This window comes from Elaeis guineensis, chromosome 1, assembly GCF_000442705.2.
Source record: "Elaeis guineensis isolate ETL-2024a chromosome 1, EG11, whole genome shotgun sequence".
Classification (NCBI taxonomy): Eukaryota; Viridiplantae; Streptophyta; class Magnoliopsida; order Arecales; family Arecaceae; genus Elaeis; species Elaeis guineensis.
In genome coordinates, this window is record NC_025993.2 from 153,987,823 (window position 1) to 154,059,911 (window position 72,089).

Sequence of the window (72,089 nt, forward strand, 5' to 3'; positions counted from 1 at the left end):
GCGCCACCTCACTTCTTCTGTGCATATTTAAATTCACGAGAAGCAACTTCTCATGAATTTTCTCCACGCAGAAGCCATCCCACGCCCACCCTTGTGCGCCAAATATCTGGATAAAAATAAGTTGGTTGGCCATTCAAATTCAAAAGAAAGTTTGAATTTGAATGAGCAACCAACTAATCCATGCGCCATGGTCTTATCTTGTGCGCCCCATATTTTACACGAAAAAATATTTCTCGTGTAAACTATCCATGCACAAATCAACTCACGCCCCTTCTCTTCTCATGCACAAGTGGATAGGGATGAGTTGGTTTTGCATTTGAATTCAAATTTGATTTGAATTCAAATGTACAACCACTTATCTTTATCCTCTCACGCGGATAAGACACGTTCGACGTTGTTTTAAAAAGAGGAGAAAGGTGGGACATACGTAGAAATTTTAGAAGAAAAACTTTGGGGTGTGAGGAAAGTTTGTGCACAAGGTGAAGGTCTAAAACCTTCCGAGAGAAAAAGAAAGAAAAGAAAGAAAATTGAGCGTAGGGTTTCTAGTGTGTACCTTAGGGTTTCTACCTAGGGTTTGGGAAGTGAGATTGGTGTGCCACGAGTATCGTGAGTCCACCAAATTTTAGAGAGAGATCCATCAGCCTCTCAAGCAATCGTGCAAATAATCCGGAGCATCCGAGGAGTCGGCACACATTGATCGAAGGAGTTCGATCAACATCTGCCATCAAAAGGGTGAAATTACGAACTAGCATTCGTGAGGAGCTGATCTGACGGGAGCTTCGTGTGGATGATCCGCAGAGGCCAGACATTTATGTGACTACGACGTGATGATCAGAGCCCCTCGACGGTGATCAGATTGCGGTGATCGACTACCCGCAAAAGGTGATGTGTTCTGAACACAGTACTGTAAAAGGTTTACTGATTCAAATTTGAATTTCAAATTTGAATGCATGCTGTTGTATCATATTTAGATCCTAGTGTAGGGTTAATTAGTATTAATTAATGAGATTAATTAATAATTCCGTTGTAAAATAGTAATTTTGAAAAGGTTTTAAAATTACCATTTTGCCCCTGCACTAAATTTTCACTACAAATAGTATCAGAGCATGGTTCTAGAATATAATATACATATGCATATGTAGATTAAGATGTAATCTATAAGTTTAAATTCGAAATTTAAAATTTAAAATTCAAAATTCAAAATTCAAAAAAAATTGAAATTTGAAATTTGTTAGAAGTTTCAAATTTGAAATTCAAAATTTGAAATTTAAAATTTAGTTGAAATCTCAAATTTGAAATTTAAAATTTAAAATTCAAAATTTAAAATTTGAAATTCAAAATTCAAATTTTAAAATTCAAAGATTGAAAATTCAAAATTTAAAATTTGGTTGAAATCTCAAATTTGAAATTTAAAATTTGAAATTTAAAATTTAAAATTTGAAATTCAAAATTTAAATTTTGAAATTGGTATATTTAGATATACTTGATCCAAGTAGCAAGTAATCTAATTGGGTTGGTTGCCATGGCCGTCCGGTCATAGGAGAAAAGTAGGGTTTAAAGGCCCTCTCTTTCCATTCGATGGGGTCTCCTAGGGCGGTAGGGGTGCCGATGTAATTATATCCCATGCCGATGAAGCAGCGAAAGGACTTAATTATAAAAATTTATCATGAATGTGTTAGATTAGATCTAAAAAAAAATTTATGATTTATTTTGAGTTATTTTCTGTTATGAAGTGAGCAATGAGATTGCTGTTTATGAAATGTGTTGATCCGTTTGTGAAATGAGTCAACACATTTGGTGAACAAAAAATAAAATCTTTCAAAATTTAAAAATTATTTTTGAAATGCCAAACCCTGACCCATCAGCCCAAGTACTTAATTAAAAGAATTAAGTGTTGTCTAGTAGGTCTAGAATTGTGAATTAAGACCTAAGACAATTGCATAAACTTGTGGGTCAATGGGTTAGATGAATTAGGTCCATAATTGGATTAGACCTAAGGTTAGCTTAAAAAATGGACTAAATGGAGTAATTGGTCAAATCTAATCAAAAGTTGAATTAGATTAGGTCAAGGATACTCTAGACTCAACTTCAATAGTTGTAATTGAATGGGTCCATGTCTTTAACTAGACCAAGATAGACTTAATTCATGGCTATGCGGTGGAGCCCTATTTACTAAGTTGATCAAAATTAAAACTAATGAACCGGTTGGTGTCTAAGGTAAGTTCGGCAGTTTTGACCAGTGATTCTTAAGCGGGAGCTACTCGCATTGATTCGATCATTGACGAGTTAATGACAAATCCCCACTACTGATCTCACTTACCTGGCCAATCTGGTAAGTTAGATTTTGATTAGATCACTTGGTGATTAGAGCTCACCCATGTCATTAGGTAAATCAGTGTGACTGATTTAGGTGTTCCTAATGCCAGCTTTAATTAAATCTTTTTTAATCTGACTTGGTGAAGTCAGTGGAAGGATTGAAATTGGCTGGATGATTTCTTCTCTACTATTCTTTAATAAAATCCTCAAAATTATTAGGTCTCTAAAATGATTAAGTTATAACGATAACTAAGTCATAGCCTCCCATTAAGTGAATGATAATGAGTCCATTAGTTCAATGATCATTGGAGGCCCAAAGGCCTGGTGCTCATTGGCTAATGGAATTATTATTCATAATATGATAATTTGATTGAGTCTTTCTGATGGTGGTTAGGTTGGCCGGCCAAAGTCGGACCTGATCATTTATTGATCCGATTCACTAAATTAAGTCATGTTAATGGTTGGACCTAACCAGATCTTTTCAATGGAGGCCAAAGCCTACTAATTAGGTTCTGGGGCAAAATCAATTACTAGAAGTTGTTTAGAGAAACAACTAGTTAAGAACCTACCCATAGATGCACATGGGTTGACCAACCAAAGTTGGGCTCGTGTGTAGTCTGTGTGGATTCTAGTACCCATTAAGGAATTAAAGTAATTCCTCGAATTGGAGGATGAGGCTACCAGTTCGTAAAAATATTGGAAAAAACTTTAGACTAAAGTCCAAGTCTTTAGTATTAATTTATGTACTAATAGAGGTCTCATTTTCCTTTACGCAGCTATGGCTACTACCCTGTCGCTCCGGTCATTATTAGATAATGACAAGCTCATGGGACCCAATTTCGATAGCTGGTATCGAAAATTGAAAATCGTCCTTGAGCATGAGCGGATCCTTTATGTAGTAACGGATCCAGCACCTGAGGAGCCAGCTTCGAACGCTAGTAAGGCGATCCGAGACACTTACTTGAAGTGGCTCAATGACCGCACCACCGTTCGATGTATTATGCTGGCAGCAATGAATGACGAGTTCAGCCGAAGGTTTGAGAACGCCCAGCCACAGGAGATGCTTCAAATGTTGAACGACTCCTTTGGCACGCCTGATGATGTTGAAAGACACAAAACTAGTTGTGCCATTTTCAATGCTCGGATGAGGGATGGGGCCTCAGTCACTGATCATGTACTATACATGATCGAGATGATTGAGCGCCTAAACAAATTGGGCTTTCCTCTGCACGAGCAGCTCGGTAAGGATGCGATCCTTAATTCCTTGCCCAAATCTTTCCTCCCATTCCTTACTTATTTTCGAATGACAAAGCCTGCAGTAAACTACCATGGATTGTTGGGGTTGCTGCAGAACTTTGAGAAGGATCACCAACTCCATAAGGAGTCGGTGAATGTAGTGGGAGGGTCTTCTTCTCGTCGTCAACCCTTTGGGAAGGGGAAGAAGAACAAGAAGAAGAAAAATAAGAAGGTGCAATCTCATGCTGGGACAGTAGCACAGGGTCAGACCAAGAAGCGCAAGCACGACCAGAGCCAGGCGGAGTGCTTCTTTTGCAAGAAGCAGGGGCATTGGAAGAGGAACTGTCCTCAATACATTGCCTCCCTAGATCCGAACAGGCCAAAGAAGAAGCAAGGTCATTATATGATAACTCCTTGCAACTTTTCAATTTGTGATACTACTGCCTGGGTATTGGATACCGAAAGCCCTTATCATATTTGTAATTCGATGCAGGGTCTGCAGGTCAGTAGGAGATTTGATGAAGGCGAGAGGTTCCTGAACGTTGGAGATGGAAGCAAAGTTCCAGTTCTAGCTTTAGGAATCATGAGTCTTGTAATTAATTCTCGTAATGTAATTCTGAGTGAATGTCACTATTGTCCAAGTTTTTTATTAAATATTATTTCTGTATGCCTTTTGGCCATGTACGGTTATGATTTTTTAATAAAAAAAAATATTTGCAATATCATTTTGAATGGTGTTACAATATTTGTTGGACAATTAAATAATAAAATTTACTTACTATCACAGCCTGTTAATGTGGTTCAAAACTTCGATAAACGCTCTAGAATAGATAATGTGTCAGAAGTCTACCTTTGGCACTGTAGGCTAGGTCATATCAATAAGAACGGGATAAACAGGTTGGCTCAAGAAGGAATTCTTGAAGTTAGTGATTGTGAATCACTTTCAACCTGTGAGTCCTGTCTTCTTGGAAAGATGACCAAGTCACCTTTTACTGAAAAAGGTGAGCGAGCCAGTGAACTCTTAGGTCTAGTACATTCTGATGTATGTGGACCCATGAGCTCAAGTGCAAGAGGTGGATTTTTCTACTTCATAACCTTCACAGACGACCTATCTAGGTATGGGTATGTCTATTTAATGAAGCATAAGTCGGAATCATTTGAAATGTTCAAACTATTCCGAAATGAGGTAGAAAAATAAACTGGGAAGTGTATTAAAACTCTTCGATCTGATCAAGGAGGTGAATACCTTTTCAATGAGTTTCTGACGTATCTAGGGGAGAATGAGATTCTCTCTCAGTGGACTCCTCTTGGAACACCACAGCATAATGGTGTGTCTGAAAGGAGGAATCGGACCCTGTTAGACATGGTTCGATCCATGATGGGGTTTGCTGGTCTGCCGATCTCCCTCTGGAGATATGCGCTCGAATCGGCTTGTTACCTTCTAAATAGAGTTTCGAGTAAGTCTGTAGCCAAAACACCATATGAGATATGGATAGGACGTAAGCCAGTACTCTCGCACCTTAGGGTTTGGGGGTGTCCGGCTTATGTTAAACGTTTAATTACAGACAAGCTTGGACCTAGGTCTGACAAGTGTAATTTTATTGGGTACCCAAAAGAGACCAAAGGATATTATTTCTACCTTGCTGATGAGCAAAAGGTGTTTGTCAGCCTTAAGGCAATTTTTTTAGAAAAGGAGTTCCTTAGTGAAAAAACTGTTGCCTCTAAGGTCGAACTTGACGAAGTTCGACAGGTGAAAAAATCGACACATGTTACTGAATCTGAACCGGATTTGATTAGATCAGATCCGGAGCCCATTGATTATGCACCCTTAAGGCGGTCTGGTAGAGTACCACATCAACCGGACAGATACTATGGTTTCTTGGTCCGGGATGGTGATCCTGTCGAACTTGATGAAAACGATGAGGATCCGATCACCTACATGGATGCAATGCAGAGATCTGACTCTAAGAAATGGCTAGAGGCCATGAAATTCGAAATGGAGTCCATGAAGGTCAACGATGTGTGGACATTGGTTGACCCACCCGAAGGAGTAAAACCCATAGGGTGTAAGTGGGTCTTCAAAAGGAAGAGGGGCGCAGATGGAAAGGTGGAGACCTATAAAGCCCGTCTGGTTGCCAAGGGATATCGTCAACGTTATGGTATAGACTATGACGAGATGTTTTCTCCTGTGGCAATGCTCAAATCCATTCGAATTATGCTTGCGATAGCTGTCCATCTGGACTATGAAATCTGACAGATGGATGTGAAGACAGCTTTCCTAAACGGAGAGCTGGACGAAGAGCTGTATATGATACAACCTGAAGGGTTCACATCCACAGATGAGTCTAAGGTGTGCAAGCTACAGAGGTCCATTTATGGACTTAAGCAGGCATCTCGGAGTTGGAACATATGTTTTGATAGGACGATCAAAATGTATGGCTTCGTTAAGAACGGATAAGAGCCCTGCATTTATAAGTGGGCTAATGGTCCAGTAGTAGTAATTCTTGTATTGTATGTGGATGACATTCTCTTAATCGGGAATGATGTCCCTGCATTACAGAGAATAAAGATTTGGCTATCGTCACAGTTCTCCATGAAGGATCTGGGAGAAGCTTCCTACATCCTAGGGATGAGGATCTATAGGGATAGATCCAAAAAGTTGCTTGGCTTATCCCAGTCCACGTACATTGATACTGTTGGTGCAAAAATTCGCTTGCGCCGGAGAAGCTGGAGTCGGAAAAGTCGCGGTCGTCGCCGGGACCTGCAAAAGAAGTCTAAACCGGAGGTGGGGTTGCTCCAGCAAGACCCTCCGATGCTCAAGTCAGTTCTCTGCCTCAACAAGAATGGAGTGCTCGAATGGAGAATTTAGCAGAGTATTTGGATGAAAGATTAGAGCTTATAGAATAACGTATCTGGAGCCTCCCCTTTTATAGGCGGAGGGGGCAGTGGCCTGATAGCGACGTCTGTAACTGTCTGGCAGTGGGCTGCCCTGGGTCAGGCGGAGTTTGCTGCGAAGAGTAGTGGAGTGGACCCGTGGCTATCACCGGGGTGTACCACGTGGAGTCAGTTACGGGGAGTGAAGTGACATTCGCTGTCGTGACTCGTCATGGAGTGGTGGGATCGCACAGGATCCGCCGTGGGGAGTGGAGCAGAATTATGGCCGTTAATACGGCCTGTCAGGGAGTAATGGAGTTGCGTAGGGTCCGTCGCAGGGAGTGGAGCAGTGTTGTCCGTTACTGTGGCCTGCCAGGGAGTAATGGAGCCGCGTAGGGCCCGCCGCAGGGAGTGGGGCAGAATCGTGGCCTGCAGTTGAAGTCGTGGGCGGAGTCCGGCTCCCGTAGGAGTCCAGACGAAGTCTGTCTGCAGCCGTTGGGGTCGAGGACAAAGCCCGGCTCCCGTAGGAGTCCGGACGGAGTCTTTCTGCAATTAAAGTTAAAGGCGAAGTCCAGTTCCTGTAGGAGTCCGGACAAGGCTTACCGGCAGCTGATGTTGAGGATGGAGCCCGGCTCCCGTAGGAGTCCGGGCGGAGTCTACTCGCGGTTGAAGTGGTTGGCGGAGTCCGACTCCTGTAGGAGTCCGGACGAAGTCTGTTTGCAGCCGTTGGAGTCGAGGACGAAGCCCGGCTCCCGTAGGAGTCCGGGTGGAGTCTTCCTGCAATTAAAGTTAAAGACGAAGTTCGGCTCCCGTAGGAGTCCGGACAAGGCTTACCAGCAGTCGATGTTGAGGACGGAGCCCGGCTCCCGTAGGAGTTCGGGCGGAGTCTACTCGCGGTTGAAGTTGTTGGCGGAGTCCGGCTCCCGTAGGAGTCCGGACGAAGTCTGTTTGCAGTCGTTGGAGTCGAGGACGAAATCTGGCTCCCGTAGGAGTCCGGGTGGAGTCTTCCTGCAATTAAAGTTAAAGACGAAGTTCGGCTCCCGTAGGAGTCCGGACAAGGCTTACCAGCAGTCGATGTTGAGGACGGAGCCCGGCTCCCGTAGGAGTTCGGGCGGAGTCTACTCGCGGTTGAAGTTGTTGGCGGAGTCCGGCTCCCGTAGGAGTCCGGACGAAGTCTGTTTGCAGCCGTTGGAGTCGAGGACGAAGCCCGGCTCCCGTAGGAGTCCGGGTGGAGTCTTCCTGCAATTAAAGTTAAAGACAAAGTTCGGCTCCCGTAGGAGTCCGGACAAGGCTTACCAGCAGTCGATGTTGAGGATGGAGCCCGGCTCCCGTAGGAGTTCGGGCGGAGTCTACTCGCGGTTGAAGTTGTTGGCAGAGTCCGGCTCCCGTAGGAGTCCGGACGAAGTCTGTCTGCAGCCGTTGGAGTCGAGGACGAAACCCGGCTTCCGTAGGAGTCCGGGTGGAGTCTTCCTGCAATTAAAGTTAAAGGCGAAGTCCGACTCCCGTAGGAGTCCGGACAAATCTTACCGGCGGTTGATGTTGGCGACGAAACCCGGCTCCCGTAGGAGTCCGGGTGAAGTCTTCCTGGAGTTGATTCTGCTGAGGACTTCGACTGTGAATTTTTATACCCAACAGATACTATGCTGAAAAGGTTCAGCATGAAAAATTCCAAGAAAGGCTATCTACCGATAGGCCATGGAAATTCTCTCTCGAAGAGGGATTGTCTGACAACACCTCAAGAGAGAGAGCGTATAGGTAGGATTCCATATGCTTCGGCAGTGGGATCTATCATGTACGCCATGACATGTACACGACTAGATGTGGTATACTCACTAAGGGTAGTGAGTAGATACCAATCTGATCCAGGAGAGAATCACTGGAAGGTTGTTAAAACCATCCTGAAGTATTTAAGAAATACTAAGGACCAGTGGCTTATATATGGTGAATCGGACTTGAGACTTATAGGGTTTACAGACTCTAATTTCCAGTCTGATCGCGATGATAGCAAGAGTGTGTCGGGATTTATTTTTACCCTTAATGGTGGGGCTGTCTGCTGGAAGAGTTCCAAGCAGCACACTGTGGCTGATTCAGTATGCGAGGCGGAGTATATTGCTGCATCAGATGCTGCCAAAGAAGCGGTGTGGCTGACGAAATTCATCACCGAGCTCGGAGTAGCACCCTCCCTTGTTGGTCCAGTTCTGCTCTACTGCGACAGCTCTGGAGCCATTGCTCAGGCGAAGGAACCAAAGGCACACCAGCGGACGAAGCATATTCTACGCCGCTACCATCTCATCCGGGAGATCGTGGATCGAGGTGATGTTGACCTTCAGAAGATCGACGGGAAGGAGAATCTGGCCGACCCATTCACTAAAGCCATTGCGGTGAAGGAGTTCAACGACTACAAGTCGAAGATGGGTATTAGATACTGCACCGATAGGCTTTAGGCCAAGTGGGAGATTGTTGGAAATAGTGTCCCAAAGCCAATCGTCAGCCTGTTGACGGTTGTGCTCCTTTTGTATTAGTACATGAATTATAAATAAATAAAAGTTATTTTGATATTTTTTCATCACAAATGTTTCATCTTCTAATGAACTCCTGTGTTGTGGTGAAGTCCTTAGGACTATTTAGACTCGACAAAGGAAGATTTGTCGCTTAGTCCTTAAACATGTTCGCGACCAAATGATACATTGTTACCAAGGATGACAACGTTTATCGAGCATAGGTCGTTGTGTGCCATATGGGTTGGTTGTCCTCATAACCAAAGAGTGTGGAGACACTGGTATGGCATACAGGTGAGATGTAATGGTACATCTGCACTGAACGTGACCAACTCCGGAGCTATTTCTGCTGTCAAGATTTGCTCCGATGGGATATGGGTATAAATGTCCCTCCGACCTGAGACCGCCACGGTGACTTGCAAGCAACTCACTGCACTTAGGCACTGGACTACCTGAATTTCTAATTCAATGACGGAAGACTGCTGGGTGTAGTCAAGTACTTGACTTGTCGGTGCGTGTGTCAAGATGGGATTGACCACTCCAGTTTAGGAGCTGTGTACAGTCGTGTTTTAATTTAGCAAAATCTTGGCCAGGGTAGTCCTAGTGAGGAGTCACAGAACTAATTGAGTTGAGCATGATTCGGATGATATCATCAGGGTTGACAGTTTAACCCTGAGTCGTCCTAAACACAGGGGTCAAAAGGGATGAATTATACGGTAACCATATTCACGTAGATTCTGAATGTTGTGATTGCGATTATTCGATCTATCTGGTTATCGGGTACCATTGCTAGATGGTCACTTCAATTAGTACAGGAATTAGTTCTTGTGCTACCGGCTTAGGTTCGAACCTGCGGGGTCACACACATTAGTGGTTCCTTTCTGATCAGATGGCTGATTATGAGTCTTATGTGTCTGGGACTCTATGATTGAGAATTAGGATTCTCTGATCATGAGTTCCACACATTTTGGGTACCGGGGTCAAAATTTTGAATTTTAAATTTGAAATTTGAACTCTTTGATCAGGGTTTTATATCGATGGTCTCTGATGCCTGATTGCCCATCGGATTTTGAATCAATATTTATGAGAGATTTAATTAGTGATTTGATCGCTAATTAACTCAATTTGATTGAGTAATTATTTTTGGATCAAGTCCAATTGAATTGGATTCAGTTTGGATTGACCCGATTAGGTTAAATGTTGACCTAATCGCTAAGGTGGTTTAGTCCCTGATTTGATCAGGGATTAGGTTTAGTTAATTCTTGATTTTATTAGGATTTTATTGAGCCTAATTAAGCCTAATTAAGTTAGATTTAATTTATTCTAATTGTGCTTAACCTATTTAGATTAGGTTGGCTCAATTAGGTTCAAACCACCTTGACTTTTCTCCCTGCGCCACCTCACTTCTTCTGTGCATATTTAAATTCACGAGAAGCAACTTCTCGTAAATTTTCTCCACGCAGAAGCCATCCCATGCCCACCCTTGTGCGCCAAATATCTGGATAAAAATAAGTTGGTTGGCCATTCAAATTCAAAATAAAGTTTGAATTTGAATGAGCAACCAACTAATCCATGCGCCATGGTCTTATCTTGTGCGCCCCATATTTTACACGAGAAAATGTTTCTCGTGTAAACTCTCCACGCACAAATCAACTCACACCCCTTCTCTTCTCACGCACAAGTGGATAGGGATGAGTTGGTTTTGCATTTGAATTCAAATTTGATTTGAATTCAAATGTACAACCACTTATCTTTATCCTCTCATGCGGATAAGACACGTTCGACGTTATTTTAAAAAGAGGAGAAAGGTGGGACGTGCATAAAAATTTTATGAGAGAAACTTTGGGGCATGAGGAAAGTTTGTGCGCAAGGTGAAGGTCCAAAACCTTTCGAGAGAAAAAGAAAGAAAAGAAAGAAAATTGAGCGCAGGGTTTTTAGTGTGTACCCTAGGATTTCTACCTAGGGTTTGGGAAGTGAGATTGGTGTGCCACGAGTGTCGTGAGTCCACCAAATTTCAGAGAGAGATCCATCAGCCTCTCAAGCAACCGTGCAAATGATCTGGAGTGTCCGAGGAGTCGGCACACATTGATCGAAGGAGTTCGATCAACATCTGCCATCAAAAAGGTGAAATCACGAACTAGCATTCGTGAGGAGCTGATCAGACGGGAGCTTCATGTGGATGATCCACAGAGGTCAGATATTTGTGTGGCTGTGACGTGACGATCAGAGCCCCCGATGGTGATCAGATTGCGGTGATCGACTACCCGCAAAAGGTGATGTGTTCTGAACACAGTACTGTAAAAGGTCTACTGATTCAAATTTAAATTTCAAATTTAAATGCATGCTGTTGTATCATATTTAGATCCTAGTGTAGGGTTAATTAGTATTAATTAATGAGATTAATTAATAATTCCACTGTAAAATAGTAATTTTGAAAAAAATTTAAAATTATCATTTTGCCCCTGCACTAAATTTTCACTACATATTATTCACGCCAAACCTCTTTTAGTGTGAAAATATCTCGTGGAAACTAGGGTGTGTAAGGGAGAGAGAATCCTAGGGAGATGGGACTCTAAGGTTTCCTATTTTGGTTTAAACCAAATCAGATTTGGTTTGACCCAAATAGATGATGGAACCTAATCAAATTAGAAACCCAATCTACTCAATCAAATCCTAATTTAATTAAGAATTAACTGAATCCAAGACTTGATCAAATCAAGAATTAATTTTTCTCGCAATTAGGCTTGATCCAATCAAACCCAATCCAAGTCAAAATGAATCCAATTCAATTAGACTTGATCCAAACTTCATTGCTCAATCAAAATGAGCCAATTAGCAATTCAATTACTAATTAATCTTTCTATAATTTACTAACAGTTAGTGAATTACATAATTGCAACATTTGTATAAGGTTAATCATCAATTATATTGACAATTATACACTTTAACGATTCATAATCGTTAATCAACCATCTGAACGGACAAGAATCTCTTTTGTGTGTGATCTCATAGGATCCATTCTATCTGGTAGTGAGATATATTGTGATCTCTATCATAATATCATTAAAACTTCTTTTGATAAATTAGAATAATTCTAACTCTACCCTCCGAAGATCATCGATCATCAAGATGACGTCCGATGAGTCCTACAATCCACTAGTGACACCTAGCAGTATATAGTGATAACTCAATAGAATGAAAGAATAAATTTTTAGGTACAGTTATCGTATGATTCAGTCCTTCTATCATAAGTCTCGACTTGATGAAGGTCATGGAGAACTCGTCAAACTTCATCGTCAGTCATATGTAAGATTGATTCGACTCGAGTTCACTTGTGAATCTCTTGAAAATTCTTTTTCAGTATTCACTCTTGCTTTGACCAAAAATTTTTTAAACTCAGTCTCATAAATCGCATAGGACTTCTCCTTTTCTATCAAGATCAATGGATTTCATCTAGGTACATCTTACTTTTAACAGTGAATCTGAATCTACTGAAACCAACATACACAATAAAGATCCGAATGGCTAGAAACCAAGAGAATATGCAGTCAAACTCAGTAGCCTCACTATGAATAGTCGATGCTATCTCAGGTCAAAAGATCACTCATACTACTACAGCATCGAGACAACTACTGATGAGTGAGTAGACATCTAAGTGGTTTCTCATATTGGTCATGCTCAGTGTAAGTTATTCTCTAACAATCAGGTATATTCTCACCCTAATGTCCCTACACTGCAGGCCCGAGTCTCATCTGTCTAGAAGAGAGGTGATCAGTATATCGATCTTAAATAGATTGATCATTGTCTTCTATGATAATTTTTTGATTGAGAGCATTTAAAAACTAACCATAAATAATGTATGTCTCAAATTCTCAATATCTTGAAAATATATAAAAATTATTTTTATTAATTTTTAGAATAAATCATGAACGCATAAATATGATTGAAATAAAAATATAGTTTATTAATAACAAAAATATTACAAATACAATGTTAAGTTCTAAAATTATAAAATATATCAGCCAACAATTAGCTTCTAGGACACTCATCTAACAAACTCCTACTTGACCTAAAACCAATAGGCCATATATCTACGACTCATCTTTTCAAAATGAGCTTTGATTTTCTGCTGGCTGAGAGGCTTGGTCAGTGGATCCACCATGTTCTGTATAGAGTCAACTCTCTGTACCTCGATGAACTTCTTCTCGAGATATTTGCGTATGATGTAGAACCATCGCTCTATATGCTTGGACTTCTGGTGAGACCTGAGCTCCTTAGTGAGAGCTATGGCACCATTGTTGTCGCAATGCAATGCAATGGCATCTGATGGCATCACATCTAGCTCCGCAATAAACTTCTTAAACCAAAAAGCTTTCTTAACAGCTTCAGAGGTGGCGATGTACTTGACTTCTATGGTCGAATCTACAATGATCGACTGCTTGAAACTCTTTCAACTAATTGACCCTCCATTACACAGAAAAATATATCTCGATGTAGATTTTCTATCATCGACATCAGTCATGAAGTCTGAATTGATGTATCCCTCCACTTTCAGCTCCGATCCTCCCCTAAAGATCATGAATAAATTTTTAATCCTTCTCAAGTACTTAAGGATATTCTTCGCAATAATCTAGTATTCTTCACCTGAATTCGCCTGATATCTGCTCGTGACACTGATGACAAGGGCTATATCAGATCGTGTACATAACATGACATACATAAGACTCTATTATCGAAGCATAAGGGATCTTGCTCATGTATTGGATCTCCTCAGGTGTATCAGGGCACATCTTCTTAGAGAGATGAATGTCATGTCTGAGGGGCAAGGAACCCCTCTTGGAGTTTTCTATGCTGAACCTCTTCGGCACCTCCTCTATGTACATTCATTGTGAAAGTCCTATCATTCTTTTAGATCTATCCCTATAGATCTTTATACCAAGAATGTAGGAAGCTTCTCCAAGGTCTTTCATGACGAATTTTTTTGACAACCATACTTTGATCAATATCAGCATGAGAATATCATTTTCAATCAAGAGAATATTATCCATATACAATACGAGGAATGTAACAGCACTCCTACTGATCTTTTTGTACATATACGACTCCTCATTTTTGATGAAATCAAATATTTTGATCACATCATTAAAATATTCCAACTCTGAGATACTTGCTTGAGTCCATATATGGACCTTTTTCAGCTTGCAGATCTTGTGATCACTATCACTGGATGTGAAATCTAAAGACTGCTTCATATAGATATCTTCCTCTAGATATCCATTTAGGAAGATAGTTTTCACATCCATCTGCCAAATTTCATAATCATGAAAAGCTGTAATTGCAAGCAGAGTCCGGATGGATTTCAGTATGACCACAGACGAAAATTTTTTTTAATAGTTAATACTTTTATATTGACTATAACCTTTCGCAACCAGCCTTGCCTTATAGGTCTCTACCTGACCATCCAATCCAATTTTTTTTATAGATCCATTTACACCCAATAAGTATAATACCTTCAGGTGGATCTATTAAGATCCAAACCTGGTTGGAATATATGGAGTCCATTTTTGACTTCATTGCTTCCATTCATTTCTCAAAGTTAACACCTAACATCACCTCATCATAGATCTTGGGATCATTCCTAATATCCCTATCTTCTACAAGGAATGCTTCTTCTAATTCTCTGTAGGAATATCTAAGCATCTTTCAGGAGGACGGGAGATCCTATTTGATCTACGAGATGAAGAAGGTACCATATCTACTGGCTCACTATTGGGTTTAAGTTCTTGAACTCGATGCTCTTTATAGACTTTCTCTTTAAGCTCAATCTTTCTCCCATTACCTCCATGTTGGATAAACTCCTTTTTTGAGAAGACATCATGATAGCTCACAATCATATTATGATCCTCAGAAAGATAGAAGTAGTATCCCATAGTTTTCTTAGGATACCCTATAAAATGAGTCATAAAAGATCTAACCTTTAACTTGTCCATCTGCTGTCGCTTGATATGGGCTGGACATCTCCAAATCTTGAGATACCTAAGAGTTGACTTTTTACCATGCCATAACTCATATGGTGTGGTAGGAACAGATTTAGAAAAAATCTGATTCAAAAGATGAATTGTAGAAAGTAATGCATATCCTCAAAGAAAGATAGAAAAATCTGTAAAGCTCATCATGGACCAAACCATATCTAATAAAGTCTGATTCCTCCTTTCAGATATCCCGTTGAGCTGAGGCATCCCTAGAGATGTCCATTATGAGACTATGCCGTTATCCTTAAGATGGGTCTAAAATTTTTTGCTAAGATATTCTCCTTCTCAATCTAATCAAAGAATCTTTATGAATTTTTCGGTCTGTTTTTCTACTTCATGTCTGAATTCAATAAACTTTTCAAAGGCTTCAGACTTTCGATGCATCAAATACACATAATTATTTCATGAATAATCATCGATAAAAGTTATAAAGTAGACATAGTCACTCCTGACTTATACATCGAATGGACTACACACGTCAGTATGTACCAGGACTAATATCTCAGTGGCATTTTTTTTTTGTCTCACAAAGAGCAGCTTAGCTATTTTTTCTTGAAGACAGAACTCACAAATCGGATAAAACTCAGAAGTCAATGGTCTGAAAAGACCATCTTTCTCTAGTTTGTTGAGTCTGTCCTCTCCTATATAGCCTAGCCTAAGTCAATGAAGTCGAAGCCATTGATTTGATGATGGCCAGCTCCCTGAAACTCACCAACCTGATGCTCTAGTTCCGTACCTTCCTCCCAAGCTTGCTCTCGCATCGAGAGCGGTGTCGATGTGGGGAGAGGCTTGAAATGGAGTCCCCTTTGGAGTGCTCCAGCAATCGATCTCGTTGATCGCCTCCTTTGGAGCTTCGAGGGCATCGAGGCGATCCATCAGCCAATGAGGATCGTCGGTTTGAAGCCTGGGCCGCATCCATCAGCCTCTGTCCTCATTCAAATCGCTCTGTGTGGATCCAGCATCTTCTCTATGATGGAGCCACTGGGGGAGCTTGTGTCCTTTTTGCACCAAGCTGTTACAATTACGGCACAGTGGTTGGAGCACTTGGACCTGCTCCACCAAAGTAGCAATCGGGTCTGGATGGACGGTAATGGATTGTTAGGGAGCTTGCCCCCTGGTGCTCTGTCCATTGGGGTTGCTGTACAGTGAAGATTGTCGACACGACATGGTGAGGTAGTTCTGGGATCGAATTCTCACTATCTTCTTCCAAAAAATGAGGCTGTCCTTTCTCTAGTGCCAATCTATTGCTCTCCTCCTTGAGGTCTGTCAGAGTGATGATGTAGGTCTCGAAAGGCAGTCCGCGGGGATAGTCGTATGTTGATCTAGGGCACCGAAAATCTGCAAAAATAAGTCCACACATAACAAAGAGAGAGATGGGGGTTTCTCCAATGGAGGACCCTCCGATGCTTAAGTTAGAGAAGGTTCGAGAAAGAGAAAATAGAGGAAGATAGGATGAGAATCCAGAATCTTTCTCTTTTTATCCTTCCTTTTTATAGGATAGAATCTGACAAGTTGTTAGAGTCTGTCAGAGCCAGAGAGGTGGCTGTCATAGGGCCAAGGTAACGGTGTCAGCGAGTTGTTGCAGTGCCGGTCGCCCACATTTAGAATATAGTGGACGGTTGTAACATAATACTGACATGATAGATTCCACACACTAGGGGAGTCCTGTGGCATTCAAACTGGAGGATGGTGCATGGAAGGCTAGGGCGAAACGAAATGAGACTGGTAGGTGCTCGACGACGTCGCCCTAGCCAAAATCTCGATCTCTTATGTGTCATCGGCTTATGGCCGATGTCCATGATCAACCGAGGGCCAATGCCTGGTGTCGCGACCTAGATCAATAATGAGTCACGAGCAATTGGATTATGATACCAGATATCTGCCACGTCATCAGGAGGTGGCCATGCCATCTAACAGACGATATATGGCCCAACAGAATCCATCCCAAAAAAAGTTAAGCAACTACCCCATTGAAAAAAAAGGAAGAAAAAGAAAAATTTTGAAATTTTTGTGAATTTTGTGGGATTCATTCGGTTCACGAGGAGTGGAGGAGAGAAGTATGGTTAATAAGAAGCAGAAAAAATTCCTTTAGTTTTGTTAGAGTTTTTAAAAAAAAAATTGGAAAAAGATATTCTCACAGCAATAAAATTTTTATATTTCATAGGAAAATAAATCTATAGAGGACATAGATTTTTGATTTTTTCATAAAATAAAAATTATAATTTTTTTTCTAAAATATTCTTTCAAGTTATCAAAAAGATCTATAACTAAATTGAACAATTCTCCCTATCACAATACCTTAAAACTTCCTCCATTATAGTCTATGGCAGAAAATACTCTTAACATCATTATTTTTTATTTGTAAATAATGATAATGTGTAGAATAGAATAAAATTTTTATTTGTATGAAAGATATAATAGATATTTTACACAGCTTTTTCATAAAAATTGATGCTCAATCAAATATAAATCACTTTAGAATAAGATTATTTTTTATGATCAATCAAAAAAATTAAAATTATTTAACTATTTTTTTAGATATCATATTCTTATTTATTATGATAATATTGTAGAAAAAAAAAATTTCATGAATCAAATGAGTCCACGATATTTATTTATTTATTTTTAGGGGGGGAGGTGGTAAAGGGGCGGTGGTTGTGCCGACAGTGGCCGCTGTCAAATGGGCATTCAAAGCAATCCATTAAGAAAGAGGTCGTTGCTGGTAACCTGCATTTCGGGACAGCATGTATCTTTGCCGATTGAAATTCTTTGTGCACTGCTTGTGGTGTAGAAATCTGACGTGGAGCGCACCCCTTCATCTTATTGGATCACGTAGCCATCGCTTTCCAATGCATATTTAATATCTACAGTTTTACTTTTTCGTTTGAAATTTTGAATGACGAAAATATCCTTCTTAAAAATTATGACATCCCTTCTTAAAAATTATGACATCCCTTTTCTTCTGAAAAAATTATAACATCTCTTCACAGAATTATGAGACTCTTTCATCAAAATTATGACACCCCTCTTTCGAGAATGATAGAGAGGTATCATAATTTTTATGAAAGATTGTTATAATTTTTAAAAAGAGATGTCATAATTTTTTTCAAAGAGTAGAGGTGTCATAATTTTTATAAAAATATGTCATAATTGTTGTGAAAAAGTGTCATAACGAAAGAACAGAGATATTTTCATCATACAAAATTTTTAAATAAAAAAGATAATCTATAAATATTAAATATATATTAAAAAATAATAATTATATAAATCAATCGAATAAAATGATGTGCTTCAAGTCGTATTTTCTACATTGCTCACGGTGCACAAAGATTTTCCTTCCTATGGAAAGCTATATTTATGACACCGGGATGGACAGTCCTTTTTGCCGAGATCAACTATGGGCACAAAATTATGATCATTTTGGGCTGGGCTAGCCAAGGACAAAGCCCCATCAGTAAGTCCAAATAAAATAATAAATGATGGATAGCTGTGATTCAATTAAGACATAAATCGAATAAGGGTAGCAACAACAGTGAAGATATTATGTCTGGGCGCATGCAATTGGCTCAAAGGTAAAAGAATGGCATTGAGATTGCAAGAAAAGAAAAAAAAAAAAAAAAAGAGCAGAGCTGCATAGAGAAGCAGATGCAAGCAAGGAGAGACGGAAATAAGCGCGTGATCTTTTAAACGTTATGTTGGCCAGATGGGATGATGCCTATGGTACGATGCGTGGTGGCTTGCAACGTACGCGTACAAGTATTATGTTTGTGAGCATGTAGCTATATTCCAGGGTGACACTAGTAGGTAGTTAGACATTTGCATGATTACGGTGCAAGCGGTTGGACTTGTTTACTCAAAAAAATGGGGTTAGATTTTCTTTGCATCTCTGTTTGCCAGAAGTTTTTATAAAAAAAGGGTGGGTTAGATTCAAATGAGTTCTATATCTCTTTCCTACCACTAGATGCAATCCTAAAACCCACGAATTGGGCATGGTTCCCGAATTAGGATGTAATCCCTGCATAGGTTAGGTATGGACCTCCAATTTACCTAATCCAGTGACAGCCAAATGAAATTGATTTGATCCAAAAATATTAATCTAAAATTTAGGTAAATTTGGGTTAGAGTGAATTAAAATTTGAGACTAGTATTTTTTTGGATGGGAATGTGTGCGTGTGTAGTCTGTTATATTTGGACTCTCCTTTTTTTTAGCAGTATTTATCTTTGGATGACTACACTTGACTTTATTAGAAGGGTATGATCATCTGTATTTGAGCATGTGTTTAATATACATTTGAGCGTGTGGTGGGACAGTCTTAGATAATTGGGTACTTTGGATTTCATCTAATGCTGTAAGGAGACTTTATAAATAACCTTTTCCCCTTCACGATGAACATCAGGCCTCTTTCTCTCTTTTTCTTTTTTCTTTTTTTTTTAACTAGAAAACAAGGACGAAGACACCGCTGAAGCCGATATAAAGCCCCACCCTTCCCCTTCTTCCCGCGGCCTTAGGCACCGCTTCCGGCCATCATTTTCATCAAAAATCCATTAAAAAAAATTTATTTTATTTTTTTGAGCATTCTTCCCTTATTTTCTTGTTGGTCGGTCACCCTCAGCCAACTGTCCATCTTCGACCATGCAGGCCGCCGCCCACTAGCAATTCTTTAACTGTGCTGCCGCACCCTGCCAAACTATTGGCACCTCTTCCTCCCCTCTTTTTTTTTTTTTTTTTTTTTTGTCAAGATCAAAAAAAATAAAAAAAATAAAAAAAAATTCTTTTTTTTTTCTCTCTCTCCAAAATGATCTATAAATTTTAATATCAAGTCCCATCTTTATCTTATAGATCTAAATATAATCACTGCAAAGAAACTTTGAACGACCTTGGTACTCAAGTAGCCCATAGAGCCGATCATCCCAACCTGCATTGAATAATCTTAAAATCTATTATTAATAATTTTTATTAAATAATTTTGATCTTTATCAAATCTATGCTTTATGATATATAAATTTAGTTACTTAGGCTTGGCATGTTCGGAACCATCACTGTCTCTTTTTCTTAATATTTAATTCTATTAAAATTATCAAATATAAATTAATTATGTTTTCAATATTCTAAATAGATTTGGCAAACTTAGCTAATGAAATTTGAAGAGAAGGGCAACATAAATAGATCTTACACCCATTAATTTTTAAATTATCAAATTTTTTATATTTATATTTTTTTTAAAAATTGATATATATAATATAAAAAATTATGCTTTATCATGAAAACTAGTTTTATTAATATTTTTAATGAAAATAGTATATTTATAGAGCATGACTCTGATCATATCATTGAGTGTTTTTCCACTTATATGTGTATTTTCAAAAAAATATAAATATATTTGAAAGCTCTAAGATAACTATGTATGACCTTTACAATCGAGAAAAATCGATACTGGGAGCTAACATATATACGAACACAAATTCAACCTGTAGACATAAAATTAGCATATGAAATATGATACTCTGTTGATTACGAATATAGATCCTGTCATAGATATAAAGTGATAATAATTTGAATATCTATAAATAATTTTTTGAACTATAATATGAATATACGATAAAAATAATTTATAATTTAAATTATAAATATAATTATAAAATATTCATATTTATACATGCATGATTTGCTTCATGACATGTTTGTCTATATTATATTATGAAATACATAATTTGATAATATTTATTATTTTTTAATATTTTTAGTCTGTTAGTTGGTTTTTGACTTTGTAGTTAATAATTTTATGGATCTCTAGGGTTGTAAATTTTGACATTTATATTTTTGATTTAGATATTTAGAATCAATATTTATTTAATTAAATGAATGATGGGGTTAATATTTTTTATTATTTTTTATTTACGATGGATTTTAGCTCACCCTCCATTACTGGCTTCGTGTGACGTTTTATCTCCCGGGCATGTGGCGCGATCTTGGATGCAGGCAAAGAGACCCGACCCAAACCCTACTCGTTGCCGCCTTTGGTTGCTTTTGCACTGGACCAACCGATAGCAATTGGGGCTTTCCGACGGTAACCTTCTCTCTCCAAACCAAGTCAAATTCCCGGCAAATCTCGACCCATCGACGATGGCGCGCGGTGGCCACGGCGACGAAGACGAGGAGTTCGACGAGGTGGAGGAGGAGTATGACGAGGAGCTGGAGGACGAGGAGGAGGACGACGGGAAGGTGGGCAGGAAGCGGAGCAGATCCCAGTTCATCGACGATACCGCCGTGGAGGACGACGAAGAAGAGGAAGAAGACGACGATGAGGATGAGGAGTTCGGCGATGATAACCGCCGGGGCCGGAGGCAGAAGAGGCGCTCCGGTTCGGAGTTCTTGGATCTCGAAGCGGCCGTGGATAGTGACGAGGAGGAGGAGGAAGAAGAAGGAGAAGATGGTAACCCTAGTTCGCCTTTTTTTTTTTTTCTTGCAGTCTGGGAAGTTCCCAAACTGATGTTTTTCTGATTGCTGTTTTCCAATGCATTCGGGGAGAAAGAGAGGATTTAGGGAAGTCAAATTTATGAAGTATTCTTGGACATATGATGCATGAATACTGGGAGTATAATTGAAGCATATTTGGTAAGATGTAGCAAACATTTATAGGGAACCGGAAAGATTTCACCGGTACCAAGTTTAGGTGAATTATATCCCCCAAGCTTAATGGCCAAATCCAATTTGATACAACCTTCTGGGAGCAAATTAACTTCAATAGTTCACAAAATCATTTATTAATTTGCTCATAAATTTTTTGGTATGGAAAAATGTAATTTTATGGTTTCATGTAGAATGAGTGGCAACACTGATGTATCTGGATGTAGTAAGTACATCATTTTTTGCTGCCACCCAATTCTTTAAAACCTTGTCATCTTGTTGGGAGTATTTTTCTCATAAATAAATTATCTTTGAATTGTTAGTTTCATCTTGAAGGCGTCTTCTTTTTCTTTTCTTTTTTCTTTTGAGGTGTGCATTTTGGTGAAGCATTGGGTGTCCCCAAAAACAAATGCAAGTTATATAGTATGTAACTTCTTGTATAGATGCAATTTAGGTGCACACGGCATGCTTGGATGCAAAGTGCTGTCTCACCTCTTCATAAATTCTTAACAATGAACAAGGTGATAGTTATATACAAAAAGCAAACTTTGTTTTGATTTAACATCGCTAACAATTATTAAAAAGAGAGAAATGTGCAGCAGAAGTAGTTTTTGTTGTGTATTTTATACGTTTTCTAATCGGAAGTTTTTGCTGCTGATTTGGTTTCATTTTTATCTTCCCCACATCTGATTGAAATTTAACATTCTGAATTTTATTTTATTTTTTTTTTTTGGCCGCCTGGGATGTGGGGCACCATTGTCAATGGGTGATTATTGAACCTTGATTGCAACTATAAGTCATGGCCCTTCTTGGTTTTGGCCTTATTTTTTGATGATTGAGCTGAAATATGTGCATCTTTTTTTATTTAACATGTACCTGATTATCTCTGTCTATGAGATAGAATAACTTTTAAGTATAAGCTAGGTTTTATTTGTGTAATTGATGTCAAATAGTGGTAGCCTGCTGGGTGCTTCAGAAACTAGATCAATCTCCAAATGAAACAAAAAGATGGTAGAATCAAAAGGGCATCAGAGGAAAAAAAACAATGGCCAGTTTTTTCTGCATTAGAGGTAAATTTCAGCATTCATGTTAATGAATGCTCTGTCAATCTTTAGCTACTTCAGTAATAATTAAGAGAAGCAACATCTCTTAACATTCAGATCAACATCATGAATGCTCTGTCAATCTTTAGCTACTTCAGTAATAATTAAGAGAAGCAACATCTCTTAACATTCAGATCAACATCAATACTCGTTGATGCCCCTGCAGAACTATCTCCTCTAGTTGTCAGCCATATAATGATGCAAATCAAATATTGTGAAACTAAACAAGTATTCTGGGTACATCACCTATCAAGAAGCAAAAAAAATATTTATATGAAGTTCTGTAAGCCTGACCTAAGAAGAAAAGGGTGATCCTAGTGAAACAGCAGTATCTTAAGAGCAACATAGCATCAGAAATCAGGGGAGGTGGGTTGGGGTAGCTTAGATGATGAGGTATTAGATATGGAGAGGAATATTGCTTGTTCTTGTGGGGTTGAAAATTGGGAGAGACTAGGATGCACGTGGTGGACTGTGGCTTGGGAACATTCATATGCAGGAAAGTGGAATGTAATGCATGAGGGCTGGGGCGATGGTGGGAGTGGAAGGGGATGGGGGCTTGCAGGGCTACTTATGAGGTGCCAGGGTGGAAATGCGAAGGACTTTATTGGGTCAAGAGGGCTTGCGCCCTTTTGGCGCCTTTGGCTCCACTAATGCACTTACTTTCGCATGTAAATGTTTATGCTTGCTATTTGCATATGTACGCATGCCTGCATGTAATTCAATGACTTTTATTCGATACCTTCTATATGTGAACCTTTTTTAAGAAACGTAGCTTCTGGGTGAATTTTAAACCTTTGTTCAATTACTAGAGTTCCTGATCCTTACTTCCATTGTTCAATGATTAACAAATATCTGAATGGTGCAAAATATGTAGATTTTATAAATGATGCTGGAGCTGACATCCCTGATGAGGATGAAGGCAGAAGGGTGCATCATCCATCAATTCTAATGCCAGAGGATCAAGAAGATGTTGATGAGATGGAGAGACAGGTCTATGAAAGATATGCAAAATCAAGCCATATAGAATATGCTGAGGATGCCACTGATGTTGAACAACAAGCTCTATTGCCATCAGTCAAGGATCCAAAATTGTGGATGGTGAAATGTGCGGTATGATGGTTTCTATTTTTTCTTTTTTTTCTCAAGTCTTGATCTTAGTTGTCTAATAGTCATAGTCCTCGTAAGTATTTAGTTGCATTAATTAACATCTGTCAAAATGTCTTTCAGATTGGTCGTGAGCGTGAAACAGCTATATGCCTCATGCAAAAATTTATAGATAGGTCAGATCTCCAGATCAGGTCAGCTGTTGCATTGGACCATCTTAAAAACTATATATATGTTGAAGCAGAGAAAGAAGCTCATGTTAAAGAGGTTTGTGCAGATCTTATTGCTACCTTTTTTGGCACCTCTTCCTGAAAATTTAATATTGCTGCTGACCTCTGTGTGTTCAGGCTTGCAAAGGTTTACGGAATATATACTCGTCAGCAAAGGTGATGCTTGTACCAATAAAAGAAATGACTGATGTTCTATCAGTTGAAAGCAAAACTGTCGATCTCTCTAGGGACACATGGGTTCGGATGAAGCTTGGCATCTATAAAGGAGATCTTGCTAAGGTATGGTTGTCTTTACTGCTACTTTATGTCTTATTGTCTTATGTTCTTTTTCCATCTTTTCCTCAGCTAGCTTTCTTTTTGCAGGTTGTTGATGTTGATAATGTACGCCAGAAAGTGATAGTCAAACTAATCCCAAGAATTGATTTACAAGCCCTTGCTAATAAATTGGTATGAATCTCTTTTTAACACACTTGAAGAGGAAATGAAATTATCTCTTTTCCTCTTCATACACACACAGAAAGAGAACAGACACACATACATATATTTTTATACATTAAACTTGTGTTTGATGTACATATATTTACATAGACACATGTAGATATTTGATATAGATACATGCGAACACTGTGTACATGTACGCACATACATTCATGCATACTTTTGTATATCTTAAACTTATGTTTGACATATGTATGTTTATATATTTATATGTACATGCATATAAATATGTGCATGGAATGTTGTACCGGACCAAACCGTCTGGTACACTCCATACTGTACCATACCAGTCTTGTACCATACCGACATTCGGTACGCCATCTTGTACCATACAGAACGCGTACCAACATTATAATAGGATGGTAGTGGTACGTAGTTCTGTACCAAGACAGCAAACCTTGCGTATATGTATGTATGTGTGTGTGTAACAAGCTTAGTTTTCAAATTTTTTATTTTCAAAATAACCCTGATCAAATTACTCGGTTAAACATTTAAATTGTTTCTCTAATTACCTAAATTAGATTCTTCCTCAAAAGATTTATATAGAATAAGGGATTCAAGTGTTGCTGGATTTGAGAATAGAAAGAGGAATATAGAGTACATAAGAAAAGATGAGAGAAATTCTAATTTAGCCAGAAAGAATGAACTTAAAAGCTTTTAAATAAATTTATTTTAGTATATCCGGCCTCTAAGAACTTCAATGAAGAAGATATTTCTAAACCAAAAGGCAATGAGATATAGTGCAGTGGAAAGAAAAGTTAATTATGAGCAAATTATTTTCAGGTCTTTTTATAATTTAGATTTTAGTTAAATTATCCCCATTCCAAGAATTTGGGCAACTACGTGCAAGTGTATGTGCATTGTAACTAGCATATATCAAGCTTGTGTTTTGGTTGAACAAGGAAAAAAATTCAGCATGATTACTTAGTATAATGCACACTTTTTCATTTCAAATGCGGTGACATACTTATTTCAAAATTACCAATTAAGGTAGTCATCATTTGCAACGGTTTGGTCTTCTTGGAGCTTTGTTGGATTCTTTTTTTTTTTTTTTTTCAATTCTCTCTCTCCTCCCCCCCTCCCTCTCTTGTTCATTGCAGTCCTTGTTGTTTCTTTGCTGTTTTTCTTTTTTTGAGCAATTTTAACTACATATTTTCAGGAAGGTAGGGAGGTTCCAAAGAAGAAGACATTTGTTCCTCCACCACGCTTTTTTAACATTGATGAAGCAAGGTAATTCTGTTCCTTATTCTCCATCTCTGTTTACTAGTAAGATGAATTTTGTATACCACAAAAACTTGTGCTTATTTTTTTCTGTTCTAATTGTGGTTAGGGAGATGCATATCCGTGTTGAGCGTAGGAGGGACAAAGATACTGGTGAATACTTTGAGATGGTTGATGGATTGATGTTCAAAGATGGATTTCTGTACAAAACAGTGTCCATAAGATCAATAAGTTCACAAAACATACAGCCAACTTTTGATGAACTTGAGAAATTCCGGAAGCCTGGGGATGATGCTGATGGGGATGTAGCTAGTTTATCTACTTTATTTGCAAACAGGAAGAAGGGCCATTTCATGAAAGGTGATGCTGTTATAGTTGTTCGTGGAGATCTCAAAAATCTGATGGGATGGGTTGAGAAAGTAGAGGATGATACAGTCCATATCAGACCAAAGATGTCAGGGTTGCCTGTAATCACTTGTTGACTATTTGTTCTTACTACTTTCAGTACCGAACTTCCACGCCCGCCCCCCACCCCCCCCGCCCCCCCCACCGCCCACCCCCGCCCCACAACCAAAAAAAAAAAACAAGAATGAAAAGGTAACCTGCATTGCTTTTTGCAGAAAACGTTGGCTTTTAATGAAAAGGAACTATGCAAATATTTTAAACCAGGAGACCATGTAAAAGTGGTCTCTGGTGTTCAAGAAGGTGCAACTGGTATGGTGGTAAAAGTTGAGGGCCATGTTTTGATCATCATATCAGACACTACAAAAGAAGATGTAAGCAGTACTCTTTACAATATAACCTTGGAAAAGCATTTGTTATAGGATATGATTTTACTCTCTGTTGACACTTGTTTTTTTTTTCGTCGCTTAGATCCGGGTTTTTGCGGATCATGTTGTGGAGAGTTCTGAAATAACCACTGGGGTCACAAGAATTGGGGATTATGAGTTACATGATCTCGTGCTTCTGGAGTAAGTATTTTGTATTATTTATATCATTATTATTGGTTTATAATGTGAAGCAGTGAATCTTTTCTCCTAGTTTTGTTCACTAGTTGAATGTTGTGCAGCAATATGTCCTTTGGTGTAATTATACGTGTGGAAAGTGAAGCACTTCAGGCAAGAAAGAAGATTCCTGATTGTAGTAATGGCCCATCTAATTCTTATTACATTTCTTAACTGTTTTCTGTAAGTGTTTAGGTGCTCAAAGGTGTACCCGATAGACCTGAGGTTGTGCTTGTTAAATTGAGAGAAATAAAAAGTAAGATTGAACGACGAATTAATGCCAAAGATCGATCAAACAATATAGTGTCAGTCAAGGATGTTGTGAGGGTTGTTGAGGGACCTTGCAAGGTCTGATTTGCTTCCCTATTCTATTACCTGATAAAAAAGGAATCTTGATGCTTTCATCTCAAAATCAATGTCTTTGGTTCTTCTTGACATAGATGTTGTTTATGTTTTTCGCAATCAGGGGAAGCAAGGTCCTGTTGAACACATACATAAAGGGATCTTGTTCATCTATGATCGCCATCATCTTGAGCATGCTGGTTTTATCTGTGCAAAAGCTCAGTCGTGTATAATTGTAGGTGGATCACATGGGAATCATGACAGAAAGGTATTCGGTCATTGCTCTTAGTTGTTTTGGGATTATTGGAATATGATATGCCAGTTTTTGTAGGTGAATCTTATTGGTCGATATCATGTCTAATGCATTGATGATTACTATAGGGTCTAGATCCTTTTGACTCAAGATTTGGTGGTTTGAGATCATCCCAGTTTCTTCAGTCCCCAAGAAGACTGCCTCCTAGAGGACCTCCTATAGACTGTATGACTCTTAATGTTTGATGTCTTGCTGCTACTTTACATGATTTATTTTTTACATGCTTATTTACCACCTGTTGTCGAGGTGCACAAATGATATCTTCCGTTTGAAATGAAGTTTTATAATAAACCCCATTTATTAACCTGATGCAGTTGGGGGACGAGGCAGAGGTGGAAGAGGACATGATTCCTTAGTGAATAAATGTATTAAAATTAAATCTGGTCCCATGAAGGGATATCGTGGCAGGGTTAAAGAGGTTACAGGTCCCTTGGTGCGGGTGGAGCTGGATTCACAGATGAAAATTGTTACAGGCAATAGTAATTTTGCTTCTTATTTTTCTTAATTTTTGCTTTTAATTGCAGACTAACAATTTATAAATTTGCAGTTAAGAGAGAGGATATTGCAGATACTAATACTATAGCAACTCCATTCCGGTAATATCGCATGATGTCCTTTTTATGTAAGCTAGACATGTAATTATATTTTCCCTGATTGAAATTTTATGTACACCAGTGAATCTCGATATGGTATGGGTAGTGAAACACCAATGCATCCATCACGGACACCACTGCATCCAATGCAGACTCCAATGAGAGATCCTGGAGGTCAGTTTGCTTCAATATCTTCTATGAATTTTGGTTATGCGATTTTTTAAATTTCCATAAGACAACTGCAAAATCAATTTTGACTTCATTTTGTACAAATCAGATGGTTTCTTGTATTATCATATTGGTCATGCGTAATTTCTTCGATAAGATACTAACATATATTTGTTATTTTATACTAAATTTGGGGGTAAGTGTAATAATGTTGATATATTCCAAATCAAGACCTGAAACTTGTTTAAATTGCCTTTTTGTATTGTGAAATCTTTATTAGTTTTACTTACTCCTTTTCCTTCTTCTTCTTCTTCTTTTTTTTTTTTTTGTTGTGTGTGTGTGTGTGTGTGCAGCCACACCTTTACATGATAGCATGAGAACGCCAATGCGTGATCGGGCCTGGGCTCCAATGAGCCCTGCAAGGTTTGTGTCTCCATGCATTGAATTTTATTTCACTTAGTGCATTATCTGCCATACTGTATGTAATATGTTGGTCTATGGTTTGCTTTCTTGATCTTCTTTTACTATTGTCACATTTAGCAAAAATTTTTGTCAATATTATATAATTAAATGCTCTTTCAAGCTTCTGCCATTGGGTCATGTTAGTCCCTTTACAAGTACACCCATTATGTGTAAATACTGCCCCAACATTCACTTTCTAATAAATGGCTGTAAAATCTACCTAAAAAAGGGTGGAATTGAATTAGGAAGTGTTTTTATCGAATCTACTACAAATAATCTTGATTGAAGATAGCAAATCTAGGCGTCAAATTCTCCATGGGTAAGCCACATGCACCATGTAGTGCCAAAAACTAGACCTATAAAATAATAGAGCGATTTATTCAACTGATGATTTCTTGTGTACATACAGCCATATTTACCAAAACTTCAAGGTTATAGATGCATCCGATATCGAACTTCAAGAAGCTTCACGTATCATATTCTTCGAGATACGTCATGACCTGACATCCATGTCACATGTATGAGTAGCATTGCATACGTTATATAGACATGATAATAGTTTAGCCTGAAATAATTATTTCAATGCACGTAATGCTGACTGCTGAGAACTAAAAACCCCTATGTAAGTTGAAATTTTTTTATGATGCTAAGGCCAAAAGATCAATTTATTTTACTTGAATGGAATTAATATTTCGTCAAACAAGTTTAGTTTCTGATGTTCTTTACGTTAATTGGCAATACATATTCACAAAGTTTGTTTGATAATAAGTGTTCACTATGTCCAGCTTAAGGAGTCCATATCATACATGTTTTGTTAAGTTGACACAATGGATGCTTGGATAACTAACATGTTTTCTTACTGGAAAAATCTATATGTGTACGAATTGGTGAAAATTGAAGAGTTGGATACTTCCAACTAGAGGTGCAATTGAATCGAGCCGAGTCAAGTAGGTAGAAGCTTGAGCTCGACTCGACTCAAAATATTCGGACTCAAAACTCGGCGCAAGCTTGACCGAGTCTTAATATCCTAAGCTCGAGCTCAGCTTGATAAAAAATAGATAAAGCTCGAGATCGACTCGAATATTAATCGAGCCAAACTCAAGTTTGAAATTGAGTCTTAACTTATTAATAATATATATTATAAATAAAAATAATATTATTGAAAATATATATAAATTTGAATAGGCTCGTGAGCTTTCTAACCGAGTATACTGCTACTCAAGTTTGACTCAAAAAACTATTTGAGCTAACCGAGCTTGATTATAATCGAGTTGAGTCAAGCTTGAACTTGAGTCGAGCTCAAGTAGCTCGCAAGCAGCTCAATTCGTTTGCATCCCTATTTCCAACAATGAGTCTAGCTAATAGTAATAATATTCAAAACAAGCTTTTTGTTGTTTTTGGCCTTGGTTGGTGTAGATATTAAAACTTAAAATGTCATGTTTCTTGTATCCTTGAGCTAATGTTAGAGTTTGAATTGGGAACATTTATTTTAATAACAACATTGTTGGTGATATAACATGGCCACCTATATATGTTGTAACAAAAAGTGCAATATGTGCACCTTACATGAGCATCTCTGCACAGTACATTTTACACTAAGAGGCTTCAGGCATAAGCCTCAATGTGCTTTGGAGAGCCTCTCTCCAAGACATGAGGCCAGGTGAGTCTTGCGTCAGAGAAGTGAATTATAAAATTGTTTTATGTTTACTCAAAATTTGCAGTACAAGAATTTATAAGAAGTTTATGGAAATGTAAGGGACAATCATAATGAATAAAAAATATTTCAAGAAGTTAATTTCTATTTGTCTTTTTGTTGTATTTAATAAACTTCGACTTTTTAACAATATTTATTTCATATTTTCTTGATATGTCATTTATTATTGAGCCCCCAAATCATGATTTCTTGCTCTTATTAATTAAACTTTTAATAGTTTCCAAAATTCGACTTGTATCGATTAGTGAGAGACTAACACTAAGAAAGAAAGCCTTCACACTGTATTTAGTAATTACTCTATGACGATGAAGTGATGGAAATTAAAGACTTGTGAAGATATTCATGAGTTTCTAGGACTACTGCTTGTACTTGGTTACCTGAAGTAGCAGCAAGTATGGGTGTGGAAATGGGGAACCAGAACTTTCCAATAGAGCAAGGAACCACAAGGAAGCAAGTGCAAGAGTGAAATAATTAGGAGATGGTGCTTTGATGATTATTTCTAAGTTTAGTATGTCCATGTTTGGTGTTGCTTTTGCTTTTGCTTTTCATAAAGTCATTCGAAAAATTAGAGTTATTTAAGTTCTTAAGCAAATAGTGCATCCTGGTATATTTAAGTTCTTAAGCAAAGAGTGCGTTCTGGTATATTTAATGTTTGGCAATCACCTATTATAACTAGTTTTTATGGATGAGGTTTACCATACTTGAAAGACAATGAGCAATCACACAAAAGAAGCTAGAAGATCAGTTTTGTAGCTTCTTCTAGAAGCACTTTTTTGAATTTTGCTTCTCTTAAAAGCACTTTCAAAATGATATAATGAAACACTTAATTTTTTTAGGAAGTATTATTTTTCCTTTAAAACTATGAAAGGACTTCTTTTAACCAAACACCAGATGAGATGTACTTGAAAATTAGAGTGAAGTTCAGAGGACGGTTAATGTTCTACAAAATTTATGATGGCATTATTCTGGTTATTAAAACTAAACAAAAATGTGGGTGAATGCTTCAATGGAAAGTTTTAGATTCTGTTATAGCTATAACAACTTTATGGAGCTATAGCATGACTTAACGTGGAGCCATTGTGTTGGTCAAAAATTATTTTTAGGAGAGTCTTCTAAGTTATTCTCTTATAAGCATTTTAAATTGTATGAAAGAGTTAGGATATTTTTCTTGGATCGTATTGAAACTGGTGACATAGATATACATTTTATAATTATGTGATTGCTTAATGTCAGTGTGACTAAATGGAATATGTTATGATGTTCAAATACAAGATGGGTGAGAGATAATGAGTGCATGACAATGAGTGTGAAAATGCTGTTATACTAAAAATCTAGAAATGTGTTTTGAAAATTCAAGTGGTGTTAGGGCATAGATGGAAAGGAAGTTGTACGCTTTACCAAGCACATGCGAAGCAGGGATCGTGGAGCAGACCCAGTAACCAGTGTGATTTGTGCCAACTCACTATGTGGGGCACAGATGGGGTGCAAATCCATAGGAGCTGTTGAAGCTTGTCATATGAGTTAGCATGCATGTCTGGTATTTAAACATTCAGGTTCTGATAAGGTAAATCAAGTCTGATGGAAAATGGATGAGTAAGTGTTTGGAAGGACAAATAAGAGAGTAAAAGGTGGATACAAGTTATGATAGAAATGATGGAGATGTAACTGGAACAACTCCTGAAGTTGACTTTGAACAGATTGACATATTTGTAGTGCGTATATATATATGAAGTATCTAAACTTGTTTGGATTTCAACTGTCTGTCACATAAAGAATTTGTGGACTTCTGGCTCATTTTATTATTTTTTCATTTTTTAATTATAAGGCAAATAACCTAGAAGCATGCAATGTCTGGTAATGATACTGTTGCTTAGGTTTTTGGTATATCTTTTTTACTAGCAGATGGAATGTACGGCAACTAACATTGGTTTTCATGACCATAATATTATTTGACCAGGGATGGCTGGGAAGATGGAAACCCTGGCACTTGGGGAATCAGTCCACAATATCAGGTTCGGTATCTTGTCTCATTCTAGGTGATATGGACAGTGTTGTGTATATAGATAATTAGTAAGACATTTAGTTTTTCATGTCACTCAATTCTCTCAAAATACACTCTTTAGTCAACTTTATACAAGTTGGCAATTTATTTCAGCCAGCAACTCCACCTGCCCGGTCATATGAAGCACCTACTCCTGGTTCAGGTTGGGCCAACACTCCAGGTGGTTATAGTGAAGCTGCAACACCAAGGGAAAGCAGCTATGGTAGCTATATGGATTGGTGACTTGGTGATTTCCTTTTTATCTATATTATGATGACAGGTGTAACTTGATCATCTGCTCTTTTCAGGAAGTGCACCAAGCCCTTACTTACCATCGACACCTGGCGGACAGCCAATGACCCCAAGTTCTGCATCTTATCTTCCCGGTACTCCTGGTGGACAGCCCATGACACCTGGAAATGTTGGGCTGGATATTATGTCTCCAACAATAGGTCCGCTATCATCTTTATTTTTTGTACAGGAACTATATGTTCCTTCTGAACTGTCACCTTCTCCAAACTTCTTCCACTCAATGATTTCCCTTCACGTATCTTCATGAACTGGTTTACTTTGGTTGATCAGCTTACCTTTGCAAATACCTCTAGCTTGCTTGTTTGCATACTTTTTTGAATTGAACTTACTAAATATGGCTTCCATTTTCCATTGGATTGCTGTATGCTATTTTCTTTTTCCTGATTGCATGCTTGCATCCATTTAAATTGCAGCGAGCTATATGTGCAATGATTATAAAGGGAGCATCTTTTTAGTGGTTCTAGGGTGGGAGGTTGCCTCTTGTCAATGTCCTCTTTTCCCCTCAAAATATTTTGTCAAAAAAAAAAAAAATCATGGAAAACTATATGTATGCTGGTAGCATTGCAAAGTACAAGAAGCAAGGCTGTTCTTGTGGTCCATAAAGCATTAACTGTTTATGATGAGCATGTCCAAGACAATAATATCTTTAACATGGGCTTTGTGCTGCAGGTGGGGAAGAAGGCAATTGGTTCATGCCTGACATTTTGGTGAACATTCTAAGGCCTGGTGAGGATTCTAATGTTGGAATCATCCGAGAGGTGCTGATGGTATGCACATGACTACATGCAAATGTGATTATATAGTTTATTTAAATCATACATATAACTGGATATTATCATTTCATTTTTGTATCCCAGTGTCTTTTGTAATTGTTATAAAATGACAAACTTGACTTACAGGATGGATCATGCAAGGTTACCCTTGAGTCAGCAGGAAACAAAGAGATTGTGACTGCACTTCCGTCGGAGTTGGAGGTGGTGCGGCCGAGGAAATCTGACAAAATCAAGATCATGAATGGTTCACTCCGTGGAGTCACTGGAAAACTCATAGGCATTGATGGTTCTGATGGAATAGTGAAATTAGATGACACCTATGAAGTCAAAATATTGGACATGGTTATTCTTGCTAAATTAGCAACATAGTAGACATTGGTATTGCCAGGGAGGAGAACTCATCTAGGAAGCACCAGTTGGATGCCCATCTCCTGTTTTGAACCAGAAAGTTGAGCTTCGCCTCTTTCCTCACAAAAGATTCTCTCGCCCCTCGTGAGCCAAAGAAACACTCAAGCTCTCTTAGCACATTTCCTGTCCTAAACCAGAGCAGCGCTTGGTTTTGGCTCTTGTTTCATGCGTTTTCTTGGTTCACGATTCACTGTCTGCACCTAGTGGGATGGCTTCGATCAATCCTTGTTATAAAATCTACCATCAATCAAGTTCAGTTTATACTTTGAAGCTGAAGGAAATTGAGTCATGGTTCTAGTTGCACATGAAGATGTAAATTTATAAGTCCGGTCTACCTTGTTGAGTAGGTTCTCTGAGGAGCTTTGTGAGAAAAATCGGTTGGTATGCCACCGCACGTGGTAGATTGCTGAAAGACAAAGTATGTCAAGTTTGTAATTATATTCTGTCGCCCGCTTTATATATTTCATACGAGATCCAAAGGGCTTTACCAGTATGGTGCAAGTATGTTCCTTGTCCGAAATTTCTTTTATATCTGGGATGTTTTAGAAACTCCGGATGCTAATGTCTAATTTTTCCTGTTACTCTGCATGATGTGTGTTACATCTCGTGCATCAAGTCATCAACTTTTAGGTCATGTTGTAAGCAAGTCTACCACCATGCAAGTCCTGCGTTTAAGTCTACCTCCACAGTCGGTGGCGTTAATTGAGTGGTGCTTCCCGATTCAAATATCAGTGTGTTTTCAGCAATACATATAAATGTTTATGTAACTTGATGGATGAGCGATCCAAACATATTGATCTCTCAGGGCTCCAGTTTCTTATTTTTCTTTTCCAAAGTCGGGCCTTGCTGAGTTGTCATCTTGCCGCTCCATTGAGGGTTCGAGCTCACACGGCTCCATTTTTTGGAACAACGAAACCCAGCGTCAAAACATAGTAGCCTTTATTGGATGAGTACTGTTTGTACCCCAGGCGCATAACATTCTTATTTCTGGATATAAGCCATCTCAAGCAGTGGACCAAGAGCCTAGTCCAACTAAGTCTTCGGCTTCCTTGCGCCCGAATTTTCATTAATAGCCATTGCTTTCTAAAGCACAATAACATCATGTGCTAGTGCATTCTATTGTGGTCAATCAAAAAAGAGGGGATAAAAATGCAATGCTCACAAAGATTCATACGAGGGTTACAAAGACGGCTTATGACAAACATCCTTGTAATTCTGCTTTTTAATTAATATTGCCAGCCTGTCTTGTTGCTTGGAGCAATGTGAAGATGCTAGTAGCTGTTCACCACAGTATGTATTTAGGACCATGACCCCTGCTGTAAGCAGCTTGCACAGCCAATCGAGTTCACTGGAACTGCCAAATGGTAAATTTCTCCTCTATTACTCTGCAGAAACTTGACTGCACAAAGTGCCATTGGTTGTATCATTTGCCTTCAGTGGGGAAATTACGGTTCAGAGACAACTCTATCTCCTCCAGCGAGCGACCTTTTGTTTCAACTATGAAATACATGGCGAATGCAACAGACAATGCAGAAACTGCTCCAAATCCTGCATAGACCGGTCCAACTCCAAATTTTTCCACCAGTTCTAAGAAAAACAATCCCACCAAAAAGTTGCAAATCTGGAAATGTAAAAGGAATAGTCAGTCTCATCACAAAAGTTCTGTTATGTGCATATTGAGAAAAAAGAACAAAATGATGCTTGTTTGGTCATGGTTTTAAATACATGTGCCATATGTATTCCGTTGCTGGAAATCATTTGATAAATCAATAGGTCATATGTCCAGAATAGAACCTAAATCATCTACTGCATATACCTTCGCATGGATCAGGAGGGGCAACAATGCACATAGAAAGAATGGAAGTACATGGTTCCTGGAAACGATAAAGAAGTTATTACATATGGGATACTACCAAGTGCTTGAGTTTTCACACCTAAAAATCTCAGGTAGGGTACTAGACCCTAGTCCCTGCACTAGTTGACCACTTAAATTTGAATTTACTACTATCTGATCCTACCACTAATTTTTTGATAATTACAAACTGAAGACTGTAACAAGTTTGTAGCAAGAGTGATTATAAGTGAAGGGTTCAAGCCATGAGAAAGATTCATGCTTATGATTAGGCTGAGATCTAGTGGATCCTTTGCTAGTCTGCACTGATTAGCTTCACCAAGGTCTTGCCTATGATTCTAGAGCAAATATATACCTACACTTGAGAAGCCTTGACTCATTGCAACTGTCTGTGTGTTCAAGTAGCCATGGGGATTTTTGGGAATCCTTAGAAAGCAAGTGGTTTTTTATACTCCATACCCCATAAATCCCTTAATGATATATTAAAGCTGTGACAAACTACACATTCATGCCAAAATGAAAATACCATCAATTATACTTCCGATATAAAATTAAAATTCTGATAAGCCAATGCCAAGTACAGGATGAACTTTAAGTTCAGCAAGCGGAGGCAGATTAGAAAAACAGTATGCAATAATTTGTGAATGCATACCAATATATATTCAATTTAGATTATCTTAGTATATATAATTCTAAAGGCCTGCAGGCTGGCCTTGCATAAATTCTTCCAAGACTGAAGCCTCCATAGGCTAATTCCTTCACTGTTTCTGCAAAAACCATCCATACCTATCAGTGAAAAAATAGGAAAATGAATTCCCGTATTTGTCTTTTTAGTTTTACCAAGGGCAATGTATAGAGATTAGATTCCTTTCTAATCTCAATTATGGTAATGAAAAAAAAAATGCAACAAGGAAAATCCATTAGACGTCCTTATTCTAAGAGGAAAATCATGTGCATTATACATGTCAAGATCTATGCTAACTTAGATTATAAAGAAGAGACATAACATTCAAAAGATCATGAGGATCAAGAAAGTGGTAGCCTACGTCAATATGCATTGTCAACTCATAGAATGGTGGATCACTGTAACTGTCAAAGTATTTATGGGACTATGTTTTTATTTGACTCTTTAGCTTAGTAACTGTGCTTTTGTATAATGATCTCTATATTAAACCCTGTCATGAATCTTTCCAAGTTTAGCAAAATTTTGAAATTTTCTTGATTAAGTGGGGCTTAAAGTTGCCTCTCTTGTGAAATTTGGAAATTTTAAAATTTTGAAACTCTTTAGCAAGAATTTCCAGGTTTCATGGCAGATTCCTCTCTTGCCAAAAGTTGCCTTAGCCTAGAACATGGAACCAACTGATGAGGGGCTAATCTAGGTTTATATCCAATTTTCAATTCCTCGCATGGAGTCTTTTTGACTTGTAAGTGATGTTCGATAGTCAATCCATTTTCAAGGGGACAGGCTTGGATGACAATGATATTGCTGTCAGTGAATAGGAATAAAACAAGTCAAAAATGAGATTAATGAGTCTTAAGGATAATGAAGAGGTTAATGTGAATGTTCTGAGGGAACAGAATCATTTAATGTGATGCAATCTTAAGGAATAAAGAATTGATGTAAATCTTCAAGCAAAAAATGCTTGTATATTTGATTCTTCTAAGTGAAACATCATTCATTGCTGAGCATTGCTTAAATCCTAAATGATGTATGTTAGTTTCACACTTGATCAGCAAATCAATTAGCAGTCTCAAATGCTAAAGAAATCACTTGATGTTTGTTTTCCAACTTGACATTCCCCAAATTTGCTTTGGAACTTAAGAAAAATCTCGATTTTTTGAGGTTTCTACATGAGACCGACCTGAAAAATTCAGACAACTATTTTGAAATCGTAATACAGTTCTTGGACAAGATTAGTTCTTTTTACCTGCTTTGTCTTGGGCAAGATGAGTTAAATCAGGTGAGCCCTAAAACATGATAATAAGCCTACTTGTGGAATAGGAGGAAAAGAAGAAAGTTCTGTGATCTTGCTGATGAGATCTATACAAAAGGCATTCTCATTCTCAGATCTGTACTAAACAGAAGCTGCCAAAAGTGCTCTCTTTTTTAATGACTTCTATAGTACAGCAACAGTAGTCATGGTTTTCCATCATGTTTCTTGTTTCTTTTTTTAAAGAAAGAGATAATAGGTTTTTCTCTCTTAAATCATTAATAACTCTTATTTAAGAATGTTGGAAAATCTATGCCATGATTCAGGGATGTATTGTTTATGATGTCTCACTCATAACCTTTGATTTTGGAATTAATAATTAGCGAGTTCTCAATAACTTGCTTCTCAAAACTGGGGAAACTGCACTTAAACAAGAAACTACTGATAGTTTATTTTTGCCCTATATCTATTATAAGCATCAACTCTGACAAATGTGATTGTATATGACAGATTCTGTTGGCTGACTCTAAAACAATGCAACGTCCTAGAAGGTCTTCATAGGCATGGATGTCGGGGGTGATATAACAGATATATGCAGACATATTGACTAAAATACTTGTTTACTATCGAGGACAAAAGACACCAAAGCCTTCTCTTCTGTGTTTTTCCAGGTGGCGGCCCCCTCTTTTATTGTTATTTTCCCCTTCTCAATCTAGCACCTTCCTGCTCATACTTTGGATACTCTCTTTAATCCTCTTTTATCCTTCCTAATCCTCCTCTTAATTTGAACTTAATTTTTAGATTTCTGTATAATCAGTGCTGGCACTCCATTTCTTGATCGGTTGCATATGGTGCTTTTTTCAATATACGGTAAAAGAAGTTAATGCAGCAAACCATAGGCATAACTATGCGATAGAATAAATACAGGAGGAACTCCTGATTGATTTTGTTTGTGACCTAACAATCAAGCAGCATGGATGACCATGACTGACCAACATATTATTTGCAGTTGCTCTCATCAATCTATTATTCATTTAATCTCAAGAGCCAATAGTAAGGTCACATATTTTACCAGTTGAAAAGATTCCTACCTGTGCATTATCAAGATGATGATTACCAACCATATTACACATAATAATGCTCACTCTATTAGCAATGATGACACACCCTATTGATGATCATGTGTGGTCCTGAAGTGAATTGGCACCTTCTTACGCAATAGATATTAGGGATAACACATTAGATCACTTGAAAGAAAGTGATTTCAAAATTCCATGTTCAACACTGGAATATCATGTCAAAGGCAAATGGCTGCAATGACACAAGTTAACCATCATTCTGGGAAAGGGTTAAACATCATGGTAGATTGCTTTCAAAAAGCATACCCAGTGTATGGAAAAGCTCAAGCTCATGATCTTTGAACGTGTTTGGGCGCCGCTTAGCTCTGGTATAATGATAGCAGTAACTGGCCCGGCACCTATCGAAAAAGTGAAAATATACCTACATGTCAATGAGAAAGCATTAGTTCTACTGAACTGAAGTAAAAGAGAACTGAATGCTATGGAGCACTTTTAAAATATCATTTGCTTCTGTCAGTGTAGTACCCTGATCTCTTGTATATAAATTTAAGCAAAAATTTATTTCCTTGTACATATTTTTCTTGTACAAATATATGGGAAAATTATGCATTTTGTGCAGGGACTGCTTAGAGTATTATCTTGCATGGTCCTTCCTTGTAACTGTATTTATATAGCTTCCTGCTTCACTACATTGAAAATTTTGAAATTTCAAAATGAACAAATTACGTCACTGGATTTGATTCTACAAAGTCTAGCAAAGTTAGAATTTTACAGATAATGGAGCTTCAAATAGGGGAAAAGATGAGCTAACTATGTTACATGTCCAGATTTTAAATGCAGCTTTTAAACAAAGTTCCCTTTTAAAAGAAAAAAAAGGGGAAATGTTAAAATATTGAAAATTGGATTTGAGGATAAGATGAAGCAAGAATGTGGGATATGATAAATTATTTCACATAAAAGAAGTGAGAAAGATTTAGAGATTGAGCTGCTTTAATCTGAGATTTAAGTTGTGCCTTATGGAACATTGCAAGACCCCATTCTAAATGATGCTCTTTAATCCCTTTTAAAGTCTAAGAGAAACATGGAGGTCCACTTCTTGGCTAAACATAAACTTTGCAGCTAATAAAGTAAGTCACTCTAACTGTAACAACCCAAGACCACATCAAAAAGACTAGCCAGAAGGTATTACTTAGGTTTCTCGGTCCTGTATAGTACCTAAAATCTTCCTAGTGAATAATCGACATAGGACTAAATACATATCCGCATAAGTCATCATATACTCCCTCCGTTTAAGCCCTAGCATCCTCGTTAGGCTAAGGATCCAAATCCATACAAATCAATTCATAAACACTATGATCAAGCCATGGTCAATCCCAAATGAACCCATGCTGGAGTATCTGCTGGTCCGCATGGGTGATGGGCTAAGTTGGCTCTGATACTATTTAATGCGATATCCTAACCTTTTTTACCAGATCAAATTGTGGACCCTTAAGAGAGTGAGATCAAGCTTTCTCTTAGCTGGGCGATTACGGTGGCAGCACTGTGGGGGAAAAAAAGAAAAAAAGGAAGAAATTCCTTCAGCCAGAAATTTAGACAGAACGCTCACCCATGAAGGAAGATGAGCTTGATTTCATCGTCAGGATCCTTGCCATGTGCATAATCATCGAAAGTTGCAGACCTTTCCTCTCTTTATTTCTTCTTCAAAGGTTTCTAAAGTTAGATCTTCAATTCTCGTAATTTTGCAGGGCCCATCCTATAAGGAGACTTAGAGATTGGTGCAGCTTCAGACATATATCAATTTTGAAATCAATCTCTCGATCTGAAAGTAGACCAAGTAGCTCATCAACAAAAACATCAAGAAATTCTATAATAATAGGAACATCATCTAACTTTACTTCTTTCTGTGTGCACTACATAGGCTAGATAGGCCTAGCACCCTTTTCTTAGCATCATTCTTGTACTATGAGAAATGATGTGCAGGGAAAACTTACACTATATGAGCTTCACAATGGGTGCATTGACCTAATAAAAAAATTCTAGCTCATCCGAAATCTAGAACTACCTTTTTTCCAAAGCAGACAATATGGGCATGACACCAAAATTATGCATATCTAGCTACACCAAATTTACTGCTAATTCTCTTTCTCCAATCTAAATTATGCAAATGCTTAAACACAATATTAACAACTACTTTCTTCTTAAGAGAAATAGCAGCATGCAATGGCTCATCTAATCTTTTAGACATGTAAAGATGCAGAGAACTTGCAGGATACAAAAGAATATGTAGAGCATGAATCAAATAATACAGAAGTATCTACTGAATTGCTAAGAATTACACTTGCCACTACATCATTGGTACTGCATCCTGTTGTGTCAGAGCGAATACCCGTGCACTTCACTTTTGTCTCTGATCGGCAAATTTAATGGGTCCAGAGTCATTCTTCCTTCTATTGGAGCAATCCCATGCCAAAAATGTCCTACCCATAAGAAAAGCAAGCTCCTATCTTCTTAAGACAAGGTATAGCATGAAACTTCTCGCAATAGTCACAAACCTTAAATTTCTTCTTGTTCGAATTGCCCCTCGGGTTTGATCGGTCATTCAGATTTTCTGCCGGTTTGGGCCTCTTTTTGTTACCACTTTCCTTCTCTGATCTCTTCAAATCTGATTCAACTTTCAAGACTCTTTTCAATATATCTTTATAATTGCTGAAGTAGGGAAAAGATAAACGAGACCAGATTGCATATCTCAGACCATGCTCAAATCTATGAGCCTTGCCTCTCTCAGGCTCATTAACTCGAGGACAAAAACATCCCATCTCATTAGACTTATTATCATATTCCAGCACTAATATATTTTCTATCTACTATAAAGGTAGGAATTCATTCTCCTTTTCCAATTTCATTGATCCTAAAAACATAATAGTCACAAAATATTCGCTTAAATTCTTCCCAAGATAGCTGATTCTCGCCATTTTCGTAAGCAGCCTTGGTAGCGGTCCATCAGGATTCAACATTTTCCTTGAGCATTGGAATGGCCACTCCCACTTTTACATCTTTAGAGAACTAAAATGCATCAAACAGCATCTCTATCTCTTGAATCTACATCTCAACTGTTAAAGAATTAGCTCCACCCTCAAAAAGTGGTAGGTTTGAGCTTCATAAACCTCTCATAGTAAGATTCTATAGGATAGGGAGGTTTAGGAGCCATCTAAAACTGTTACTGCTGCTGGAACAGTTAAGCTACTACCTAGCATACTCTAGCAATGTCTGCCTAAGTAGCGTGAAAGCATAAGTTTAATCATAGATAGAATTTAAAGCTTAGTAATGGATAGACAGATCAAGTCTAGCTAGGTCTTATTTTAGTTAAATAAGAATAGATGAATTTTCTTAACTCCACTATTGCGATTAATATTAGTATTTATGATAGGCAAAAATAAGCCTAAAAAAGAAGGAAATCTTAGCCAACTTTGCTGCTAGGAAAAAAAGAGCAACAGTGACTATGAGAGGAAATGCCAACCAACCAGTTGAGCAAGCTTTTAGTGCTCCGACTATTCGAACAGACATTGCTGGAGTATGCCAGATAGTAGCTCAACTACTTCAGAAATAGCAGCAATTTTAGGTTGCTCGACCTCCCCATCCTACAAAATCATACTACGAGAGGTTCAAGAAGCTCAATCTGCTACTTTTCAAGGATAGAACTGATCCTTTAGCAACTAAAACATGGATTTAGGAGATGGAGACAATGTTTGATGTACTTTAGATCTCCAAAGATGTAAAAGTGAGAGTGGTCATTCAAATGCTTGAAAATGCTAAATTCTGATGGACTGCTACCAAAATTGCTTACGAAGATAAGATTTTAAATCCTATAGGATGGGGCTGTCTCGTGTTTCTCATAGAACAGGATGTGTCGCCATCCCATCTCATCTCGTCCTGACGCTTGGGACAAAGGATGTCCCAAGAGGTCCCAATCGGGACATTAGGATGCTGGCGGGACGGCCGTCCTAAAATATGGGATGATACCCCATTCCGGTGTCCCATGAGACACCCCGCTAGGATCCAAATCCTTGCACGAAGATGCGAAGAACTAGCTTTTCTGTGAAGAATTTAAGAGTATTTTATGATCAATAATTTTTAAGATTTGTGAAATTGAAAAAGGAGAATGAACGCCTAGCTCTATGACAGCTAGAAAATATGTCAATGCTCGAATATGCTAATAAGTTTAATGAGCTAGAATGTTTTTGCCCATATGTTATCGAGTCTGAGAGAGACAAGACTAATAGATTTAAGCAGGATCTGAGATATACAATTCGGTCTCGTTTGTCTTCTCACCTCTTTAGCAATTATAAAGATGGATTAGAAAGAGCCCTAAAAGTTGAATCAAACTTAAAAGAGATCAGAGAAGGAAAAAGGTGACAAGTAGCCCAAATTGATAGACGACATGAAATTTGAATGACCGTCCGATCAAGGAACCTGAGGGGCAATTCGAATAAGAAAAAATTTAAGGCTTATGACTATTGCGAAAAGTTTCATAGGGGCTTTGTCTTAAGAAGATGGGAGCTTACTTTTCTTGCAATCAATCGAGACATAAGAATACCAAAATAGAAAGAAGAATGACTCCAAACCTACTAAATCTGTTAATCGATAAAAAGAGAAAAGTACACAGATATTCGCTCTGACACAACAGGATGCCAGTGCCAATGATGAAGTAGTGGCAAGTATAATTCCTATCACCTCAGTAGATGCTTATGCATTATTGAATTCAGGCTCCACACATTCTTTTATTTCCTCCAAATTCTCTACATATTTAAACTACATGCTTGAAAATTTAGATAAGCTATTGTATGTTGCCACTTCTCTTAAAAAGATAGTGGTTGTCGATACTGTGTTTAAAAATTACATGATTTAGATAGGAGAAAGTGAATTAGTGGCAAACTTGGTGGAGCTAGATATGCATGATGTTGATGTTATTCTTGGGACGAATTGGTTGTCTAAATACCATGCCCATATGGACTGCTTTGGAAAAATGGTAGTGTTCCGGATTCCGAATGAGTCAGAATTCTTCTATTAGGACAATGCACCCATTGTGAAGCCCATGGAATATAAGCCCTCTTTGTACATTATTTCTGCTATGAGTGCAAAAAAGATGCTAAGAAAAAGATGTAAGACCTATCTAGCCTATGTAGTAGACACTCGAAAAGAAGTGAAGTTGGATGATATTCCTATTGTTAGAGAATTTTCTGATGTTTTTCCATATGAGTTACTCGAACTACCTCCTAATCGAGAGATTGATCTCGAAATTGATATATGCCAGAAGCTACACCAATCTCTAAGCCTCCTTATAGGATGGTCCCTACAGAATAGCGAGAATTGAAGGTCCAACTTTAGAAACCCTTGGAGAAGAAATAAAGAGAGGATAAGCCTGCAACTTTCAATAATTACGCATATTACAAAGATCCTGACGATGAAATCAAGCTCGCCTTCCTTTCACGGGTGAATATTCTGCACCCAAATTTCTGGCCAAAGGGATTTCTTTCTTTCTTTCTTTTTTCCTTTTTTCCTACAATATTGCCACCGCGATCGCCGAGCAAAGAGAAAGCTGAGTCTCACTCTCTCAAGGGTCCATGATTTGACTTGGTCAAAAGGGCTGGGGAATCACACTAACAATCAATGGTCCTTACAAAATTTCTCCATGACCAGTTCCTCTCTTTGCCCATAGTCACCTAAACCATAACCCAACATCAAATTCATAGGGTAAATTCAAGCTGAGAACCAAAAGTGCAATATTCTCAAACTCTGGAGGACCATCCCTGGATATGACACCACATCTTCATAGTGCACGCAGTGACACTTCTTCTTGAGGAAGGTCTACCCAACAATATGATAGCAAGATAAGAGAAGAAGCAATCAGAAAGAACTCTCACAACACAATGAAGAATAAAACTAGAAATTTCAATCAACTCAAGATACTCATAAGTCATAACAATGGCTAGGCATCTCTATTTGGACCTTCCCATAAATGTGTCCACATTCCTTTCCTGCGATGAGGACTAAAATAAAAATACTCCTTATAATATGCCTCTTCATTGAACAAGATCTTTGCCACATCTTGACATCGATCAACCGAAGAAGATCTCCACCTTATGTTGATGTTGCTCAATTAGATAAGATCTTTGACTCATACTGACCAAATATGCCTAGGTTTTATTGATACAACTTATTTAATAAGATCTCCAAGATTATTTCCTAATATACACCTTCTAGAACTAATTCAGCCCGAACACAATGTCAAAAAACATTGCTCCCTTGGTTGGCCTTTAACATATACTAGTTCAAGTATATGACCGCTAAGTCCATGACATGTGCATCACTTTACGGTTACAGAATTTTTGCACAAACATGGAGGCAAATTTTGATTATCTTCATGTCCCTGCATTATTCTCTAGCTACTTGACATGGAAAAGTGAAAGCACCAGTTGCCACAACACCAACCCACAAGGGAACAGAAGATCATCATGAGGTCTAACTTGGCTCCAGCATAAGCAGGCAAGGCAGCTCAAGCTTGGTTGCAGCCAGTCAATGAGTCAAACCATGGTCAAATTTCAGACAAATCTTAACCTGATTATGCGTTTGCTTATTTGTGACGATGGCAGGCGAATAGCACACATGCACATCTTCAAGTGCATCATGATGATCACCCAATAAACATTAATGTATTCTTGCATTTGGAGATCGGTGTCAGCATAAATAGTCCTTTGATCACTGAAGGACCTGCATAACAGCTTGCCAATGATCCTGAACGGGATTGATCTAACATTAAGGGACATGTTAAAATGATTGAATACATCATACATCCAAACCTCTTTCATCGGTAGACGATAAAGACATTCTCTCACCCAATTCGTAATTCTAATAGGTTGGGGTTTTGACAGGTCTTTTTGTCTCTCATGTGCAAGCAACCAATAATTTCCACTCAACAATAAGCCAAAAGCAAGCCAAAAACCTCCTTTGATCATTTCCAAACCACCTAATATACAGTCAAGGGTTTAAGTACGGTGCCATATCTATCAATATGGCCTTACAATACCACGCTAGTACCAGAGCATTACTTCAGTATGCCCCTCAGTATCAAATTGTACAACACAAGGTGTGTCACCTCTAATGGTGCCAATACCATCATACCAACCAAGGTTTTATGTCCCAGTGGGACGAAAAGCATCCCGACCATCTTGTCCCATTCCTATGAGAAAATAAGTTTGAGATGGGGTCGGAACTCCAAAACCCATCTATGTAGGCGAAGAAAAAGAAAGATGAAAGATGAAAGAAAGATGAAAAAAAAGAAAAAAGGTGAAAGAAAAGAAGAAGAAGAAAAATGAAAGAAAGAAAGAAAGGGAGAACAAAAAGAAACGAAGGAAGGAAGAAAGAAAGAAAGAAAGAAAAGCGAAAGAAGAAAAAAAAGGAAAAAAGAAGAGAGGAAGGGATGAGAAAAAGAGAAAAAAATGAAGGTAGAAGAAAAGGAAAGAAAAGAAGAGAAGAAAAAAAGAAAAAAAGAAAAAAAAAAAGGAGAAAAAGATGGAGGATATCTACTAGGATATATAACCGGGACAGCTGTCGAGACGGGATGGGACAGCGGAGCATCCTATTACATGGAGATACCGGGACACCTCCATTCCACGGGATTCAAAACCTTGATACGAAGTTACCAACTACTATATTGTGTTTTGGCATAATATGGTATGCATTGGTACCATACCTTACTGATACCTGACCAATATAGGTATTGACACCAAGTTTATATCTTGCACAGGTTCATTGTTAAATCGATATCTTAAATTGTGAGTGGCTTCCAGCAAGTCAATCCAACTTCCTCCAAGAGGTCATCCATAATCAAAGATCCAAAAGTCCTCTACAAAATGTAGTCCTCATTGACATCAATGGAGCCAGCATGCAAGTCAAGATGGAAAAATGGCAACTAATAACCAGTCTGAATACTGTATAATCAAACGATTAGGCATTAGATAATGAAATTCTGCTCAACTTCAACAAAGAACACACACATACAAAAACATATGCAACTTCCTTTAAAAAAAGGTAAGGTTTTTTTTCTAGTACATCTAGAAAAGACAAATTAATGACTACTTTTAAAAAGCCAAATAGATAAACTTGATAAGCTTCCAATCCCAAACCACTGCACTTTGAATTATATGACATCTTTGTGGAGGTCTTGGAAACATTAACAAATTCTATATGATCGGTCAAAGCTTCTATATTTTAAAGTAGACTAAAAGAAAGGAAGCTTTTCATACTAAGGATAGATCATGGGATGGACAGCTTGTAGGACTAAAAGAAGTACTTGGTATAGCCAGCCATCTCACCACATAATAGCTCCTAAATTTGATTCTAACTTTCAACTAGATCAGAATAGATAAGCTTGCATTGGGGCATGGTCTTTTGGAGATCTCATGAGCATTGCCTACATGACAAGTACAATTTCAAGATTTTAAGGGAAAGGAGGGGGAGTGAGCATTTGGCCCTTTCCGCCCCCTGGCTTTGTTGGTCCTCATTATGGATGCCAACATCATACATTTCCTTTATTTAAATAATTACATACTGGAAATGCATGAACTATAGAGCCATGTGAGTTACAAACTTGTTGCAGGGACATACTCAATATAATATAACTTACATGCAGGGGTATACTCAATCTAAACCTGTTGCATGAACCATGGAGCCATTGAGCAATATCTAAGGATAATTATTTTTATTCATAAATTAACACCCAATCAAATCTTTAACGGAGAGCTAGAATAATCTTTCATGGAGTCCCCTTCTCTTACATAAGTAGCTGACATATCAAAAACTCATTGACGTATCCATTATCCAGCTTTCAGTAAAGAATATGTCAGTCATCTAATTCCCTACAAAAGGAACAGAAAATTTATCAAATCTGAACAAGGACAAAATCACCAATAAATATGATAAGTAAATGGGGAAATTGCGATAGTATGAACAGAAAGAAGACCCTTTAGAAGGATGCACCAGGAATAAGGAGGCAGAGAGCTAAAAGGACAAAAACAACAGCATTTCTGATATCAGATGTCCCACTGTGCCAACAAACTAAATAACTGATAAATACATGCAAGGAAAAAAAAAGGAACCACTAGTTATTCTGTTTAATAATCTTTTCATTCACTGAAAAGAAATTTGGGAAACAAAGGAGTTAAAAGGTAAAAATGGGCATGCTATATCCAAGCAAGGAAGTTTAAATCATATATTACCTAGTAACAGCTTAAGTTTCACATCCATTAGTCACATGTCAAGCTAAAAATAACCAAGAAAAGATGATCAAACATTGCTTGCCATGTCTCTTGAACACCCAAAATTTGTTATTTATTGCATCCATATCCAACAGATTCAGTTGTGTCTTCTATAAAATAATAATGAATGAATAACCTGTGCAAGTGTTTATTTAATTATTTTATCCTATAGCGTGCTTTAGTTAAATTTCCTTTGAAGCACTAAATAAACATAAACCACTTGAAATAACTTCATACAGAGAGACATACATACATGATAGTTCCAAATACTGATAGGCTGTGGCTGAGCCCTTCATCTTGTGGAAAATTAATGGCATAAACTATAAGAAACATAGAACATGCCTGCACAAAGATGGAGAAATTAACATAACAAACAAGTTGGAAAACTTACGAGAGTATTTGCGGTTCTTTGGATTATGTCCATATTATAGACATGTAATGTGAAACTATGTGCGACAGGCAAACTTTACAAGCAAAAAATTTGTCACAGACATAAATTATATTAATTTGTTTGCCCACTCAAGATCCCTGTTGCCACTCCTAAGATAGGACCCATATACTATAAGGAAGCAAAAAAAAGAAAGAAAAAAAGAGTCTTGGATATAGCAAAGCACAAATTTAAGTTCACACACAACCACCAACAAATATTAACATAGCCTAGAGAGAGCAGAACTGATGGGGCCTAAGAGGGCAAGCCTTGTAAAGCCCTTAACAGCCTATTCGTAAAGATGATTGGAATGGAGGTGATGTTCAATACCTTTCTTCAATTCACGAGCTAACAGCCTTGCATGGTGGGTGTCATGTCAGAAGTGGGTGGGGACTGTTAGAATTCAAGAAGTAGAAAAAAGAATGTCTTGGATATAACAAAGCACAAGTTCATCAATCTCATGTTGTCATCCCATCCCACATATCTGCATGTATAGGTACCAGGCAATCACTTATAGCCTCTTGTTTCGGTTGACAAAAACTTTTGTCCCTATATCCTAGAAAAGATGGCCACCGGTGATGGTGATGCGAGGTAGCAACTCGACGGCTTGGAAGGAAGGCAAATTTTGAGGGTTCTAATAATAGTATGATATGGTTAACAATTAATGGCAATGCACAAGCACATTGACTTTAATTCATTACTAAATGTTCTCAGGGGGAACTATCTGCAGATCAAACAAGTAACTTATCTCTAACATTCATGTAGTACTTTTTACTAGTTTGCAGGGAGCGGAAACCATTACAACCAACAGAATTTCTTGCTCTTCAAACAGAAACAGATTTTAACAATTTCCAATGATGCAAGATAATTATACTAGCTTGCTTCGCACCATTCCCATGTAACTCCCTATCAAAAGCCTCTGCCTTCCTTGCTTATCCATCAGGTATAAAGCAAATAATGCTCCTAGAGAATACCATCAAAGAGTAATTGTGAGCTTCTTTTCATATGCTGAGCTTCTTTTTAAAGCATATAAAACCCAAAAAATAGCATATCTCTGTATTTTTTACCTGCCAGGTGGGTAATTCCGACAAATAAGCTAGCAAGTGCACCATCAGTAATGCCTACATCTTGAAAGGTTAAGGATGAGAAGTAAAGTACTCCATTTATTCCAGCAAACTGTTGAAGTATGAAAAGAGACCATCCAATGAAAGCAACTGCATTAATATTAGAACCTCAGTTATGCCTCCTAGAAATAATCAAGAAGAAAGAAACCAGCCGTTGACAGCTAAAAGGTCACATGTTGACTAAGAGTATCAAGATTTATGAAATTTCTTAACAATGTAAAAATAAAATATCAATGGTAAATGGGTCATACTAGAAAGTGCCTACCAGAAAATTTTTTTTTAATCTCTTGATAGGACATGCAACCACCGAGATCTCATACTTGGCCAGAAAGTTCATGTTAGCAACCATATGTTCACTATAATAAAAGTAAATTAGCGACTTATTTGTTTCAGCATTATTTACCAATCAAATGAAAGGGTTTCTGACTAGTGATGACAAGCATATGTGACATTAAATGATGGGACTGCATTGCAAATGCATCTAGGATTAGAAAAAAAGTCAGCTTGCATATTCTCAACAAAGCAGGGACACCCTCAACATAACTACTCCAGGATCTCTACCTGCAAAAGATGGGTCCAGTATATGTAATAGCCTCAGGTATCATGCAATCATGTCATTTCATATCCTAAATATTGTGATAAAAATGTCAAATCTTACACCATCATTGTCACCATCAGCACCACCATAATCCACATCACCATAATCACTGAAAAATCAGTCATAATCAGCTATTGTAGATGGCCCCTCCTATAGAGCATCCCTATTTCCTGATTGATGTCTCCACATGATCATCACTACCATGTGGCTAACTGTAAATTGCATTTGTAGGTCTTGTAGACTTGGAGTCACACAAGTAGATGCTACAAATGGTTGACTCAAGTCACTCGACTATTCAGTTATTAACACTAGATCTCAGCATGTTGGATGCATGTGCATGCAGGACGAACACCTGATTCTACTTTTAAAAATATCACATGATAGAATCCATATGTTTTTTTTCTTTTTAAAAAAAAGGCTCCATCAACAATAGAATTTAATTAGGGAAGTTGAAAAGTTATAATTCCAATAGGATTCAAGAATTTAAGAATAACAGTGTACGAAGGGGATGGGATGGCACTTTGTTTGCACATAATATGTTTGTTCTCGTTGGGATGCAAGCAGTTTTATTTTTCTTAAACAGCGGTTTTGCAGCTGCAAGCTCTAACACAGTGGGCTTTAGAGCCTTTCACGCTATATATTAGTAGATACCTTAATAAAAAATATGGGTAGATCTCTTCCCTAACAACTCAATGTGCTGTCCATTAACATAGAACTCCATCAGAGATTGAAAACAGATCGGATACGGATTGGATACTAGTAATATCTATACCCATATTTGTTTTATTTAACGAATACGGATACGGATATTAATTAGATGCAAAAATTCATATCCATATTTGTTTTAAATGGATACGGGTACAAATCGGATATCAAAAATATAGATATAAATACGGATATAAGAGGGATGATTAAACTTTATGACCATAGAACCAAAGATATTACTAGGTGGATGACAAATCAAGTCAATGTGGTCATTTATTTTCCTTAAAAATTCATGAATGCTATATAAAATCAAATAGGATAACAAATGGACTCACATGTTCGAATACGGATTGGATAATTGTCTATCCATATCCATTTTTCTTCAACGGATATGATACAAATACGGATATTAGTCGGATGCTCAAATTTCTATCGTATTTAGATAGATTTAGATACAAACGAACAGATATTATTCTTTCTACTTTCACCCCTACTTCTGCCTCCATCTCTCACTGATGCTTTATCTTTTCGATCTTATATTGTAAAGACTGAAAACATGCTTCTTAATCATTTTTAGGACCAAGCTTGTGCATGTTTTTGGCATGGAGGGTGTTCATATTGCAGTAACAAACAGTATAATATAATAGAGGCTCTTGGAGCAATCAACCAAAGGCCACACCATGCTGTGCCAGCATGTGTGCCTCACTGTGCTGAAACCCAAAAAAAATAAAGGATTTGAAATTTTTAATTAAAAATATTTTAAAAAGTGTTGAATATGTCTCATGCTGACCCATTCCACTACTGGCTTGGCAAATTATGCGCCAACTGGCAGAGATCAGCACAGCCTGCACTTGAAACCATGTGTTGAAGTATCATGAGCATGCCTATGCTAGTCGTGATCTGGTATGGCAAGTTTTCTGCTTTGCTGATCATGTTCCTAGTCACATGCTACGCCCACAGGAATTAAAATGGGCCTGTGCAGGAGTCTGCCAAAAAGACAGGTACCAGCATAGACCAATATGGAGTCGGCATGGACAAGCACGCCAGTATACAGGTACAAGTAACATGCTGATATCTTATTAATAGCACATGTATACTATGATGTAGATGGCACATCATGTACTGAGGGTGCAGATTTGCACAATATGGCACCTTAATTCATGTAAAAGTCACCTCTACTGCCTTGTCCTGTATAGATCCATTCCCCTGCATTTATAGAGGTCTTTTCTGGTATTTATTTTACACCTGCACTACCGTCACCACAATCTAATTTCATTGTAAAATGTTTTCATTAGCTCATATATCTACTAGTCCTTCTGCTTAATCTATCAGCAAATTGAAATGAGCACTTTATTGAAATTAAAATCACTAAGGCATGATGTTTTGACTTTTGAGTGAACCAAAACTTCTAGATGACCATATAAACTTAGTTCTTGTCCAAGCTTGCATCTGAACTACCAAAAAGCCCTAGTTCACTAAAAGTTGGTATCCCTCTCTGCTTCACAGAGATTTAGGGTTCAAACATTGGTGGTGGCATCCCCCCTTTACTCAAATGGATTCCATCCAACCTAAATAAAGTTGGTGGTGGCATCCCCCCTTTACTAATAGCATGTTAAGCAATGATAATGTAATAACTGAAAGACTTTTTAAATAGAAGAAAAACGGTATCAAGGCAAAAGTTTGAATGCATTGGAGTAAATTATTAACAAAGAATCAGCAGTATCTACTTATAGTAACAAACCATATATGCAACCCAAAGGAAGGACATAAAATGAAACCTCTATTGTGGGGCTCCACAAAGAGCTCCAACCAGCTAGTCTCCAGATTGCTGTCATCATTTTTACTGACCGACTGAATTTTTTTGATAGACTCCTCAACTTCTGATTCACCCCAAAGTTTTTCTATAGTTCCTTTCGCATCATCAAACCTTCCTACCTATGCAGGTTAAATTCTTTATATACATGTGGAAAATTTTGACTAAAGAACCATGGTTGAATCAAAAACTAAGCTACCTTGCAGAGCCATCGTGGACTCTCAACAGCAAACTGCATACCAAACATAAGAATAAAACCAGGGGCAGATGCAATATATAGAATCGTCCTCCACCTGCACCAAGAAATACTTACGAATGTTTACGAAATTCATACATCAAACCAGACAGGTGCAAGCACTAGAATACATGATAAGCACAACTTAGAATAAGTTGACATGCTTGAGGATTTATTAAACTTCTATAAAGCCTCAGTACTATATATACATATAGCAGTATGGAAGCAAGAGAATTACTGAAAACATCAGCACATCCAATTGGTTATGTGAACTGTGAAATGTGAACCATTACACGATGTGTGCTAATTCAGACAGATTCTACTGGTCTAGTACATCTGGTCAGAGGAATTTAGACAACTTTTAACCTATGGAATCAAATATGTCAGCATTTGTTAAGTTTTTCATGAACCTCGACAAAATCAACATGTTCAAAGCAAGAACTGATTTTATGCAAAATTCTCCGCTAAGAAGACTAATCCAAAAAAAAAATTGGCATAAGCATATCTGTTACAATGGATCTATTTAACAGATTACAATTATATAATGAGTAGTATTAGATAATCAAAAAACAATTTCTCAAAACATGATGATTACAATTATATCAAATTATTAACATGTTTTGGGTGAGAAATGGGTATTATCCAAACACCAAAACTTCATTGCTCTGGTTTATTTGAAACATGTCATTGACTAGGGAGGACCCTGCCCCTACTTTTTCAATTAAACAGGGGAACCTCTAACTAACAATCACTATAGGTGCCATCAGTATCCTGGTTCTTCTTTAAAGCAGCTTGCTGACTTGCCCTTAAAAGCAAAGACCACCTACTGGTCATTGCTCCTTCTTAGCTAATTCTCTATGTAGGATATATTGTATCTTTACTAGGGGAGCATTAGAGCATGTGTGCTATGTAGAACTATGCTATGTTCTTTGCACATGCATTCCATTTTGTATGTTTATTACCTAGATGAGTGCATCACATGTGTGCATATATGTATTTAGGGTAACTGCCCTGAGTGAACTATAAAATAGGCATGCATTCTTCAGGCTTTACTTCTCTAAGCTCTTTTTTTTCACGCATTGACATGTTCATGGAGACTTGAGATTTGTGATATTTGTCAATGTAAGTTTTCGACCTTACCTTTCAATCTTCTAGTGTATTAACAGAACATATAATCCATATACAATGAGGAATATATATATAGAGAGAGAGAGAGAGTGAGAGAGAGAGAGAGAGATGGACTAGACACTAAACATTAAATCTGTGGTAACAGATTTTAACAACTCAAATCAATGATGAACTATGCAAATTGAAGAACCAAACCATTAAACATGATCTACGTCAAAAAAAAAAGCCTAGAAACCAATAAATGTGTTTTGATAATCTTTAACCTAAGCATCAAATGGGTGAAAAAATGAATGGCTTTAAGAGCATGATCTTGTGTTTGCTATGATCTAACCATCAAGAACCATTTAATTCAAATCTATCCATATTTTAAGATACTTAGATTAGGATCCACGAAATGAATCTTCAATTTATGTGCCCATCATATGTTATGGCATCATATTGCAATAGACAATGTTCATTTTTGTACTCACTATGTAGGTTAAAGATCTCAAAAAGAAAATGTTTATAAATTTCCACCCAGTTTCTAAGGTCTAGATCAAAACTCAATTGTGTGGATCTTCAATTTGAATAGCCCATCATTATTTTTGGAAATATATAAACTCTAGCTTATATATCAGTGTGTGTGTGTGTGTACACAGGTGTATCATACATATACATTTATGATATATATGCACATATACATACAAACATACATAAATATGTATATATTATGTTTCCAATAGGGCTGCTAACAATCAAGGGCTTTTCCATAGAATAAATAGAAGATGGAAACATTGTTTGAGCTTCTTCATTATTCCTTCCATTCAAGATTTTCAAAATCGGTGTCGGACACTGTTTCGGTCGGCCGGCAGCACGAATCTGTACGGCCCCATACCAGATCAAACTGGTGCGAACCGACAAAGGGAGGAAGGGACGAAGCAGGGAGGTGGAAAAGAGAGAGAAAGGAAAAGAGAGGAAGAGAAAGAGGGGAGGGAAGCAGGTTGAGGCGGTCGAGACGCCGTCGGTGGCCATCGGAGAGCTGCGCAGACCCTCGGAGGGCCGCAGTCTCTGTCGTCCGCGAGAGAAAAAAGAGAAGAGAGAGGGGGGAGGGAACGAAAAAGACCGAGGGGGGTCCGATGGAGAGGTCGCCATAGGGACTCCGGCTGGCTGCCATGACCGTCGGACGGCGTAAACACCACCTGCGGCTCCATGGCTGTGAAATAGGGGTAATAGCCCCTGTTTCATAGATTTTTTTAAAAAAATCTGACAACAGTGAAGCTGGCAATGGATTTGCAAGCTTCACTCAACAGTGAAGCCGGTAATGAGTTTGCTGGCTTTACTTAAGTAAAGCCTGCAAACCCATTGCCGGCTATTGCTGTCTTTACTGTTTCTGAAATTTTTTAAAAAAATATTGAAATAATGAAGCCAGCAATTCCATTGTTTGCTTCACTGTTTCTCGATTTTTTTAAAAAAAAATTGAAATAGTAAAAATAGCAAATCTACCGCCAGCTTCACTATTCATCATCACTTTTAAAAAACACGATGCGAGAAATAAGGACGGTCGCCCCTGTTCTGCGGCCGTGGCTCCATCCGTGCATTTTTCGCCATTCGGTGGCTATGGCGACCACCCAACAGCACCGGAGATCCCTCTCTGCCGCTGTCCCCACCATCCGATAGCATCCCTCCCCTCTTTCTCTCTCGGGGTTAAAGCCCCTATCGGACGACACCGAGCGCGGACGCCTTCCCGGCCCTCCAACGACCTCAACGGGCCAGCGCCGCCCTCTGACGACGGCGTCCGGCATTTCCCTCCCCTCCTCTCTCTCTCTCTTCCTCTATTTCCCCTCTCTTTTTTCCTCGACGCCGGCGTGTGCCACTTCTCAAGCCGGAACCATCCCGGTTCCCCACCGATCCGATTCGACACACTCTGAACTGCCCAGTTCAACATAGTTCTGAAAACCATACTTCCGTTCTTATCACATGCAAACTCATCGAGCATTAGAGACTAGTTATTGAAAGGTGAGAAATTTAATAAAAGAAAGGCAGATGATTTTTTTTACAAATAATAGAGTTGTCACTTGAATAGGGCAGCAACAGATGATTTCTAAACATAACCAAATCTTGATAACCTACAAGATCCAAATCCAGACAGATATAAATCAAAATCTGGATATAGCATCTATAAGAGTGCTGAGATCAAAATATGGAATTGATCCATCCTCAAATTTGTGATCTACGTGAATTTCAATCCATTTCAAGTTCTTAGAAACATGGTACATTGTTCAACAGACTATTTTGGAGTCAGGTGGATTGGGATCCAAAAGGATCCAGATACCAACTGATCTTTATTTATTTTCTGAAATATAAATCAGATTCAGTAACATTTTGACAGACTTCCATCCCAAGATCAAATATTTTGTGTCAGATGTAAGTCAGTAGCTAGGGCTGTTGGCCTGCGTTGCCATCTTTCATATTCAGTGTACAAAACCAAATACATCAAATTTACTAATGGAGAAAAAAAGATTAACCATAATGGTGCTAAGTAGAAAGATAATATTTGAAGTTAGAGTGTTATGCAACATATAATAAAATGGCCTGACATTAGATAAGGGAGAAAGCTCCCTTAAATTGCAAAATATGGATCCCTTTTATATAGATGATGATGACTAAAAAAATAATCGAAATATTGATACCAGAAGGATTCCTCACCAATGAGGATCACTTTCAGAAGGAATTCCTATAGAAAGTGCTGCAATAATCCCTAAGCAAGTTCCTATTTGACAGAGAGTTCCCAAAGAACCTCTATGTTTTGTTGGAGAAACCTACATCATAATATCTTGAGATTAAATAATATGTATCACCAAATATCAGATGCAAAAGAGATTTCATCCAACAAATGGAAGTCAAAACCTTGGAGCAGTTGCATGGGAAATTGTAGAAATTGAAAAGGAAAAAAAAAAAATCATAGAGCATGTTGGTGCATCTAAAGCAATACCAGATGTACAATTGTTCCCCTAATGAATCTAAAGAAACATAGACTTTGCAGTGCAACATTAGAAACTAAAATTTCACAAAAATATATAAAAAGCAAAGATTTATTTCCAAGGTAACACTACAATCAAAACTTAGAGAGAATAATGAAACCTGTACATGCATACTAGAGAAAGAAAGAATCATATCACATGTTACTATTTGCTACTTGAGGTAACTGCGGCAACTGAAGTTAGAAGGTGTTAAATTTGACTAGTTAAACTACACAGATAGATTACCCAGTTTAGGAAGACCAGACTGCTAAAGTAATGATGTGACACTGGCAAGGACAAGGTGAACTTAGTTCATGCTTGCAGGATTTTGATAATAGCATAACAAATACCATCAGCAAATGTGGTCTAATCTAGATTATGATCCAGCGTAAGGAGCAAAAAATTGATACAGTATATGATATCTTCCAAAATGCCAGTAGCATGAAAAAATTGACTGATTGCTCAGCCAAAATGGACCTTGAAATCAAGTTCTAGATGGTTGAAAACTAAATATGGTGCAGTAATCTGCTATCAGACACTAAGGTACAATAACATAGCCATTAAAACAAATTCTTAGGATGAAGATTGATAGGATATTTCTAGCACTATTAGCAAAAGAAATTTTGATTTCACTTGTTAGGTATTCATGATGTCAAAAATTCCAATGTATTACTACCAACTTAGTTTCACCTTCATGATGCAATATTACCTCAGAAATATAAAGAGGAACAAGTACAGTATTTAAACCGATGCCTAGACCAACAAGAAATCTCCCCCAAAGCATCTCATCCAAGGAATGGGCTTGTGCACTACAATGATGTAAATCAGAAGTCAGTATCCCACATTAAATTTAAAAAGCTATTGATGCAGAATATAATATCAAAGATGCATTCAAATGGTGGATTGAACAACATATAAGTGGTTACATAATTCCATTCACTGTTTGAATGCATCTGTTGATGTTATATTATGCAAACTTATAAATAATGAACAAAAGAGAACTAGAATATACACAATATGAAAAGCAATGGATATCCTTCAACATGCATAAAGAATTTAAACATATAAACCATGATAATACCAATATAATATAGATAGAACAAACCTCAAAAGTGCCCCAAGAATCAATGGTATCGTATCAATCTGAAGTGTGCGTCGGCAACCAAAGTTATCAATGAATGATGCAGAGCAAATGCTTCCGATAAATGCACCAGCTATAAATATGCTCACCACAAGACCTTCCAAAAAGGAATTTCCTTCAAAGCCAAGCTCTCGTGCGATAGCTACTATTGGACCATTCATCACCCTGTAACATGTCAACCCTTCATCACTCTTCTAAAGGTTTACAATTGGAAAAGAAAACAAGCAATGTGATGACAGTAAATCAGTTCTGAGAAAATAATGTATAAGGTGTCACACATATGGATAGATAACTATTATGAGTAGTGAACTGAATTTAGCCATGATTAAGGTCAGGAATCTTATGTGTGCTAGCCATATACAAGTTATTATGTGCTATACCAACCATGAGCTGATATAAAGGGGCCACTACGCACTAATACTGGGTGATCAGGGGACTGTGCACCATACTGGTTGTATAACATGACATTGAGGTTTATCAACGCATATCGACCTTGTATTTCTCAGTGTTTTTTTTTTATTATTATTTTACATTTCTTTTGCTTGTAATTACTGAGACGTACTACCTCCATATTGAGGATCATATCATATTGACCAGCCACAAATGAATGCAACATCAATCCTTGTGACTTAAAGTATCAGAAATCTTTTAAAAAACAAGAAAAGATAAATTTATAAAGATTTGTTATGGAAACAACAGTACCCATGTCGTTTATGAGTTCCCCACATTACATTCCTTAGTTAGGAGCTACATAAAGCAAGTTAGAACTAATTTCTAAAGCATTTTTGGCAGTCCATCGTGAGTGAAAGCTTAGCAGATCCTAGTCTCTATTAAGTGAAATTTGGGGTTGATATGCATGAGAATTGGAGATAGCCATTAATCACAGTATTGTGGATATGGAAGCAAATTAGTAAACACAAAGCTTTCATCTCAAAAGTGTCACTCCCAAGTCCTGACAATATGCCGCAGAAAAAAAAAAGACACCATCAATTTCTATTTGACCAAAATCAACGAACCTAAACCCATCTTTTGATGTTCCTCTTTCACCTCGTCTGTTTCAATGGGTAAACCCTCTGTTAATGCAACGTACAAGAATTAGAGAAAGAAGATGGTGGAAGAGCAAAAGAAGATGATACCAGTAGGATTCTTGTATAAGACCATAATCAGCCAACCTAGGACCCATCTTTCAGATCCGGATTTACGAGTATTTGGTCATCCATTCGTCTCGATGACCACATCTTCGACGCCTTCCAAACGAGTCATCAATCTAGGTTTCCTCGGTCCTTAAGTTTTCAAGAAGGTTCTTGGTATGTAGAAAGACAAACGAAAAGGAAAATTAAAAAAAAAAAAAAAAAAAGTAGTAGCCCAGGAAAAACTCACCCGATATGATATCCGAAGAGGAAATTAGACATGGAGGCCATGAGAACATGAGGGAAAGCCGGCAACCAACTCAGGTCGATACCTCCTGCTTCTTCTTCTTCCTCTTGTGAAGGACTCGGCTTGTCCCCGTCTGTGCAGCCAAAAAGAGTCGCAGAAATCGTCAAGAAGGGCGCCGGTTTTATAAGATTGGGAAAAGAAAGAGAAATAGGGCAGGAGCGAACCTGAGTCGGATGTCGGAAGCGAAGGAGGAGGCTCGTTTGTGGCGGAGAGTTTGAGGACTTCTTTGGGTTGGGGAGGGAACTTGAAACCAAGAAAGCATTTGCGTCTTCTTGGAAGGAGAGGATGGAGATAGAGGCCTTTGGGTTTTAATGAGGTGGTGATGCTCTTGGGGTATGGGGGGTAAAGTATAGCTGATAACTGCATTAGAGTGATGGAGAGGGAGATGGAGGGGAAGGAGAGGAGGAAGGACACAGAGACGAGCGAGGAGTTTGTGCAGTTTATGCGATCATGCGTGGATAAAGAGTGGGCCACAATGACAATGTAAGAACAAACGGGCGAGAAGAAACAGGGGATGGTGGAAGCCAGATTTAGCGTGCTTGATGAATTTTTCGGTTCCAGAACATCCCAATAGGATGGGATGATGAAAATAAATAAATAAATAAATTTTTAATATATTTTTATATAAAAATTATTAAGACAGCATGTTTTATACCAAATGGTATATTAGATAGGTTTATTTTCGAAAAATCTCCATATAAGCTTTGTAAAAGAAAAAAACTAAATATTACATATTTTAAATTTTTTGATTATCATTGTTTTATTTTGAATAATCATAAAGATAAGTCAAATAATTTGATGAAGACATTTTGTTTTGGATATTCTACTATTAGTAGAATTTATAAAGTTTTCAATAAAAAAATTCTAGTAGTAAAAAAATTAATTCATGTTATTTTTATGAAACTAACAACTTTTTATCAAAAAAATAGATTTAATTGATAATGCAGATTCTCTTGATAATAAAATAAATAAAATGATATTAAAAAATACTCCATCTCAAAAATAAGAATAAGAAGATGAAAGACTTCAAGAACCATCAAATATACCTCAACAATGTGCCCATAATTTACCAAGAAAATAGATGTATGCTCATAGTCATCCTATGGAATTGGTTATTTGTGATCCATCTCAAAAAATTATGACTAAAGCATCTATAAGAGAAGCATTAAATTATTTTTTATTTGTATCTTAAATTTGAATATAAAAACATAATTGAAGCCAAAAAAAAAGATGCAAATTTGATGAATGCTATGCAAAAATAATTAAATCAATTTGAAAAAAATAAAATTTGTAGTTTAGTTATAAAACTTAAAGATCATCCTTTTATTGGCACTACATAGATCTTTAGAAATAAATAAAATGAACAAAAAAGCGTAGTTAAAAATAAAGCTAAATTAGTTACACAAGAATATAATCAAAAAAAAAATTGATTTTCATGAAACTTTTGCATCCGTGGACTTGAAAAAATTAGATTATTATTAGCCTTTTTCTAATTGATGTTTGAATTAATTGATATCTTTTTTCTATTTATTTTATTTTATTTTTTGATCAATATATTTTTTATTTAAAGATAAATCCGTTCATGATTAATTGGGTGAACAAACAAGGCAACAAAAACCTTTCTTATTGTCCCATCTTGTTAACACTTAATAGAGGTCACTAATTTCGAGGGCTTCATGTATAAAATAGTAAGATAATAAAGTAGTTGATTGGCTTGTTAGATTGGATTTCATGAAGATTTTTATAGGGTACCTTTTCATTGGCCTATGGAGCTATGTGATGGACACAATAGGTGTAGTGCATATAGAGGATCCTAAATCCTCTTCCTCTGCAAACTAGTCAATGGACTCTATTGTGCAAGAATTCTAGGTTATACTATAATTACCTAGATAATAAATGTTATTCATCAATATCCATAGCCCTCAACAAAAGTTGTTTGCAAGGCTATTTCCATTTTTCTTCTTAAATTTCTTATTGGGAATTGGCTTTAATTCCCAAGGAGAGTATAATTTATAGGCAAGTCATAACAACTAATTGTGTAGCTTATTCTTTTGAAGAAAGTTCATTGTGTCGGTTATGAAAATGATACACAAAGCTTTATCATCTTCCATATATGCAATGGCGGCCATAAAGATAAGTGATTTATTACCATAAATCCCAATGCTCTTACAACATATGTTTTAGAAATCCTAATACAACAATTTATACACTATTCTATGGAATGCTAGATCTAAACACATACCATGGACATAGTACACTAAAAAGAAATGAACAACCGCGAAAGCCATCAACCTACAATCAAAATTATCTTTGGTATAATTTTATTCAATGCTCTTCTGTAGATGATTATTGGAGAGTATGGGTCGGGGCATCGGTCAGGCACATTCACTAACAAAAAAAAGTATATGTATAACATTATTTATGCATTGTTCCCCAACCAAAAAAAAAATCACTCGTACTAGAGTTAAACCTATGTAATATGATAGATGGATCCAATGTAGTAGAGCTATTTACTTCCTCATGATGGTCACCTTGCGAGATCGATGATTTGATGGCTTTTCTTAGATCAAACATTTGAGTTGGACTTTCTCCATTTTTTCATTTGTTTTCTTGCTACATCTTGCTATTTGTGTTCCCTCCCCAGCGCAGGTCTGATTTTCTTTTTCTTTTTTTTTTTCCAGTCCAAATAGTCACATGGATTGTATACTAGAACATCCAAATTGGGTAAAGGCAGACATCTTGTGGAGTATGTGCTTGATTACAAGGTAAATAAGATAGATAGCATAATGGTGACAATTAGATGTAATGATTCAATATCCATGAGAAATAACAGTAGTTTTTGTTTTTTTACTAAGAAAAGACTATATGATGATCTAATCAGCAGGGGATTCCCCTTCACCAAATCGAAGGGTGAACCATAATGTCACGTATATTTATACCTTTCAGGAGGTTATACTTACATCTGATAATGTCATCAGTGTACTACGTCAGGCTGCCGTGGGTAAGTTTGTCTGGGGGCCCAACCCACCGAGCCGAGGTACCGCATGCATTTCGAACATTCTCTTTTTTTTATTATTTTTTATTTTTTTTCTGTGTTCGTATTCTGATATTCATATTATATAAGTACTCTATCTTACTAATACGCGCGCATATATATATATATATGTATTACGTGGGTTCAATTGGACAGTTTCATCAGAGAGTTAGTTTCCATCACCGAGAGGTTGGGCCTGACCCATCATTTCGTACCAACCATAAGGATGCGTTGAGGTGCAGGCCAAATTGGCGCCAATGAGTGCTTCTGTATTGGATTTTTTATATGGGGGTCGCTTTACACAGCAACTTGTATTTCCGATCTAAGATTCTCTCTATATATATATGGTACCATGGATGTGGTTGCGAAGACTAGAAAAGGCAGCCATCGGCAAATCAATATTGGGAAGCTAAGCTCATAGGCAAATCAATGTTGTGCCTTTTTACTTTCTTATTCACAATGTTAACTGTGCATAACATGTTGAAGTCCAAATGCTAATACTGTAAGAGATATTAAAAGAAAAAAATGTCAACGAAAAACAAGAATGGCTACTCAAAGGAGAAATACACCATGTTTAGTTGGAGTTTTCAAAAAAAAAAAATAGAAAAGTAGTTTTCTCATAAAAATAAGATTTTAATATGTTATAAAAAAGAAAAAAATCATGTGAAATAAAGTAGCTTTGAAAAATCCATGTGAAACAAAGTAGCTTTCTCTCATGTTAGAAATTAAGGATTTTGTTTTTCAAAAATTCTCTTAAGCTTTTAGATCGAGTAAAATAATTTTTTAATTAAAAACATAACAAATATTTTATATCACTTTTTTAAAAAAATAAATATTTAATCAAACAAAAATTATTTGGAAATATATCATTTTTTTTATGATCAAACAAACATGTAAAAATCACTTTTTCAAATATCATATATCCAAATATAAATCTTTTAGGAAAACTAGTTTTATAATGAAACAAATAAATCCTAAATGACAAATAGTAGGCAGTGGAGCGTCTATCCCCTCGTCTCTCTCCATTATTAGCTTCAAATTAGTTGTCTTCTTAAATTGGTAGGGTCTTCTATAATTAGCTAGATGAGCTAGTCCCTTCAATGCAACATCTACATTATTCCCCATCTATCTCTATTATTGCCTCCAACTTAGTTGTCTTCTTAAATTGGTAGGGTCTTCTACAATAAGCACAGTGAGCTAGTCCCTTCCTCCAATGCGATATCTATGCAAATTCCTACTCCGTTTCCTTCTTAGCCTTTGGTAATTTAATTAACAAACTCACTGACGGTGTGCAATGGCATTCTATAAATCTCTCCAAGCATTAATTGATGACTTGGAAGCGATGGCAAGCACTTACTGTCTTGTTCGGTCCTCTGTACTCACAAAGATTGCTCTTCGCTGTCTCTGGCTCATGGGATGAGGCTTTGCGGGGAAATAATTTGAGTAATTGTTTCTCACGGACAAGAATCTACCTCAGTGCCGCTCTATCGTGTTGGATAAATTTAGACGGTGTTTAATTAAAATAATTAAAATTTACAATCAAAATGAATAACTCTCGTTCCAAGTATTCGATTGAGAGAAATTTTATTTTGATTTTTATTTCAGAGATGAATAAAAATGAATCATTCTTTTCTGTAGCCGAATCCGATCTCATCTCAAAAGAATCAAAATCTCATTTCATTGAAATGAGATAAAAAAAAAAAAAAAAAATTATCGGACATGGAATGTGGAGTGTAAGTGCGATGGCCAGAGGAGGGAATGAAAGAGGAAGAGCTTGGGGAGGAAGCTGGAGGGAACATCGACGGTGACGATGGAAGACTAGCAGCAGACGAAGCAGCGAAACTAGGGGATGGAGAGGCCCATACGATGGCGGAGGAAGTCGAGGACAGCATCGGATTTCATCGGAGAGATGAGTGGGGAGATGAGACCAAGAGCGGAGAGGAGGTGTAGGCGTCAGATGCGAGGAAAGAAGGCGGAAGAGCCGCGGACCATCAAAAGATTTGAAGAGATGGTGGTGGCTCAAAGGAGGCATGGGCTGCCGAAGGAGAGTGGGGTGGAGGAGCCGCAGACCACCAAGTATTTGGGGGGTGGGTCGAAGAAGGCGCTGGTCCCGCATGGGTGGGGGTAGGAGAGGGGGTGGAACGGGAGTCGGGGGTGGTGGTGGTGGCTCGAAGGAGTGGCGGGCCACGGATGGAGGATCGGAGGTTGGGAGGCACATCGCATAGAGAAGCAGAGGAGGTGCGAGAGAGGCCAAGATGTGGCACGGAGGAGATGTGAGGGGTCGAGGGAAGGGGCGAGGGGCGATGCGAAGGAGCCGCGGTTCGCGTCGGCGGAGGTGGGATGGTTGGACTCAGTGATGCCATGGAAAGAGGAAGAAAAATAAAATAAATAAATAAATAAATTTTTCTTCATATTTTTATCTTATAAAAAATAAATAATAATAATAATAAATAAAATATTATTTTTTTAAATAATATTTTTGATTTTAATTTTTTTAAATGAACTAAACAACAAAAATGAGAAAAATCTATTCCGATGCTAATTCTGGATACGAACCAAATACTTCAAAAGATCAGAACATTTCAATTTTGATTTCAATCTATTTTGATTTTGATTTTTATTTCAATTTCAATCGTAAATCAAACCGGGGGGGGGCCAAAAAAAAAAAAAAACCGTCAAGCTAAACCATGTCTTCCTCTGGATGCTTTACCGGTTTTCCAAACAATTTGATGTTGAAAGGGTACGACAAAGCTCCCATGAGCGGCGTTTTGTTCCGGTAGATAAGTTTAAGTTTGCAACGTGCAGTTTCACTGGCTTTTTTTCTTTTCTTTTTTTTTTTGAAGCATTGAACTTTCTTGTTGATGATCATAGCCTGTCAAAAAAAAAATGTAGTGAAATTTCTCATTTATGGACCATATTGTACTGATTGATGAAAAAATAGGTTACATGTAAAATTAAAATTGTGGATAAATTTAGAGGATAGGAGATTAAGAATTTGTAGAATGAAGTCAAAGTATATGAAAAATGCAAATTTAATAAGAATGGAAATAAAGATGTAATATCAATTTAGATCGATGGAAAAAAAAATATTATTTTGTTATTTAAGATTTTCTATAAAACATTACAAAGATATATACATATATAATATTAAATTATAACTAATTGGATGAAGTAAAAAATATATGTCTTGAATATTATGTGATAAATGCATAATTTGGAGACTTAAATTTTATAGAACAACAATAAATTGTACCATGTTGCACAGCTCAAAGTGCTGGAGCAAATATGGAGAATACATGAGGGTAAATTAATGGTAATAAAAACAAGAATGATAAGATGCATATGTTGTACAATAGAAAAGATATATTAAGGAATAATATATTAGAAGAATTGTAAGAGTTGCTCAAATGAAGAGTGAAAGAAGCTGCAGGAGTTACTCAAATTAAGGAAAAGTAATGAAAAATTAATTGATTGTGCAATAAAAAAATTTAAGAAGGCTTTTATAGGGAGAGACATTTTAGTTTACGTTGAAGGTTGTAACAAATGAGAGAAACACTTTAAGCAATAACAATGGAGGTCGGAAGGAAAAATATTGAGAAATTTGGAATAAGATGAGAGATGGACTTACATAGAATGCTTAATAAATGAGGATCTATAAAATAAATTCAAAATAGCTCTGGAAAGGATGGATGACCATGACTATGGCTATGCATTTTTATACATATACACACTCACATGTGCGCGCACGCGCACATATATACATACATACATATATATATATATTGATTCCATTTTTCAATATAGATACTTAGATGTCAAAATAAGGATCTGCTATTGCAGTAATGTTGCTAAAATATTGATAGTTCAATAGACATACAAATAGGTACCTTGGACTAACAAGGTTGTCTTAGATACTTGGAGCATGATTAGCTATTGCACATGGAGGCTAATTTAGCGCCATATCTTGTTTGAAGAAGGTCATTATAAGGCAAGTTTAGCATTCCCTAATTTGGATGAATAACAAGAAGTCTAGCGATCTTATTTGGCATTTCGAGGTTTCCTTCGTTACACTAGCACACTCAGGGAAGCTGCAGGCCAACCAGGACGCACTTTTGGATTGAGTATGGGATAGGAGGCCTAAAAAATCATATGAGGCGGACACCATAAAGAATCATATGGGTCGGGACTTTTTTTATGCTATATTTTTTTTTCTTTTATCTTAAAGAAGGAATCTAGAAATCAAATATGGATAAGAGGATTTCTACTAATAGAGTCCATTAGTTCATTAACTTTAAAAAAGAAAAAGAAGAAAATAAAAACATATGCTAAGAGAGACCCCTCATGAGCAAAGACCGTCCAAATTTTCTTTCTTGCTCATCAAACCTCTCTATCTATTCTCTTCTTCATCAAGCCATCTCTCTTATTCATAAGATCTTTCTCCTTGGTCCCTTTTTCCTCTAAATCTCATGTACCAAGAGAGACTCTTCTTGAGCAAAGACCATTCATATCCTCTTAATTTTTTCCTCATCAAGCCTCTCTATCTATCTTTTTCCTTATCAAGCCATCACTCCCATCTATCAAATCTCCCTCTCAAGTCATTTTCTTCTCATCTAAATTCCTCTTTCTATTCCATGATCTTTGCATTTAAGAGTTTATAAAATCTAAAAAGGGTATATATATATATATACACACATATATACACATGATTACTATATGATGATATATATATATATATATGTGTGTGTGTGTGTGTGTGTGTGTGTGTGATATTTGATTCAAATGGAATGGCAGGGTTATTTCAAAGGTTGAAAAAATTTTATATTTTTTTTAAGTACAAAATCTAATTATTTGATATGGAGTTTCTAGAATATGGTATTCACCAGTACATAACACATAACCAAATAATATATACTAGATTACTTATTGATACATACTGTAAACTTCTTGATACATACTCAGTAGTAATCCAATATATATTTATCATAAATCGATACATAATTTTTTAAATATGGTATTCATCTGTATATAGTTAGTTGATACATATCTAGCAAAATATTCATCCGATGTTTCAATACATACATCTAGATAAATTAATATAAAATTTTAGAATATGGTGCTCATCAATAAACAATATATAGTCAAATAATATATATTAGATGACTTATTGATATATATTATAAGTTTTTTTGATACACATCCAATACTGATCTAATATATATCTAGATAAGCTGATATATAATTTTTTAAATATGATATTTATCAATACATAATATATAGTCATATGATACATATCTAATAAAATATTTATATAATATTTAAATATATATCTTTAAATAAATCGATACATAATTTTTAAAATATAATATTCATCAGTACGCAATATATGACCAAATGATATGTACTAATGACTTATTGATACATATTATAAGCTTTTTTGATACATATATAATAGCGACTTAATACATATCTACCAATAAATTCATATATAATTATGGTCAGTTGATATATATCTAAAAAAATATTTATTCGATATTTCAATATACATCTCTAAATAAATCGATACGTAGTTTTTAGAATATTGTGCTCATCTGTATACGATACAAAATCAAATAGCATATATTGAATGTCTTACTGATACATATTATAAGTTTCTTTGATACATATCTTACAATGATCTAATACATATCTATAGGTAAATCAATATATAATTTTCTAAACATGATGTTTATTGATACATAATATATGGTTAAGTGATATATACCTTACAATATAGTTATCCAACATCTCAATATATACCTTTAGATAAATTAATACACAATTTCTAGAATATGGTGCTCATCAAAATATACTATTTGATTAGAAAATATACACTCATCAACTTTCTGATATATATTGTAAGTTTTTTTTTAATATATAATTTACAGCAATCTAATACATATTTTTAAGTAAATCAATATATAATTTTCAGAATATAGTATTCATCCGTATATAGTATATGAGTAAATGATATACACTCATCGATTTTCTGATATATACTATAAGCTTTTTTAGTATACATCTAATAGGGATCCAATACATATCTACAGATAAATTAATGCATAGTTTTTCGAATATGGTATTCATATATATATACTATATGGCTAGTTGATACATATCTATCAATATAATTATCTAATATCATGATACACATCTTTAGATAAATTCATATATAGTTTTCAGAATATGATGCTCACCAATACATATTTCACAATCAAATGACACATACTCATCGACGTCGTGAAACATATTACAAGATTCATTGATATATATCCATAGCCACATGACACATATCTTCAAGCAAATTTACATAATCCATGGGCAAGATATACACATTTGATAATATTAAACCGATCATGAAAAAATATTTAAAATATTTAAATTACTTCACTGCAAATATGATGAATAACTGATATATAGTCAACTTACAAAACATGTTCCAAAAAATGAGAACATACAAAATATGTATAAAAAATATGATGAGTTACATGTCAACTCTCCAAATTCTTCATGATTGAATGCTATATTTATCTCATATTAATAAATGCAACAATGCCGGAAATGAAGAGATGTTTCCAACAAAAAATCCTTAATAAACCAAAAAAATTAAGCGCAATCCAAGTGGTGACCTTTTTCAATCAATTATTTGTAAAACAATAAGAACTTGGTGAGCTCCAGTATATAGTTTCATTAGATCTTTTAAAATTTTTGAAAAAAATATATAAAGTGATAGTAAGTGAAGACTTCTAGCTCAATATATCTGTATTAACTTCTAAGTTTAGTTTGCGAGGCACTAATTGTTGTTGACTTGGAATCATGTATTGCTATAATATATAAACATATATTGAATGAGACTAATGCTATAACTTGAAATCTCATCTCTCAAGTATTTTAATTTTTCTCTAGCATAATTTATGGAGAAAAAGAGGAGGAAAAAATTTAACAAAATGATGAAGAGAATTTTTTGATTTTGCCTAATATAAGAAATTATACACATAATATTCTTTAGATTTCATGAACTCTTAGATGCAAAAATTTTGAAAAAGAAAATGAGATTTGGAAGAGGAAGAAGTGACTCAAGAGGAAGACCTCATGGATAAGAGAGATGACTCGATAAAAAAAAAAGATAGATGGAAAGGCTTGATGAGGAAGAAAGAGAATAAGGATGGTCCTTCCTCATGAAGGATTTCTCTTGGCATATGAGATTTGGACGAGAAGAAATGGACTCGAAAGAAAGACCTTACCAATAGGAGAGATGACTTGATGAGGAAGAGGATTGATGGAGAAGCTTAATAAGCAATAAATATGATATCGACAGTTTTTCCTCATGAAAGGTCTCTTTTTGGCGCTTACAATTTTCTTTCCTTTTTATTTTTTTAGGTTATGAAATTAATAGACTCCCCTAGTAGAAATCTTTTTATCCATATTTGGCTTCTAAATTTTGTTTTTAAGATGAGAGAAAAAGAAAATGTGACATTGAAAGAGTCCTGCCCTTTATGATTTTTTATACTGCCCGTCCCATATGATTTTTGTCCAATACATCCTTGCACCATATATTTCAAACATTGATTGTCATTCCCATGTTCATCATGCATATCTCTGAAAGAAGATCGGCAGATGAGAGGTGTTAGAATGTCCCAAGATGGTATGCACGCATCACATAAATAATTTCAAAATTGGTCCAGTAGTTTTGGATGGTCTTTTTGGATATTGGACCAAAATGTATTGTAGTATAACTTCCTTCTTAAGTTACAATGGCTTCCTCGTCATCCCACGCTAGTCTTTGTCGTTTGACTCACTTTACAAAATATACGGTGCTGTGCTTATAAGAATTGAACAAAGTTGCATAGGAGGTTCAATGATATGAACTGCATAAAATACTAAAATATAGAATAAGTGCACATCTAGCTCATTGTCACGTCACATTTCATCATAGACTATTATACTGCAATAATCCTGAATGATGCAGAATATGTCGCATGGAACTGCCTTGTGCTCTAATTTAGACTCAATCAACATCATTTCCTCCAGAAGGTTAACCTAACAACCCCAGTCAACATAACTATGCCAAAGGAACACGCTTATACCAAACTTTTAATTTTCTACATATCTCCAGGCCTACAAGTCCAACCTCATCTATGCTCTTGGACATACAAGACGTTCAGAGAAGAACATGTCAATGGACGAACTCCAAATAATTATGCAGGCAATATTTGATTTTTATGATCCCATCGCTTTCTTTTGGCTTTTGGGTTTAACTATTCAACTAGCAAAACCAGTGGAGTGGGACAACATGGGAAACTGATGCTAGGTGAGCCTCCCCAAGATCATAGCTGGCAGGAAAGTTGGCCAAAACTGTTATAAAAGTCGTGATTTCCTGTCATCTATCATGGTGGAGCTCTCGTTAGACCTAACCCCAGAGGTTTATACTGAAACCCCCCAACTACCGCCATCCATCCATCAAACTTTTGTTTGTACATTTGGACTAGAATTTATTCTCTTCCTTAGCACCTATTTGACTTAATGCAACGAAGAAAAAAAACCCAGCTATTATGTCAAGAAGTAAAATGATGATTGTTATAAGCGATCTTAGTTGGTAGCCATTTGATAGTTTTAGCATTTTTTTCAATAAAAATCATAATAATTTTCAGTTTGTAGGAAAATGGCTTGTTTATGTTCTATTTGAAATTTTCTTTTCAATAAATATAAAATACTTGTTTTTATAAAAAAATTATTTTTCTATTTTTTTATTTGAAATCTCTAATCAAGTATGAAATATTTTTTTATTTTTTTTCGTTGACCATTCCCCTCCCGGTTGTCTTTCCGCGAACCAAATGGTCCTACAAGAAAGGATATAAATATTTTGAAAGGAAATCTCGGATTTGGAATGGAACGGCGGAGTCGATACGCCCTTCTCTACGTTCCGGGAGAATTTCCGGAGTGTCGGCCGGGGGACAAGTCGGCCCGTGGGCACGAAGGCCGAGTCGGTGACCGGCTGAGACAGTTGCCACTTAGCCCAGCCGGTCGTTTTAAGTGGAAAGTGGGGGGAAGAATCGAATAAAAAGGCGGCGGGGTCGCGGGGCACGTGGCGGTGCTACCGACAAAAATCTGAAACTGAAATGGAAAACGTCCTGAGACTTGGCGTGATGTGCGGAACTTTAATTTAAACTCCCAATAACGGTCAATAAAGCGTCAATGGTAGCGTGGTATTTGTATTCCTTTCTTTCTTTCTTTCTTTTTTTTTTTACACGTCACGTCGGCTAGGTAGGCTTGAAGTCATGCGGTGCTCATTAGATTTTACCGCGTTCAATTTTTTATAAAAAGTTTATGTAATTTTAGCTAGATGGAATTAATACTTTGATCATT

General features: G+C 36.9%; 2 protein-coding genes across 4 annotated transcripts; one reads left to right on the plus strand and one right to left on the minus strand.

Moving 5' to 3' along the window:
- Positions 1-20,933: 20,933 nt before the first annotated feature.
- LOC105039105 (putative transcription elongation factor SPT5 homolog 1) lies at positions 20,934-34,363 on the plus strand. 2 transcript variants are annotated; one of them, XR_830835.4, is made up of 22 exons: positions 20,934-21,390; positions 23,562-23,797; positions 23,915-24,058; positions 24,139-24,300; positions 24,385-24,468; positions 25,679-25,749; positions 25,850-26,207; positions 26,361-26,516; positions 26,614-26,711; positions 26,810-26,858; positions 26,940-27,092; positions 27,211-27,354; positions 27,468-27,564; positions 27,714-27,872; positions 27,947-27,995; positions 28,075-28,166; positions 28,514-28,583; positions 32,294-32,348; positions 32,460-32,600; positions 32,686-32,829; positions 33,359-33,456; positions 33,589-34,363. XR_830835.4 is itself a non-coding variant. In XM_010915104.4 (22 exons), exons 1-22 carry the CDS (start codon positions 21,081-21,083, stop codon positions 33,829-33,831), a joined length of 3,081 nt encoding a protein of 1,026 aa, XP_010913406.1. In that variant the 5' UTR covers positions 20,936-21,080; the 3' UTR covers positions 33,832-34,363. The 2 variants fall into 2 exon arrangements, 1 of the variants encoding a protein (XP_010913406.1); XM_010915104.4 differs by having other exon boundaries at positions 20,936-21,390; positions 32,492-32,600.
- Positions 34,364-34,792: 429 nt separating this feature from the next.
- LOC105039104 (probable plastidic glucose transporter 1) lies at positions 34,793-60,176 on the minus strand. 2 transcript variants are annotated; one of them, XM_010915102.3, is made up of 12 exons: positions 59,818-60,176; positions 59,597-59,726; positions 58,181-58,381; positions 57,785-57,884; positions 56,762-56,874; positions 52,913-53,006; positions 52,679-52,835; positions 49,541-49,687; positions 49,363-49,436; positions 48,300-48,388; positions 39,039-39,153; positions 34,793-35,491 (listed from the first exon to the last, which is right to left on the minus strand). In XM_010915102.3, the coding sequence occupies exons 1-12, from the start codon at positions 60,017-60,019 to the stop codon at positions 35,294-35,296; spliced, it is 1,620 nt and encodes a 539-aa protein (XP_010913404.1). In that variant the 5' UTR covers positions 60,020-60,176; the 3' UTR covers positions 34,793-35,293. The 2 variants fall into 2 exon arrangements, with proteins under 2 accessions (XP_010913404.1, XP_010913405.1); XM_010915103.3 differs by lacking the exon at positions 59,818-60,176 and adding an exon at positions 59,353-59,499.
- Positions 60,177-72,089: the final 11,913 nt, after the last annotated feature.

Excerpts from the sequence above, each read along its gene's own strand:
- LOC105039105 (XM_010915104.4), top strand. The coding sequence starts at position 21,081 with ATGGCGCGCGGTGGCCACGGCGACGAAGACGAGGAGTTCGACGAGGTG. Across the intron at positions 26,517-26,613 it reads CAGACACTACAAAAGAAGAT|ATCCGGGTTTTTGCGGATCA; the intron begins GTAAGCAGTACT and ends TTCGTCGCTTAG. Across the intron at positions 27,996-28,074 it reads ACTATAGCAACTCCATTCCG|TGAATCTCGATATGGTATGG; the intron begins GTAATATCGCAT and ends TATGTACACCAG.
- LOC105039104 (XM_010915102.3), bottom strand. The coding sequence starts at position 60,019 with ATGCAGTTATCAGCTATACTTTACCCCCCATACCCCAAGAGCATCACC. Across the intron at positions 53,007-56,761 it reads TCTGAAAGTGATCCTCATTG|GTGGAGGACGATTCTATATA; the intron begins GTGAGGAATCCT and ends TTCTTGGTGCAG. Across the intron at positions 49,688-52,678 it reads TGTGGAGCCCCACAATAGAG|TTGCTTTCATTGGATGGTCT; the intron begins GTTTCATTTTAT and ends ATATTAATGCAG.